The following is a 72089-nucleotide window of genomic DNA, read 5'->3' on the forward strand; positions in this document are numbered from 1 at the left end:
GACAATTTAGTAGTGGAACAATGTCTTTGTTCCTCAACTTGTAAATGATGCAATTTTGGTTGAGTATCGCCTTAATAACTTCGACTTTTGATATGAAAATAAAACAGTTCTAAAATGTTCAATTGCATAAAAAACATGAAAGCTTTTTTTTAAACACAAATACACATGGCATGTATAAATTATTCGTGACCTACAATTTTACCCTATGAAGTGTATTTCATTCAGACCTGTCCTGACGTTTTCAAATTCTAATCCCCAACTTCAGCCGTCCCAGAGAAATAGACCGCGACAGAATAAACAATGATACCTATGGACAGTCATTTTTTCCAAAGACAAGACAATCAGAGATTAGAATCAACTTCCAACCAAAACAACCTCAGCTGACACGATAGAGAAGAAGAATTATGCATATTGCATTTTAAAACGCTGCAATGAAACATACCATGAGTTAGAGTTATCTTTCTTATTTGTTGTCAAGGGGAGTTGCATTTTATTGAGTATAAAAAGATTTGGAGAGTTGGTGGAATGGATTGCAAACAAAGCTGTATCTTCATTTTCCATTTATTGGTGTGAATTATTGTAATGAGTACATGTCAGTCTGGCAGGTTTATTCTGCCTCTAACCTCATTTTCGTGGTTCAGTGGCCAAAGTTAAGCTTGTGTGTTGTCGTCTGTATATCAATACATAAGTAATATGCCAGCTAAATTCAGTGTATGGAATGATTGCCAGATGTACATGTATGTCTGGAAGGTATTTTCTGACCATGACCTATTTTTTATGGTTACATGGTCAGTTTTAAATTTTTGTTTTTTTTTTCTGTTTTTTAATCTCCTAAAAGCAATAGGTCAATAACAATTTTTTATGGAATTATTGTAAGGTACACATAACTGTCTGGCAGGAATAATCTAAACCTGACCCCATTTTTATGGTTCATTGGTCAATATAATATCTTTGCTCTTTTTTATACTAATACTAGCTATCAGCTATATGTGAACTCTATTTGGTGTACGGAATGATTGTATGATGTACACATATGTCTTGTAGGTATCATCCGATCTTGAACTCATTGTTATGGTTCAATGGTCAATGTTATGTTTTTGTGTTTTGGTCTGTTTATCTAATACAAAAACGTCAGCTTATGTGGTAATTGTATTCGTGTAAGGTGTATATTTCTGTTTTTGCAGGTATTATCAACCTTGACCTCATTTTATAATTCATTGTTCAATGTTAAGTTTTTGGGGTTCGGTCTCTGTTTTTTAATTAGCATACACATTAGGTCAACTACATGTATATAAGGTTTACATGTCTGTCTAAGACGATTTATCTGACCTTGACCTCATTGTCATATATAATTACACATGTTAACTTTCTGTAATTCTTTTATCGAAATATTTGGTAAAGCTGGCGAAACATGTCATGTTTTGCATTCTTGTGTCGTTTAATTGCTGTCATATTTGAGTGGAACAGCTGTAGTTCCGTTTGATTCACTTTTAAATTGCAATTGGTGTATAACAAATCGCAATGAAAGGTTAGTTGAGTAAAGATGAATTTGTATTTTTTTCCTAAAGAAGATGCACATAGGATGATTAATCGAAAAGAGATGTACTTAAATTGATAGTGCAACGTAAATAACAAAAACATTTTTTTTTCAATCTCTGACCTTTCCCTTTATTAAAAATTTATTGACAACCAGTGGAAAAACTAACAAATTTTCAATCAACCATGGATTATTTTGATTATAATAGAACAAAAACAGCAATTGTTTGTTTCGAAGCACTTTAGGTGAAGAATAATGTTTTCTGTTTCATTATTGGACACACAATTGATACATTTGTATCTAGGAATAAAACGAAGTTTATGTTTTCATGTTTTGACAACTTTCAGTTTCAACTTCGGGCATGTTCTCGTAGAATGCTTATATCCTTACGTCATCGTTCAGTGAGTCATTCACACCGTCTTACCTCGGGTAATTCATTCATAGACGTTGGATTAAGTAAAAAATCATTGGATTTATACTGATTTTACCACGGGCTGGCCCTTTATGCTAAATATTTTACCACGAACGACAGCGAAAATGTATTCTGTAAAAGCCTTTTGGTTTTGGTATAAATGCACACTATGTTTCCAGTTCATTTATAAATATATAATTTGCTCGCCGAGTTGGTTAGCTTGTATTCCATTGAATATATAAAAACATTTCTCATATAATGTATGACTTCACCAATTCTTGGTGTCTGTATAAATTTAACCTAATTATGGTGATTGGCGAAAGCTGTCGTGCTCTGGAAGCAGTGTCAGGCATAGACTGGACATGGCATGTGTTTCATAACTGTCAATAAAATATGCATTTCGAATAATTTCTAAAGGCAAGGGACAACTTCATGTATATCATGTATACACTAAGGAGTAGTGTTTACAGGGATATAATCCAATCTTCATATGTGGTGTCCTTGATATCAGAAGGTCTTCAGAAAGTTGACCCCAACGTTAGAATCAACAGTTTTATAAATCGTTTTATTTAATGACAGTTTGCTGAAATAATGGCTCTTTCTGGTTTATTAGTAATATGTGGTTTTTTTTTTATAAATAAATGGTTACAGTTTTTATTATTATATTATACACATACATATATATTTATAGGTTTGTGTTCAAGCTACAACAACCAATAGGCTATATACCTTCTTCAATGAATAAGCTTAATATAATGAGTATAATTATTGACAGGATACGATTAACTTATATTACGGTTTCTAGAAATGAATTATTTATGCTTTCAACAACACCCTTGTCATATGATAACACTGTTCTATTTCTAAATAGTATAAGTATACATTTGAAACATAATACATGTATGACATACAATTAAAATTGGTAAACATCATTATATAACATAAAAGATTGGCCTAGAATTGAATAAAATATGCATGCCAATATGGATAAATATATTTTAATAATCTACAGAAAGTAGAATAATTATAAATCAACAATTCTATAATATAGGTTTCATGACGAGTGAACAATGAATTTCGCTTGATATCAACTCTAGTTATTTTATTTCGATGTATTAATAACCAAGCTTTCGGCAAGTTTATAATTACTATTAAAATTAAATAACAAGAATTGATCTAAAGCAATAACCAATGATCACGGGTAATTAAACCTGTGTATTTCATGTTCCTATTGTGCACTCTAAGTAAGTTGCATTTTAACAAATTTAGCTTAAGATTGATATAGTCATATGTCATGTTTCTGCTTCAATCTTCAACATCAGACATTTTAAAACTAGTTGTGTTCTTCCGAATGTAATAGATTTTTTTTACAAAAAGTAGATGTATATACGAAAAGTGTGAGCGCTGTGTGTATGATATAAATAATCAGATATGTTGCTATAGAAGAAATATACATCGTCTCAACCTATGAAAATTACCAATGACTTAACAAATGACTAATGGAAATTTTGTGATATCGTCACGTGATGGCATATGTGGCAATCAAATGAATGCAGTAATGTTTCGTATTGAATTTTTGTATTACCGAAAATTCGTCATATGTCACAAAATAATAGAATGTAAATTTAAGTTTAATTATAGTGTGTTTGCTAGACTATCAGTAAATCTATATTTAAATACATGATATAGGCAAACAAAAGCTTAAATATGGAATAACTTCAACCTGTTTCAAGCAATCAACATGATAAATTAATACCAAGTCATTAGCAGATGTTACAATCATTTCTTATAACATGTTATAATCTAGGCTAAAATACGGCGTTGTTACTTTGAATTGGTTATAGACCCACGACAAAAACGAATTTTAACGCAGGCATCTTAAGCATTCTATTACATTTTATTAAAAGGATTGTTTCGCTTAATAACTGTATTCATAAAGGTTGCAATCAACTTCATTGCCCTATATTAGATACAAATAATGTTAAAAATGATGGTTGATTTTTACGCCATTCCGTCAAAAAAGTTGGACCTCTGTTTTAATGGTAAATGTTACAAAATCCTAAAATGTCATAGGCGAGGATATGTTTTGCTAATATGGTCAACATAATCAAATTCTTATGCAATTGAAGTGCATAAGTATATATATTTTTAGATATTGTAAAGACAAATCTCTGAAAGAAACCTGCATAGTTTCGGCTTTTGTATTAATACTTACACATACAAATTATCCCAAACAGAAATATTGTTGTGTGATCTAAATAAATCTGATCCCCCTCCTCAAAAATAAATTCGATCTAAGTCTTGATTTTTGTTCTCCAAGTGTTATTATTTTCATATGTACATGAAAGTATCCATTTAATATTATTAACAATATTTAGGTGATGTTCTTCTCAAAATGTAAGAAAGAGTGATACAACGAAAATCATGCTAATAATGATAAACTCAACATCTCAAAAGATGAACAACTAAGATATTAAAACAATACTATAGGCTTATTAAAAGTGTTACTAAACGATTTCCCGGTCCTTTTCTTTTTCTATGATTGCTCGGGCGAATTCTCGCTGCTGCTGTAGCATTTTGTGAGTATCAGTATCTAAAACAAAAGTATTTGCTTTACTTCATGATTTACTCCAACAAAAGTGAGATTATCAATAAAATATTTAATGGAATATATAGGAACGTGTAACTCTACATTAACAATTACGTCATAAAGTGGGAGTTTTCTCCTTTATTATTAACTTATCTTTGTTAAATTTAACACCTTGTTTGCTATGCCTGTTTTTTCTAGGGACGTTTTTGATTTCAATAATCGCAATAAATATAATACTGGTAAATTATGAAGTCAGGGATTTAGTTACACAAATTACTTGAAACCTTTACTAAATTCCTCTTTATATACAAAGATAAGCTCTTTGAGTTTGGCTGTTCCTGTAGAAAACCAATTTTAAAAGGGATATCCCATCCTTATTTTGACAGAGATGCTGTTTACCGAGACTTGAAGTTAAGATACGATCTGGGTAAACTAATTGATCCTTTAAAAATAAACTTATTCCAAAAGGATACCATTTCCTCACAGTAATAAATCCATGAGATATTGATATTATTGGTAGTTACTATTTACTATTTTGTTTTCTGTAAGTTAAACTATAACTTATAATACTGTTTTATACATATACAAATGGAAAATCACGGTACTTTAATCTGTCAATACTTGTATTTTGGAATTTTGAAAACTGTGAATGACTTCTTAAAACTAAATCTATTGAATGTTAAAAACTGAAGTCTTTAATACATGATTCTTTTTATTTAATGGCTTTGCACTGGATGTCAGTAACTGCTAGTACTGTCAGGTCAATTCTTCATGTTGCTGGAGGGATGTATCAATACCCTGCCGCGTCCGGTTTGTTACTTGTTTTTCTGCTTGGAATTATTATAGTATGTTCATATCGTGTATTATCCGCCACTGTCATCGGTTCACAAGTAATTGGCAACAGTGATAATATTTAATACCCAAATCGACAGTACTGTGTTATCATTAACGACAAATCTTAACTTGAAAATATAAAAGTATAGCCAAAAAATAAATAATGATTATTTTTTTTCATTCATTACTAAAAGTGAAATATTATATTCTTAATTTACTTTTAGCACCCATTTGGTCCAATTTTGTCAAAATAAACCTCACAACATTGATTTTGAAATACACACTCACAATTTAATCTTATTTAAACCGTATCCATGTGACCTTCAATTTGACGCAACAATTAGATGTGTTCATTTAAAAAAAAAAGAATTTTAATTATGATATAGAAACAATGATAAATAAAGGCAGTACAAGTATACCGCTGTCCAAAGAGTATATATCGATTCGGTTTACAAACTAAAACCGAAGAAAACGCGACGATTGACATATACTTTTAAACCTAAATATAACAAATTAAACAAACTTTGAAAAACCTATTTGTACGAGGTCGCTACATATTTTTACATATACTTATGCTAATCAAAGGTTTGTAAACGTCGGAGGTAACCTCGAATCTTTTAAGATGATGTCTACACATAAATGCACACGAATTTTGATACACATTATCGAGTACATGATGATGTATGGTTGATTTTTCAAATTTATACTATTTATTTATTTTATACTATCTAAAATTTACGTTTTAGTATGTTGTAAATCAAATACGAGAATTTAAGTAAAATCGGTGAACATGAATTCGACAGCTTATGCCCGTTCAAAAATAGAAAGAAAACATTTCTTGCGTTCATAAGTGATTCATTAATACAACTGAGTGTTATCCCTAGCTCGCCATTTACCTTTACAAACTTAAAATTAATTACAACGTTACCGTAGGTGGGCTGGTTGAAAGTTCTTATGCACAGGCATTGAAATAGAAAGGATATATACTTAATAATTCTTCTCTTTATATAAAAGACAATAACTTATTAGCGAAACATCTGAATTTTTTAGCATGCAATAATTATAAGACCACATATACCTATATATCTCATCTAGGTCATAATTTTGTTAGTTATTTAGAATACAAATATAATTAAGAATAGAATACTACCTCTATTGTGTTCCTCTGCACACGCATCGCACAAGTAAAAAGGAAGATAACACATAACATAACATAGAATAATGAGAACTCGAAACGGAATGTTCAGTGGTGAAGGTATCTTATGTTCGTACTCAATTACTACCGAATGTCTGTGGTAGCGCCATTTCTGACTGGATTTTTGCTTTATCGATTCAAACCTTGAACTAAACATATAAAATAAATTAAATCATTATAAGAACAACAGTGTGTTTGTTTATATTTATGAATAATTACACTATCTGATAACAGATATATATATATAATTAAGTATTCATCAATGTCACAAATGATTAAAAAAAAACTGCACGAGTTTCAAATTGGTAGTATAAAAAATCTTGACAATGCAGTGTTATCCGTTAATCTACAATGTAGGTATTGTCATGAAACTTTTATTGGAGTGGAGTTGAAAGACTTGATATCGTCATTATTGTGGTTTTAAGGAACATTTAAGTAATGTTACCAACTATGAAATAACAGTACAAAAATGTAAAAGGTACTTGTTTTTCAAGGAAGTGGAGTCGTTTATATTAAAATGGATTTACATTTTCCTTATCGTTTATTTCACATTTTAAACAATGTTAAAGTATTGTACAAATAATTGCTAGTTTTTTTATAACCAAGGTTGATGGCTTGTATATACATGTACCAAAATATCTGCATATACATGAATCATAATTTCATTTCAAAACCTGACTGAAATAACAAAATACCATGCAACATGGGTGTGTACTTTGTAGTTTTACAACATTCTATTAGTGTTATTTCTCTATATGTTTATATGAACTGGGTAAATAATGTATTTGATATTAAAACCAGTTTATTACATAACTTAAAATTATACGTTCATTTCAAATGTAGTGTAAGTGGGTCATCAACTTAGACAAATTGCAAATTGTACTCTACCACACCATTTGAAAAGCGTTGGACACAGTAACGTTTATACAAGAGTTGAACGTTTTTCTTTCCGTTGACAGTTACCTTCAATGAAACTATATTGACTCATTTTCTTTCGGCAAACTAAAGTAAAAGAAGTACAGCTTCATGGAAAGTAGAAAAATGCGATTGAAGGTTAAGTATTCTTACCTAAACATAGCAATAACAATATTTAGCAGCAACCAGTTCGTTAACATCATATAGGTGGCGGCAATAACTGGGGGAAGCCAGTCAGATGTCGGGCATCTGTTTACAGACGGATCGTTCTGCCACAATGTACTATTAGTTGTGCAACCAGTGTCATCTGCAGCTACAATTCCACAAGACTTAGTTGAATTATACAAAGTTGCTGAAGCGTTAAGGTATTTTTTAATCGAAAGTAAAACCTGTAATTATGAATAGTCATTCTTGGGATGATTTAAATTTGACAGCTAAAGAGAGGTAACCTTTAAAATTGATTTCCTATAATAATCCTGATCCTTACATCGTCTGTGACAGGGTCCTGTCAAATTGTTTTAGTATTGTCAAAATGTACAGTTATGGTTCTTGTGTCAATGAAATAAAAACATGGCGCATTCCGGTACTGTAAATTTGAAGAAAACAATAACAATATATAAATAAGCGTAGAAAAATAAGTCGGTAATCCGGTTATCAATGGGAACGAACAGGAGTGGAAAAAGGAAAATTTATAGATTAATATCATCTTAAAAACTATCAGTTGCAACATGTGCAAACGGGTGGACATTTTCCTTTCCTCTTCGATGCTAAACACTTGTGTTTGGAATGCTTATTTCGTTAAATAGAGGGGCATAATTTGTTCAACTTGGAATGTAGACAGTCTGTTGAAAAATATGTCCTCCGAACGTAACAAATATGTTGTCAATCAAGAAATCAAGCATCTTGATAATGTCAGTTTCAGAGATTTGTTTGTTTAAATCAGAGTGATCCTTTGCAAAGTAGGATTTATCCCTCCCTAGGACAAGATACTTGTATCTACGTTGGCTATTCTTTTTTATGCAGCAAAGCACTACAAACTCTTTCAATTTGTCTTTTAGTCTGGAATATGGAATACTTGTGTGAAGAGTAGAAAAGTCAAATGTTTTAATACTGTTACAAGATGAAAGAGAGTTAAATTGTATGTACTCTAAAAGATCTTTGGATTTTTAAGTATCCACATCTGATTTACGCCACCTCTAGAATAGGCAGTTTCACAATAACTTTGAAGCCCGTCTATGCTTGCTGATAAAATAGATGCTAATAATTTAGAAAGAGGTTTCACGGAGCACTTTGAAGACCCAGCAATATACCGTTGTTTGTAAGAACACTTATGCAGTTTAGGTATCCAATACAGTGATGGAAGATCAAGTTCTTCATCTTTGGTTGAAATTCCAAAGGAACATAGAACAGACCTATGAATATCCAGGATTTCCTCTTTGGTAAGTGTCGTGAGGGTATGTGTTGAGTTTCCAAGTGAATTGTCGATACCTATTCTTGAATCAAGCAGTTAATGTAATGAGTTTTACATACAAAAACGATGTTGTTTTGGGATTTATCTCCGGGGACAACAACATATTTGTCATGGAGGTATGATAATTGTTTTTTAACATTTGGGTCATAAAGATTGACGTAGCATGGGCATTGGTAGATCCATTCAGTTTCTTAATTTTAATTTGTATCCACGACCACACTGCCTTAAACAATTCTGAAAGAGTGTCTCCGTCTTCCTTCTCGCGCTTAGCCCATTGCCTGGCATAATCATCGACTGAATCCATCAAAATTTTAAAGTTGTATTTACAATTGATGGATTTAGGCTCACGATATTTCGGACCTTTTGATAACACATTTCGTAGGGATAACCTACTAGCCAAAAGTGTTTGTGAGCCAGAAAGTGAACGTTGCAGGCAGGTGACCTCTGAAAAGAAGTCGCCGTTGTTTTATTGAAAAGATAAGACTGTATTATACATTTTTGTACAATGTTAAATATTTAGCGTTTCTCACAACAATTTTGTAAGAAGAATGCCTAACAAATTAACAGAGACATTATAAGATAATCAAAGAACAAAGGCACTAATTAAAAATATGCATTCACATTATAATACTTTTAGGCTGTATTTATAAACTGTTAGAGAGCTCCGTAATAATACAGTTGTTTCAGTGGTAGGCAAATAAAACAACTGATCTTGCTATACTAAATAATGAAATTCTTTCTTTATTAAGCATTTGTATAATATGTGATTAATATACTAACACATTACAACCTATTTAAGCCCTCGGCAAGTTCTGTTACAGGAGTATATGGCTATTTTAAGGGTCGATTTGGAAAAGGATATGTTATAACCTATGGTGTTAACCCGAAAGAACAATTTGTATTCGAAATTTAGAAATGAATAGTTTTAAATATTATTGATTTCTTGTCACCGCTTTCAAATTATAGGATTTGATTTGTCTTCCAGATCGATTAAAACAAATTCTGTTAAAGCTTTCTTCTTAAAATTTTCAAAAAAAAAAACAACAACATACAGATCGGAACCTATTTTGTTGACATTATAATGAAATTTGATTGTACTTTTAGGATACACACGTATATCAGTACACACAACCTCCTTTTTACGAATAGGGAACATATATTTACATCCAATTTATACCAAATTGCAGCTAAAATTTCTTTAAATACTTTTTGCAATAATTCATAAAGCATATGTTGATATTAAGGCCTACATACATTATTTCTAAATGTTCAATGATTGCTCCGAGTTCATACTACGATTTTTACGGCAGCAATTCGGGGAAACCGTGAAGATAAAATAAACATGATGTATTTATATTGTCAATTTAGGATGTTTTCCAGATTAACAAAACTGTAAGTAGAAATAATTATTCATGTTGATAATATTTAATTAGTACATGCATTCACTGCAAGCAAACCAGTTTATATTATTTTACCTTCTAGAAAATCCAAATACAATTCTCCATAGACCTGCCAATACGGTATTTTAAGGATTGACCAAATTTGCCAATTTTGTATATCTCTTGGAAACGCTGTAACCGTATGATTTGGGTAGATATTTGCATTGTAAACTATACCAGCGGCAAACATTAGTATGATTAGAATCACTAAATATTCAAAGAGATCCACAAGCTACAATACAAAGATAAACAACACGATTGACACACTCTTTAAATGAAATATAATTTCTCCTTCAATATCTTTGGTTCAATTACAGGATCTACAAATGAAGCATGAACTTATCACAGTTTTCGAATGACTCCTTCAAAAACTGGTCGTGACTTTGAATATAATGGTTGTCTCTAAATGTTATGTGACCATCACTTAACCGATTATTAAGACAAAGCTAGCTGTTTATTATTAAATACCATAAATAGTGAAACGACGCATCACATCATTGACTTATATTTTAAGATTTATTTTTGGTAAATTGATAGATCATATTTATTTGGCATTAGTTGTATTCTATCTTGATAGTGTCCCTTATTAAACTGTTAAAATGTCACTGCCAATAACTAGTTATATATTCGTAAAATGTCATTGTCGCAACATAAATCTACAACAATATAAACTTGTCCTTACACAAGACACCCCTCAATCGTGCCTTGGTTTTAAATGTTTGAGCAAAAGAAACTGGAACTGCCATGAACACCCGCTATTTAGTCTTGATATAGAAATGAATTATTGTAATCTGTTAAGAGTGACTTTTTTGTGATAAATATGATTTCTGTAACATGTGTTTGTTGGTCGCGTATAGTTTGTTGTTTAGTTTGTGAGTTTGTAACCCAGATTTGTTTTCTCTCGATCGATGTATGTTTTTCATACAGCGATATACTACTTGTGACAATATACGATGTGATAACTGTGAACATAACAATGAAGGCAGATATTCTGATAAACGTTTAAAGTTTGTACCAGCTGTATACAATTTAATAGTTTTAACGTTTTTCTGCTGTTCGATTAAACATTGTGTTTCAAAATTCAATAAAAGAGGCTATCCGGTCATACATAAATGTATGTCTATGTATAAGGCAATTGAGGGAATTGTTTCGGTATCTATTTATAATTCAGAATAACGTTTTCGTTTTCACCACTAGACGCTCCTCAAATTCGTATATGATTAACGAGTTGTTTTGATTCGAGCGCCACTGATGAGTCATGTTAGGGATACTCAATTGAAGGCCTGAAATCGTTGGTAAATTTTAACAAGACGATAAAAAAGTATAATGTTTATACTGATTCCACGACATTATGTAACAGCATGAGTTACATGTAACTCTTATATTATAAATCAACTCACCATTTCTTTCATCATAATAATTATGATACCGAATCGTTTGGTCAGAAGTAACAAATTTAACAAGCGTAAAAACATTAGAAACAAAGCCACGCTGTAGATTCGTCTAGTATGCATCAGCAAATCAGGATTATAGTAGTGTAAGGTAAAGCCAACGATGTATAAAATGAAACATCCCAAATCTAAAATGTTCCATAGATCAAACAAATGCAGCAATATTCTTTGAAAAGACCAAGAACAATCTTCAGGTCGAATCTGTAACAATTTAAAAAGATAGAAAAATGTCAACACAACAACACGGTATCAACAATATATAAGCATAATTTCGTCATGATTAATGGGACAGAATTTCTTACCACTCAGAGCATATGAGGTACCCTTGTTAACCAGTTATTTCAATCATTTGTGCTAATGCGGCGTAAAGCAACCAAAAATCAATCAATCAATCCAATTTTATTTAAAAATCTAAGAATAGCTTAAAAGAAGAATATTGACAACAGATTCGTATTTTCTTCCTTTGGTATACAAAGTATTAAGTAAACGTAGCAACTTCTTGCGTTTTCGTGTCTATATATCGACGAACTGTTGCCTCGTTGGTAAAAAAAAATTCCCTGCAGGCTGTTAATCGGATTAAAGAGTAAATATCTTGAAATCTATTTATTACAGTAATTGCGAGGTGCATGTAACTCATTCATGATGTCTAAAATACAAATTCAGTCCAGCAAAGCATTATAAGTTGTAAATACAAAGTCAGACATACACACACGAATGTTTTGGTTACAAGAAAGTCGAACATGAATGATCTATTCTTTAAGTGTATAATGTATTTGTAGATTTATAAACAGTGCATGATGCAGATGGGGTGTTCTTTCTATGACAATTACATGTACCCGACAATACGCACTCCGTATAGATATGCATGTCGAATAGTTGATGGAATAGTATATACTTACCATACTCCATAATTCCTCCAATAAATCTCCAACAATGTAAAAGAACAACATCCCTTCTAATATCGAAATCTTCACTTGTAAGTCACGAGTGAGAACATAGCTCAACATGACTAAAGCCGTAACAAAAAATACCTGAATAAACATAAGTGTTGTTATAAGTTTAAATATCTTAACCATAGTAAAAGTATGACAACTTTACTCAATTTCAAAAAATATTCTTAAAGTATTGTGTTACGTTTTTTATGCACTGTGACGAATGCATTATAAACATCTAAAAATAACTAATTGCTTTTGACAAATACTGTATAGTTTATTTGAATTGTATTTAAAATTGAGAATGGAAATGAGGAATGTGTCAAAGAGACAACAACCCGACAATAGAACAGACAACATCAGAAGGTCACCCACAGGTCTTTAATGCAGCGAGAAGTTCCCGCACCAGGAGGCGTCCTTCAGCTGACATCTAAACAAATATATATACTAGTTAAGTGATAATGAACGCCATACTTAACTCCAAATTGTACACCAGAAACTAAAATTAAAAATAATACTAAGCTAACAAAGGCCAGAGGCTCCTGACTTGGGACAGGCGCAAAAATGCGGCGGGGTTAAACATGTTTATGAGATATCAACCCTTCCCCTATGCCTCTAGCCAATGTAGAAAAGTAAACGCATAACAATATGGTGACTTCAAGAAACCTGGTAGTGAAACGTTGCTGAGATTTTGTTTCTTGTAGCTGTACTATACAGGTTATTTATTGTGTGATTTAGGATAAAAAATGTATGGTCACAACGGACAAGCTGGTAATTGTGATTGGTTTGCATATGATAACATCTACTACAAAAACATAAGACAGTACTTGCAATCGTAGCCGTTAATGCCTGACAGGAACTTAAATTGGTGACGAATGTTCGACTTATCGATGATTGATAGGTGATTGATGATCAATACAATCCAACAAATAAAGCAGAAACATAAAAAAAACTATGCGATAGTAACCGTGAGTTTGAAAACACTCAGCGATCTATTAGTCAATAAATTATATATAATAAAACAAAAATCAAAATTATAAATATCATACAATATCAGATATTTGTTATCAACTAATTTGCAATCACATAGCAGAAACAATCATACTACTCTTCTTTTTTTTAAATAATGCATTTTATGCATTGGGTTATTTTTAGATATGAAATTATTTTTTTGTTTTGTTTAAAGAGAAATCATAAACATCAATTAAATTTGTAAAATATGATTATTATAAGACAAAAGATAAATAAAATGTTATTTCCATTGTTTAAAAAATACAAAAATAACGTCTTCTGTTAAAATGTAATGTACTGTTTTCACAGACTTAGTGGAGTTCAATCCGTCCGAAAGGTTAATCATTCGATTCGTTCGATCCATCTGATTGGTGAGAGATCGCGGACTGCTGAATGATTGTTTAAATAGTAACACCTAATGTTGCAAGTACTGTAAATAAGTCAAGTTTGTTTGTTATTGTTGGTTTTTATTGTATGTTGTTTTGCAGCAGTATGTTTTGTTTTTTTATTTGTTGATATGAACTGTTGACGGCATGAACGTTATACTGCACGGTATTTTTATTTTGTTATTCTTGTTTATACACTATTCATTGATTAATGATTTAAAACATAACATATATCAACTGATATTTTTTTTAATTGAGTAGAAATGTGTCAAAAGATGATAATGATAAGATACATTGTATTTCGTTGTCAATGTGTACTTACAACGTGGAGAAAAAGCTTAATAACGGGTGCTGTAAATAATGTGAATGCAGAATCCAGGCGAAGATGGTCCTAAAATATACGTATTATACACTACAATTAAATTGAATTAAGTTAATAATGTGCAAGTCTTATGTTTTGATTTCAAATAACTAAGAAAGAAAAAAATCCTCACTTATTTCATCTGTCATTTATCATCAACCATAACATAGTTGTGTAAATCAGAATTAACCAATTATCATAGCCTTCCCTTTATAATTACTTGTTAAGCATGTTTAGATAACTTATACATAATGTTTAATTCTCTTGCAAAATAACAAAGATAGAGCATATCATTTAAAAGCATTACAAAAAGGTAACATTTTTGTTCACTTCAATAGTATATCTTTGTATAAAAAAAACATAACTTAGGTTAAATTTTAATATTTATAATAAGAAATAAAGTATCAAAATTAAAACTGAAACATAAATAAAAGAACGACTGTTTATATATACAAATAAGAAGATGTGGTATGTGGTTGCCAATGAAACAACTCTCAACAAGAGACCTGGTGACACATACATTAACAATTACATGTATCCATGTAGGTCTTTGTACATCCTTCACCAATCAAAAAAAAAAAAACGTTACCACATAGTCATCTATAAAAGGCCCGGAAATGACAAATTTAAACAATCTAAAAGAGAAAACGAACAGCTTGATTTGCGTATATCATAATGAACAAAAAACAAATATGATATACAACAACAAATGACAACATAGCGCACTGAACTGCAGACTCCCCTTAATTGAGACTTTGGTGAACATCAGCACAAACAATATAAATAAGTTGAATAGGGTTCAACTCAGCAGATAGATATTAAGAAAAAAAACTTCTAACAAAAACACATAGTAGACATGGTAGGGTACTTCAATATCCTTTCAGCAATTAGACAAAAGTACACATCTGAGAGTACATGCAATTAATGCAAGCTAGTTCACAGCCATTAGAAAATTTAAAAATCACCCATCGAAGACTAAAATAAAACATTTATAAACAAAAATCATTGAAAATTTTAAGGTCTATTCATAAAAATATTTAATGTATGAGCAAACTAATTACCACAAAATACTGGGAAATTAAAGATGAACTCTACAACTTAAACATCCGATACCAGAACGTAGACATTTTAACTTTTCGGTATGTAGACGTTCTTTCATACATCCTATATTTGGTCTGAATTGACAATATACTAGTGTTTTCTTGTGATGTCATCTTTTTGATTTATTTAATTGTGATTGTGACTAGTGCTTTTATATTTGTGTGCTTTTTTTTGCTTTTTTTTCAATCATCTATACTCTTGAACAATTGTAATCGAATGAATATAACTATATTCTTAACTTAGTAATATTTCGTTAACATTTATTTATCTGTCAAATTAAAGTGCGTTTTGTTTTTAATTTCCTTATTCATTTTAAACATATATGAAATACAGAAAAATTCAAAATATTAATGTATTTCAAACAAAAGTAAACAAATTATTACCTGGAAATCACTTGGAAATAAATCAGTTTACCTGCACAGAATATAATGCCTTGATATAAGAAGATGACAAATGAGTGCTTATATGACAACTCTCCATTCAAGTCACAATTTATAAAAGTAAACCATTATAGATCAAAGTACGGCCTTCAAATCGGAGCCTTGGCTCATACCAAACAGCAAGTTATAATGGGAACCGAAAATTACTTATGTAAAACCATTTTAACGGGAACCCAACAGTCTAATATATATAAAACAAAACGAGAAACGAAAACGAAACCATTAACAAACGAAAACAACTAAACATCAGATTCCTGACTAAGGACAGTTGCAAACAATTCCAGCGTGTTTATACATTTTAACATTAATTACCAAACCTTCACTCTTATCTGAAACAATAGTGTTACATCATAACATAAAAAGACACAATATAAAGATGGTTTAACTTAATCAAAAGACGTAGTAATATAAATGGAATACACAACACGAATAAATTTGAAATATGATGCAATGTTAATACAAAATTATTGATAATAAGGGATTAATAAATAGTAAAAGTACTGTTTGTTTTGACTACACTAGATTTTAAGAAGACACTGTTCTTGAGTGTATCCATGCTTTGTCTTTATTTCATCAGAAGATGAAAAGGTGACGGAATGCAAGGAATTAACAAAAATTAATGTGTTTTTACAGTCCTTCTCAACTAAGAATGAATATATATATATATATTAAATATATTGTTATTGTGTTTACGTATTTTATTTCATATTAATGCGTCTGTCTTAGCTCTTAACTCTGTGTAATTAGTGCAGGTACAACCGTATTGCAATCTTTTATAAATACTGTATAAATCATGGTGTTATTCACATCCCCATGCATGATGACATCAGCTTCTAACATATTTGGTATAGGCTAGTGATGACAATTTCGTTTCAAAATATAAATCAAATGACATATACATGATATAGCTATAATTGAAAATATTTAAACCTTTATGTACGGCAAAAATTCACGACTTTTAGGTTTCTTTGGAAAGTTTTCTTCCTTTAGAAAGTTCATTGTTTCTGTGGTGTACTTCTCATTGACGTAAGGATACATTCTTTTGCTGGCGTCTTTCTGTGCAGATGCATGTGATATGAAATCTTCCATGCTAAATTGATGTCCAAAATGTAAAGGACTTTCTTTATGATCCCACACTTCAGAAACACAATCGAGAGCTTTAGTTGCCATTGTTTCGTTTTCACGAAACATGCTGTCTAGAAGTTTAACTGCACGCGATGAAAACTTTCTAAAAACGACAAATGGAACTTTTAAGTATTCCAACAATGTTAAATAATCTAACATGTTTAATATAAGAATTTAAATCGATATCAACAAAAATACTTTGTATGCAAAATAAGATAAAATTAAGTAACTTGATTGCTGTTATAGAAATTTATTTAATAATTGAATCATGGTCATAATGAATGTTGTGACACTTTAGTCTAATCTAGAGCATATAATAATATGTTTCCGGATCACAGTTATAATAAAAACGTTATAATCGTGCTATACATGATTGATAATGAGCTAAACTCAAAACATTAATCACATAACAAATCAAATTGCAAAATTCATGTTTGGCATTACTGGAAATATCTATTTCCTCGTCATGTGCCTGTCCTAAGTCGGGAGCCTGTAATTTAGTGGTTGTCGTTTAGTTCGTTTTAAAATTTATTAAATTGTTTTTCGTTTATGATTTTAGTATCAATTTAATGTTTTTTATTAATATTATTGCCGTGGCTTGTTAAAGCGGGGTATATGTGATGGATTTTTCATTGCTGAAAGTCGGATAATGGCCTATAATTGGTTATATCAACTTCTTATGATTTCTAGTTGACAATCGTAATATTCTCAATAATTGTTAATGTAGTTTAAAATGAAATTATAACTCTAAATAGTTAAACGTCTGCCCTGTACGAAGAAATATTTCGGTATTTTAACTAAATCAAAATTTTAATCTTACCTAGAATGAGATAAAATATCAGCCTGAAGTGTTTCCTCAAACAGCTGTTCTGCTTTATGTGCGATAGCAGTGAGGTATACGTTTGAAACCAGAGCAGTCACTAAAAAATTGCAAAACTAAATATCTTATTATAAAACGATTTTACTTTATCCCGTTGTAACGGAAGTTACTGTTAACACATGTTATACTGTCCATTCGACATTATGGACATTTTGGATATCTATAATTTCTGAGGACAACTTTTGTTTTATTATGACGAACGAATAGGTAAAAGAGTTTAGAATTTTTTACTTTTGTTAGTAACAGATTATCGAAACACTAACGTAAGTCATAACGGTGTATATAATAACAACAAAGGAAGACTCCTACTGTAAAATATGTTTATGAGAGATATCATCGGTATAACTTTCTAGCCTTGTTTGATTGATCTGTTGTCCCTGTTATTCCCTTATCATTAAACGTGGTCCTTGTTATTTTGTTTACTTCCATTTATGATTTCATTGTGACGAAGGATCACTTTTGTACAAATCAAGAAGTCTAAAAGGTTATTAGGTAAAATACCACCCTTTATTTTTCCCTATTAGTCTTTGTTAACTTTGCATTTTTCAAAAAATTGTGCGGAATATATATCTTTGTTTCAACTTTGCATATAACTTGGCAAGAGTAAAGTTTGATCCTGTCGAGTACTATAAAAAAAAAACCAACATAAAATGTCATTGCATATAAGAAAATATACATCATAGGAAATTAACAAATCAAATTCTTTTTTTTTACCTGTGTACCACACGTTACAGCTTAAGTAACCATATAACATCAAGTTTACAAAAAAAAGTAAAATCACAAAAATACTGAACTTAGAGGAAAATCTTATGGTAAAGTCCATAACCACATGGCAAAATCAAATAACAAAACACATAAAAAACGAATGGACAAGAACTGTCATATTCCTGACTTGGTACGGGCATTTTCAAATGTAGAAAATGGTGGATTAAACCTGGTTTTATAGCGCTAACCCTCCTACTTTGATGACAGTCTCGTCAAATTCCGTTATATTTACAATGATGCGTGAACTAAACAGACATAATAAATAAAATAGTCAAAATATGGGTGCAGCAGTCATCATCGTGTAACAATTTTAAAAGGAACAATTGAACAGAACACAAAAACATCTATCTACAAACACATACAGTGATTCGCGTGTCTGACGTCAGAAAATTTTTAAACGTCACATAAATTTGTCGTTCAATGTATATACGAACAATTTTAAAATTTCACAAAGGCAAAGTTAGCATACAAGGTTAAAAAATCAAAAGTTTGTAAGAATCAATTTCAGAAATAGACCAAGATTTGAAATAGTCCAAAAGTTATATAGAATCTATCATTTTCTATAAGAATCCACAAATAGTTAATTCAACTACGCGATTGAATAATTTTTACGTGTGTGGTTCAACGTATTTGTAATTCATAATAGAAATATATTATGATGACAAAATATAGAACAGTATCATGCTGACGGGATCTTTTTAAAGTACAGAATCACGTTATACATGTTATAAGAACCAAAGAAATACAAAAAGTCGCATATACAAAACACACCAGCAAAAAAATAAAGACAATACAAACACATCGACGGAATGTATACGTACAAAATATGCTATAGAAACCCCCATAATAAAAATAATGTTGCTTTCAAATACCCAATATATACATATATGACCCAAAAATGTTTTACTGTCGTGAAATGAGGGATCATTAACCTACAACTGTCAAATTCAAGGGATTTTTGTTTTCGACCAATACACCCGGATGATATGTTCAATGATGTCATGGTTTTATACCGTATTAACAACTCGTTGCATATGATATCCATTGATGGGTGCAAGTAGTTAGGGTTATTCGGCCTTCTTTGTATTCAAATAAAGTTTAACTGAATTAGTTAATGTATTATCAAAAATAACTGTTTATAAAATATGTAAGTTATATACTAAGAACGGGTTAAAATATGTATTGCTAGATTGTATAAATTTGAGATGCTTGACAATGCAATATGATATATGATATAAGAGTAAAATATCAAAAACACTGAACCCGAAACAAAATACAAAACGGAAAAGTCGTATCAATTGGCAAAATAAAAAGCCCGAACACTTTAACAAATTGAAAAACAACTGTCAAATTCCTGACCTGATCCACACATTACCTTTTGTAAAAAAAAATGTTAATTACAACTGGATTAAAAGCTAGCCGAACCTCTCACTTCTATGACAGTAGCATATAATGTCGTTATATTGTACAAATAAACAGATATACATGTAACAGGCAAATATGTTGAAACTTGGATATATGAGTAAATGATGACTAGCCATTATTTTCCGACCAGAGTATCATTGTTTTTGGTTACATGCAAACACTCAGTCAGAATGTTCAGACACATTGAGGTGCAAAAGACTTAAGATATGCACTACAGAAAATATACAATCACACTAAAGGCGAATCATTATGATCATCATTTATTTATTTCATACCAGAAACACATAATATCTTTGTTAAACTTAGATTCTAAAGGCTACAAAAATAAAGAAAGGTAAATGATATTCAAATGTTTACATAAGGACGGAGAACATATAAGTTAGCTGAATGTTTTTTGATAGATCCATTTTATTTGGTCTAGAGTCAGCAATGTAACAGTCAGTATGTTTATGTATGCTATCAATACATGTGTTCTGTATAAGAATTAAAGTAATTCAATTATTAAAAGATTTTCATTGGTATGTTGCAATACCGTAATTAGGTCTTTTTACTATTATCATTACTAGGTCTTTTAATTTTCCGTTAACCCTTTTCGGTTTGTTCTGACTACTATAGTTCTATATTCTTCTGATACTTTTATGTCTTGCAAGAAGATTTTGTTTTACAAGACGTTGATAAAATTTGTTGATGTGGAAAGCTCCTATCTAATATTTAAAATTATCTGTAATTGGTCATAACTTACAACCAAACATAAGATTTACTTAATATGGTCATTTTATTGAAAATTCAAGAATTATAGGTCAAATATTAATTTGACGGTCTATATTCTAAATATTTGCGATTAATGTATGTGTATACGTTTAAAAAACTATAGGTTCTTTTATATCTTTTGGTAGACATGTCAAATGGAAAAGATCTTTCATAAACAAGAAGTTGCCATTTCCTACACTGATTTCATTTATCAATACCTAGACCCATATTTTAATAATTAGTGTGAAGTCATCTGTCAGATTTTATCGATTGTGCATTTTTTAAACTGAACATAGCCATTAATATACCTTAGTTCAAACAAAATTATATACAATCTTATTTCTTTTTATGAACTGGTAATAACATTGATTTAACGGAAAACGACTAGTTTTCTCTCTTAACTGATTAAAAAGTAGCCATTTCCTACACTGATTTCATTTATCAATACCTAGACCCATATTTTAATAATTAGTGTGAAGTCATCTGTCAGATTTTATCGATTGTGCATTTTTTTAAACTGAACATAGCCATTAATAAACCTTAGTTCAAACAAAATTATATACAATCTTATTTCTTTTTATGAACTGGAAATTTGTCTCATTGGCAATCATACCACATCTTCTTTTCTATATATTATGCTATAGTAAATATATTCTGGAGTCATTTTGAATACATGTTCTTTTGTGTAGATATATATGTATTTCAAAGGTTACCAAACATGTAATTACACAAGAAAAAATAGTGTCTTACGCATTGGATTGTCACAGTGACTCCACAATTCACCTGCTAGTTCAACATTGTTACTCATAATTGCAACTCTCAAAAACTCAATAACAGAAATTTGCTTCGGTAACCGGAAAAATGCCTCCTCACCAGTCTTCTTGAAATTTTTACAACATGTAACCAACCCCAGTTTTGAAAAACAAAGACCTAGAAATAAAAAGAAAAAGAAAAAGAAATAGTCATATAAATTTACCGTTCAAACTTTTTAATACAATATTTCGAAAACATTTATCCACTGATTATTTCTTATTTGCATAAAAAGAATCAAGTTGAAGTCTTATTTTAGATTACACGTAACTTACATCACATTATCAGTACATGTACAGTAAAAAACAATTTCTTTTAACGTGAGACTCTGAAACATCGCATTTCAGATACGATTCGTTTGGGTTGATGATTGCAGGGAACCTTAACATGTTATAAATTTTCAGAAAAAAGGTTTCAAAATATCATTTATCGTCGAAATTAATTGGTAAATTGAATGACCAGGTAATGAAAGCTGTTCTTTAATCATATTGTTATAATTGGTCTACATGGAAGAATCTTTCACAAAGTAAGTTGATTCTAATTAAAATCAAGTCTGAATACGGTCGCAATTTGCATATCACATCTCGAATAAAGTTACAAATGGCTGTCGCAGTTTCTTCTTTCACATAAAATCCACGAATAATAGTTTATACCACAAAGAGGTTATGAACAGCGTAGTTTATTATGTGTTCATTTCAAGATCTTTTTGGGAAAATTTAGGGGTTAACGTTGGGGAAAAAACAGTTCGAATCGACCGTCCTTCATCCGTTTGTCTTAGAAATTAACGTGCCGTAGTCATTGCACATCAGCCCGGTAAATCTAATTTTATTTCGTAGCAGATACGAAAGAGCTTTTCCTTCCGGGGAACCGCATCAATTCTACACGAAAAGGGTGGTGGAATACTTCAGTTTTCGATTAAAAATGGGTACCGAGAAGCGGCTGAAATGTTACCCATTCCCATTCATTTAATTGATTTAATTAAATTTAATCGATAACAGTTAATTTTGTTATGTGCAAACAATAATGTTCTGCGGTGCGGAGCATGTTGCGAATTTGTTTTTTTTTTTTTTTTTTGTGTAAATAAGTGAGAAAAAAAACCAATCAAGATCTTGCATGTTTGATATATTTTAACTCAGTTTTAACCATTTGAAAGCACACAAGCATAGGATTCTTCACAACTGACAGCCTGTACATGCAGGGGCAACTTTGAAAAAAAAAGATACAGGTGTTGCACTGAAATATGAAGGAAAAAACATCCCCAATTCATATGCATTGCATTGCTTAAGACCATAAATCTGACCGTTTCATATATGAATGCATAACAATTGTGGCCTTGTTTTATATAGTTCAAGCGTTAACACATGAATGCATTTTGACTATTACTTTGACCTATAATTGTTAACTTTTTATACATTTTATCTTGTATGGAGAGTTGTGTCATTGGCAGTCGTACCACATCTTATTATTTATATTATCTAAAATTCCGGCAAAGCTTATTGATTTGTTTTGAAGTGTGGTATGAAGTCCATGTTCCCTAACCAAGGACACATTTTTGTTTAAAGGTCAGTTTAAGTCGCCTCTCGATGCAGAATTTCTAGCTATGTTGCAGAATAATTGTTGGCCTTCGTTTGTTTTGTACTTTTTTGTCGGGTTATTATCTCTTTGACACATTACTCATTTCCATTCTCAATTTAAACCCCGTTATGGTAGTTTCAAACCATAGTTTTTCAAAATACGACATACAATTTAAATAGTATCAGAATATAGGCACACGTTCAAAATTGCGCCATATATATGATAGAAAAATAAAATGTGTCAACTGTTGAAATTAAGGTTGGGTGTGTTCATTGGCGATTCTAGTAGTAACTGTGATGTGACAACGAAAATATAGACCTATTTTAAGTTTTATTTTACACTCACCTTGGAGAAGTTTGTTTGATATGCTCTCTATCGCCTGTTGTGCGTCTTTAAAACCTTTTCCCTTGCCATTTTTCAAATATAAAACTGCCTCTGGGTGCACAATCTGCAATTAAGAAACGGAAGTTTTCTTATTCCAATATGTGTATAATTGAAAGCTTGAGATTAATATTAATATAGGGCAGAAAAATCAAAACTTTTGACATATTCACAATCACTAATATAACAAGAAATAATTGTAACAGGATGCTGTTACGAAGTCTCCAAAATAAAGCTCCAATAACTCGCCATTCCTATGGTCCCATCCAAGTATTCAAACAGGAGTGTTTGGTGGTGGAAACAAGGGTCTTTACCTACATTTCATTTGATTTGTTTAATTATCCCCTACAAGAACATACATGGTTAAGGGGTGGAGATCTGGAATGTTTACAAGATAATAGCATATTCTCAAATTGAACGGGATGGGGTGACCCCAATGGACTCTCCCTATATTTCATTTGATGTGTTTTATTCTTCCATACAAGAATATATATTATTTAGGGGTGGGGATCGTAAACATTTTTTCAAACAAAAGGGGGTAGGGTGACCCCCTAGGGACTTCACTTTTATTTCATTTTATTTATTTTATTGTCTCTTACAAAAATATATGTGGTTTAGGGGTGGGGATCTGGACTGTTTACAAGTTAATATCACATTCTCAAATTGAAAGGGGTGGGGTGACCCCCAGGGACTTCCTTTTTATTTCATTTTATTTGTATTATTGTCCCCTACAAGAATATATATGGTTTAGGGGTGTGGATCTGGACCGTTTACAAGATAAAAGCACATTCTCAAATTGCATGGGGTGGGGATGACCCCCAGGGACTTCCCTTTTATTTCATTTGATTTGTTTTATTGTCCCATTAATGAATATATGTGGTTTAGAGGTGTGGATCTGGGCTCTTTACAAGATAATAGCATATTCTCAAATTGAAGGGGTGGGGATGACCCCCCAGGGACTCACCCTGCATTTCATGTGATTTGTTTTATTGTCCTTTGATCATTTCTGAAGACTGCGTATGTCTTTTCAAGTTATATTCATTTGAAAATTATAGAAAATAAAATCCCATAGGATTCTATAGTAAACCCCTTCCTTCTTTCTACCCCCTAAAATACCCCTTAATAGACCCCAATACACAAACAAAAGATTGATGGCTCACCTAGACATATTAGTCTAACATTCTATGAAACCCTAAGTAAATATGACAAGTGGTTTTGGAGAAACGCTGCGGACAAGTTAATTTTTCAAGTGGCGGAAGAGGAAGAAGAAGAGGAAAAAAAGAAGAATAATAAAAATAATAAGAACTGAGAAAAAACAATTAGTCTCCAAACTGTGTTTGGGAGACTTAATAAGCATGAAAGTCATTAAGTACTTTCCACGAATTTTTGAAAATCAAAATGTAGTTAATTCTACTATTTTGAAAAGTCATTAGTTTTGAACAATTTCTTACCAGGCTTTTGAATCCACCCACTGTTCTAGTAAGTAGAAAAGACAGTTGAGTAGTGTGAAATTGGCATGAAGGCTAAGTTAATCAATAATAAGAAGGTGTTTTATGCAGTTTCGGAAGCCAAAACATTGTTGGAACTTTCGTTTTGATAGATTCTACTTGTAAGGGAGTAAATATCAATTTATGTTTGTTAGATATCTTTTTTTGCAAATGGAGTAAGTTGAAATAACGGTGAATTCCTGATTTCCTTTTTGTGTCAAATCGAAACATTTCGTTCACGGATTCATTACACAAAACAAAATTAACTTAAACAAATTAAAATGATGAGTTTCATATTGTTTAAACTTTAATTTGAGATCAATGAAATTGAGAATGGAAATGGGGAATGTGCCAAAGAAACAACAACCCGACCATAGAAGAAAACAACAGCAGAAGGCCACCAACAGGTCTTTAATGTAGCGAGAAATTCCCGCAACCGGAGGCGTCCTTCAACTGGCCCCTAAACAAATATATACCAGTTCAGTGATAATGAACGCCATACTCATTTCCAAATTGTACACAAGAAACTAAAATTAAAATAATACAAGACTAACAAAGGCCAGACTAACAAAACATACATAGAAGTACATGTAGTAAATTGTACGTGGTCGTTATCTATATATATTTATAGTTATGTTCATATCGGTTGTTATGACCGTAAGAAGTTTTAAAGAGTCATGTCGAAGAATAATGACATATCATCTAGATTAAAATCACACAAATTATGATAACTATTATCCAGTTCATATGTTGTTATTCTATATATTTTTTTCTAATTTTGATATACATTTTAGTATCTAAGTAAGCAAACATGAAAGTTTTAGTCATATCGGTAAACTTTTGTTTTGCAGCTATTGCCCCTTTTCCATTTTTGTACAATGTTTGTAAAAGTTTTTGCTATGCACTGTTTCTCCGATTAAAACAAAATATTTTCGAAGACTTATGATAAATTAATAAAATAAAGTTTATAAGCCTTAAAAGACCTCTTTTCAGGAAAAATTTTACTGATCAAACAACATTATTACTGTCTATTGGACAAGACATACATGTATCGGTATGTGCTGTGCTAGAACAGTACATTATAACATGTGCAGAACACAACATGATACAATAAAGAATAATCTAAATCAGGCTATACTTAAACGTTGGAATTGGTAAAAAAGTCTAAAATATATACTATAATTGCAAATAAATGTACTTTAATACTTAAAACAGCAAATTTGACATTTATCAAAACGATATGAAGTTTAACAGTCAATAAAGGTAATTTACAGTTTCATAAAGAAGTTGATATCAATGTGTACGTTTAAACTTACAAAAAAGTGAACGTTTGTGATCCCTCCATTTTTTTACAATTAAATATCTTCAAAGAAAATAGCAAAAAATACAAGATGGACATTTAAATTAAATAGATCGAAAATTAGGTGACAACGCTATGGTTAAGAAGGACAAGGAAAAACAGACAAATAATAATACACAAGAAACAACATAGAAAGACTGAGCAACACGAATCCCACCAAAAATCTCAGTGATCTCAAATGCTACGGAAGTGTAAGCAGATCCTGCTCCGCATGTGTCATCCGTCGTGTTGCAAATGTTATTTAAACCCTGTAAATAGTCACAAAAATGACAATAATTATTTGTTTTTCTGTATTGTTGCTGTAAAAAGGTCTTTTCCCACTCATATTTTTAACTTTGAATAGTTATAAAGCCCATGAATCCCATGTTGCTTTTTTTCTATTTTTAACAGCAAATACTACATATACTATATATATGTACAAGGAATCTATCTTTCTTTCATAGATCTTCATCATCCCTTATTTATTTTGAAACAAAGTGGCAGAATCAATTTGACTGTTTCAATTATTCAATCATGTGTTGGACATGAAAGAAAAATGTTACAATGTAAGCTATTGACATTGTGATTAATTTTTCATTTTAAAAAAAGAACGTTGTGCATGCATTAGATACAGAACAAAGTTAACTAACACACTGGCCGGTAACACACATGTAGTCATGTCGATATCATGTTTACATGACTACAAGTCAGAATAACTATACCACTGGTAGTTACCATCAGGTTTTTTACCTCACGTGTTCGGCGTTTTTAATTGAATAGTTATATGCATTTTTGACGATTGCATAATCACAAAACTATGTGCATACTTTTGTATGTACCACGCAGTTTGTGAGATATTTAGTCTTAAATAGAATACAGATTTCGTGTTGACACTTATACTTATCAATTATCACATCTGTGTGCGAGTAATCATTATTGATTATCATTTTTATATATATATGTCGTGTACAAGTTGCGATTTTGTACAGGTTATAACATGTACAAAAGTACCTCATACATGTTATAACCTGTACAAAATATTGCTTAAAAACGGTTTTAACTTGTACAAAATTTAAAATTAATCTAAATGAAGTAAAATATACATTTAAATTCACCAATGCATAATGAACAACAATAAATAGGCCAGAACGTGTCTTTTTCTGTAGAGGACAATGATCACAAAGTTGCAGAAATATATGTTTCATGACTTATGTTGGCAACATGTGTTTTCATGTAATTGTATGTTTTATGCAGTCCATCATGGCTTAAATAAGTGTGAAACTATTTACTAAAAGCTTGCATTCCTCAATGACAATTACATAAGATACTAGTAACTAAATTCCTCCAAAAAATTTAAGAACGATTCCTAACAACTTTGGGAAATCCTCCCTCTCGTTTTTATAAAGTAAAGACTAAAACAATGTCTATATGCTTACTCTGTAAAAGCAAGAGAGAGCTGGAATAGTTTTCATTGGACCTCGCTTCATTATCAATATCTTTGGATCTACTCTTCAACATTTTTGGCCTTCTGCATGACTTGTATAAATTTATAACTCAATTTTTGTATTTTTGCATTATACAAGTTATAACATGTACAATATTTTTGTACATGTTATAACCTGTACAAAATCGCAACTTGTACACGACATATATATATATATCACTTAAGTAGGAGTAAATCAAAAAGTCCAGACAGGAGGGGACTTCGTGAAAAGTAAAAAAAAACCTTCATCTATATTTTCAATTGTGATAGTTTAATAGACTATAAATACATTACTGTTTTCTTCAGTAGCATTTTTATTTTTCGATAACAAAGCAATAGCTAAAAGTGTAATCTCCTTCGTCCAATTTCGGAAAAGAGTTTCTCCTTTTTCGTCGCATACCCCCTCGTGAAGAAATATACACACACACAAATGAGCACCAAAGTATGAATAACAGATTGAAGACATTTGCAAATTCATCGACTTTTTCAAATGAATTATGAATTATTAGACAAACTTAAGTATAACATGGGTGTTCTAGTAACACTTGTAATTGTATTGTTTTTTCTATCGCTATGCTTCGGGCAAAGTCGTACAATATATTATACACTATATAAAATGATTAATATTCAAGTTATCCAACATTCAGAACACTGGAAGTCATAAACCTATAATATTATACCTCAAGTAACCTAAATCCGTTCTTGTCATTGCCTGGTTTGCTGGTTCGTGACTTTACTACCTACAATATAAACGTCTGGATCAACATTAATATTGTTAACATGATAAACAAACAGACAAAATATGCTTCCAAACGTTGAAAATCTTGCACTCTGGTACTGAATTTTTGGACTAGAAACTTAAATAGAAGATTGTATGAGTGTTGTATCAGAATGACATCAAATTTAATTTGATGGCTTAAAAAAAGAAGAGGAGACAAATAATATAACACTATTCACAACATAAAAAATTAAAGATTAAGCAACACGAACCCCAACAAAAACTGTAATGATCTTAAGTGCTCTGAAAGGGTAAACAGATCCTGCTCCACATTTGGCACCCGTCGTTTTGCTTATGTTATTACAAACCCGGCAAATAGTCAAATTCAGTAGGTCACATTCGTCAAAAGGGAAGGAGATTGAAGTTACGACATAAAAAACATATCCAATATCATCTGTGAAACGCTTATTCAATAACGGTCAACCAACTCGTAATGGCGTCCATAAAATTTTCAAAGGCATAAATTCAACTTCACCATTCGGAACTCTTTGTTTAACAGCTTCCGTGTGAGCAGCAACCCTCTGTCAAGGACATAATGTTAGGAAATGCAGGCCCAGAATGTCGTATCAATTGGGCGATGCTGGAATGTACATTTCACAATTGGAAAGCTGAAATCGTAACTTTTTTCGCGATGTTTTATTACCAATCGATCCTCAAAGTCAATTTCAATATATAAATCCAGATATGATGCAGACTTAATTGTATTTGTTGTATTCTTCGTCTCTAAATCGATGAGATAGATGTGCATTTAATCAATAGAAGATGCTATGGTATGATTTCAATAATATACTTGGTTAAATGAATTGTGTTATGCATGATATGTATCAGTTCAAAAAGAGTTTCAAAAGTTTTCCTAAAATAATCATAATGTATTGTATTGTATGTCGACATGTATATGTTCTTCGGTTCTTCACAGAAACAAACACATACTAAGGTATTTAACAATTCATAGGTTAGTGGAAATTGACGATCATAGCAAGCATGGGTCAGATCATTACCCGAACCCCAACTAGTCTCAATACTCTACGAAGTGCAGCATTTCATGCTACATCAATACACTTTTTTTAGTTTAATTTTTTTCCATTAGTCTATAGGTCATAACATATGTCATTCTTTTCACGTGGGAATTTTATTAGATTAAAAGGTTCAAAATATTAACTGATCAGACATTTAGCACTTTCTATGACACACGTTTATACCCAGTTTTACTGTTCTTTGAATGTATCCATTAAAACAAAAACAAAAATAACATTGTTTAGAATTCTGGCTTAATAGTGTCTCTTTTGGGAGAATATTGACTTCTTTGATATCATTTATATACCATAATTATTGACTCATAAACAATATAACATAAAACATATTGTGTTTCTTGTGATATCATAAGTCAAAACATGGAAATTAGTATAGTAACAATTTACTTAAAATGAATTTAAACCACATAACAAAGATAATAACTCGTTTATTCGATAGGCATTTTCGAATGTACATCAAAACATAGTTACCTCCTGACATAATGTTGTGAATTGTTCTTTAGATAATGCAAACGGTTCTTTGCTGCTAAGTATTTGTTGAATTATATCTGTCCTTTTACTAAGAAAAGCATTTACAAAGGTATGCTGAAAAACCAAGCAAACTAATATACCTCATATATCTGTTTTTCATGACCTTTGGCATCAATAAAAATAAGTATGTTAGAAAATTTAAAACCATAAAATTGTTAAATCTAGACATTCTATAATATAAATAAATATTCTATACAATATATCAGTTTTCATTGACTCCGTAGATGTCAGTAATGTCAAACGTTCTTTTATAAAAACCTCTAACAAAATATTAAGATCATCTTTCCAATCCTGGTTATTGTGAATCAATTAACAAACAATATTTCTAAACTATTTTGATAAAATTAACAAAATAACAATTGGTCAACGTTTAAATCGATAAATAGAAAAAACAAAACTGTGTTTGTAAACTGTCAATTTTGAATCGTACCGGAAATCAACGAACATCGTACATGTATGTATGAATTTCAAACGGAGCGACACTGGGCAAGTACCATCATAATCAGTCTTAATATGACAACAGAGAAAGGATACGAACGGTAAATATAGAAATCATGGTATAGGAATATAAAAGATCGTATTTTAATATAGTTTGTCTTGTGAGAGATAACTTACACATTCATGATATCGGTCTATTATTTAACATGTTTAATGAGCGATTTCGTAATATATTAATTGTTTCGATTGCAGTTGCTGTTTCGGATATTTTTTCTCCAGAAACCTGTATATTGTTTATACAATCAGTATTTTGTGAACACATGCGTAATGTTTCACTTGGATATGTATATGCAAAACGATGGCACAAAAGTTATGTAACTGGTGAGACATATATTGGAAATGAAACTAATATGACTAATAGAATTATCGGATGCTACATGTAATTGATTGAATTGTACATTTCTACCTCATCTTTACCTGGAGATCAACTGGACTTTTGAATCGTGTTTGTATATCATAACCACCAAATAATTCTTTCTTCGATAAATTGTCTATTTCAGCAACATACTGAGAAATGAAATCTATTTGGCCGAGGTTCATGAGATCTGTGGTCAGATAAGATTCGTCTATAAAATAAAATAAAGGAAATGATAAATGATTTTTAACTTCAAACTCTTTTAATCTATATACATTTATCAGAAAAAAAGAATGTATATAAGAAAAAGACCTCAGTAATTTAGTATTTAACGACCAATTACTTCAACTTATATATTGATTACCTTAAGCTTTTTAATACATAAACATTTTCATTATTAGTGCATATGAATAACATTAACTTTAAGTTAGTTTCACTGTAAGCAACATTGGCAAAATTGACAACATTTGCAAGCACAAAGAATGTTTTCCTTTTAAAAGATATAAAAATGTACTGAACTGCAATTTAAATAATAAAGTTGTATCCTTTTCCTTTTTGTCCATTGCCTAAATGCTTTATAGATTTTTAGTTGTATAGGACTATCTATATAAAGAATATGCTTCTTTAGAAGTTAGTCCACGTCCTTTTTCATTTGATGACATGTGTGTTTCATTCCCAAGCGGACGACATACGTCCGTATCATTACATACAACAGTTGTTCATGAAGTATAACTTTCTGAGTGACTATCTCCTGATTGTTCTGAACAGAGACTATTTGGACCAGTTCTGACCGCAAAAAAGTCGCTCAAATAGTCCATGTTTATCCGATTCGTCTAACATTGTCTAACATTAAATGTTAACAATTTGCTGACGGAGGATACAGTGGGACCGTGATGACATTATTTGAAAGTTTAAGTAAGACCCTCAAGTATCTACAGTATTTTGAAATTGAATACGGTTTTATTTAATTGCACAACATTAGAGAAGGGGTACCTTTCTTCCCTTCAAATGACCATGCCCGCAAAATCCCATCTGTTAACTTCTCCCATAGTTCCTTTTTGTTATTTTTCTTTACATTGAATATTGAAACCTGCAACAAAAATAACTAAAAAATCAATATAATAGCACAACCATGATTTAAATTAATAAACATGAAAAATCAACTCGGTGAATGGCAAACATGTGTTTAAAATAAACAAACCCTTGTATTGTATAAATCATGCAAGTGCAGATATATCGCGTTTTCTGACGAATGCTTTTTTAAACGTTGTTTTTTTTAGCATTTTTACTTTTTTTTTTTGTGAATCATAGTCTTTGAATATATCGAGAACCTAATTATCTTTTGATAATGTGTTTATTGTTGTTAAAAAAAAAAAAAAAATAAAAACAATGTCTTCTACACAATATGTATCACAAAAATAATCATACAGTGTTTAAATGTATTTGATACAGTAATCTGTCAGCCATCAAATAGTAATATACTATCATGATTTGTGTAATTTTTTTTTCTCCCTTAGAAATAATGTATATAAATCAAAACAAGAATTGATGAATCAAATCCTATATTTTCGAATAAAGTACTGATATTCATAACTATTGATGAATTGTGCTTCTTTTGTGTCTATTTACTGCAATATCAATCGGTCAACGTATCATTTAATTTCATAATATGTAAGGAGAGTATCCAGATATTTGTCAAGATATTGCCGTTGAATCACTAGATATTTGTCTTTAATCAACAGTACTATGCTCGTTTACTAATGGCCATGTGTTTGTAAACTGTTGTTTGTTTATTTTTTTCTTGTACACTGGACTATTTTGTTCTTGTTTTATAATAATATTGACGCGTGAATCCATCTACAGTAATCAGATAAATCTCATATGTCACTGTAATATTCAGACGTGTTTCGTTTTTTTTTTTATTTTATTGGCATTCCTGATGAAAATAAATTCTTTCTGACAAAAGCCTGGGCGCATGAGAGTTATAACGGGTTTGAGTTTTTTACCACTGCTTTTATTTTTTTAATTGTGGACTTGTTATTTAAGGATACAGTTTAACTCGGTCAAATGCAATAATAAAAATGAGTTTTTCAATAACTATGGGTGGTTTTAATTTTTTAAGTTTTATTTTAGTGTGGGGATTATTACCGTACATATATTTAGCATTGGAGCGCGACTAACAGATTTCTTTACGACTCTGAAGTTTTAAATTTACTCTGATGTGCAGCCAGTGATTTTAATAAGATTGTGTAGACGACATGATACTTTTTATTATCACAGACATCAGTTCATATTCCTCCATCACTTAAAGTTTACATACAATGTATATAACTTTTATAATACCATCCAATTTCTTTTGACAATTCTATTGAGAATTTCTTCAATTTTTTCATACATGTCATCACTAAACCGTTTTGCAAACATAACTGGTAGTTTCCTCTTCACTTTTGTCATACTGAAAATATGCATGAAATTTTTTTGTCAAGTTAAATTTACGCACTTATAACATTCTAATTATTCAAATCATCTAGACATGTAAAACTTGATTAATGCTGTATAATGTAATATTATACGTATATGAGAACTCTAATTTGTTATGCATTTAGGTATCGCAGATCAAATTCATTCGCTCATAGTGTATTAATTTACATTTTTTTATGAGTTAAGTCTTCCAATTAATATTTTATCTTGTGTTTTTCTATGTTGTGATGTTATACTATTGTTTCAGAAAAAGGAAGAAGGTTTGGTACCATTAAAACGTTTAATCCCGCTGCAAATGTTTGCACGTGTCCTCAGTCAGGAATCTGATGTACAGTAGTTGTCGTTTGTTTATGTAATTATACGTTATTCTTATTCATCGTTTTTTTATATAGATTAGACCGTTGGTTTTCCCATTTAAACGGTTTTACACAAGTAATTTTGGGGCCCTTTATAGCTTGTTGTTTGGTGTAGGCCTAGGCTCCAGGTTAAAGACCGTACATTGACCTATAATGGTTTTTCTTTTAATTGTTATTTGGATGTAGAGTTTACTCATTGACACTCATAACACATCTTCCTAGATCTATATACAATTAAAAAAAAACATTACGAAAGGAATATATCAGTTTTGGTTAATACAATTTTTGATCCGTATTACAATGATTCTTTAACCATTACACAACTTACAAATATTCACTAGAAAATACATTTCCTTTTGATTCTTACACAATCGTACCGTTTACATGAAAATATCTTATTTCTTTAGACAAAAGTGTGCATGTTTTATTTTCTCTGTCTAAAACCAACGTTGTTTTGAAAATAACCTGATAATTAATCAAAATTTACATTAAAGGCATTATATTGTAAATTGTTTTGAATGTAATGAACTTGAACGCAACTGTCGAACAAGAGTGGTTTAGCTAGCCTTTCAACAAGGTTTATAAACAAACAGTTAACAAAAATTACCAGATTTTATTTTCCTAACATTTTAGGTGAAGATATACCAAGATTTTAGTAATAAAATATGAAAATATGTTAGATTAAAATTTGGGCTGGACGACTTTGTTTCGTCACTATATCAACCTCATTTACGTGTTGTTGTTTTTTTTTTTGGACATATAAACAATCTTTTGGTTGTTTCGAACTATGAACAATATTTTGGTTGTTATCTACAACTTCAATTAATATAATAATACCGAACCTTGGAGCATAATTATCCCGTTAATATTAACTCATAAGAATGAAAAAGTTTCCAGTATTAACAAAATTCTACCAGTAAATTCTTCTTAAAACATTCAAAAGAGAAATAACTTCAATTTATTGTTCAAATAAAGCCCCAAAAACTATCTGACATCGACCTTTCGAAAAAAAATAGGGTAATTTTTATGTTTTGTTTACATTTATTTTTAAGAAAATAATTGTTTTTCTATAGAACACTGAATCTGATGTCAAAGTACAAGTTTCCCGTAAGTTTCGCAAATATTGCAAATTGTACGTTTGAAACACATATTTGAACTTAATATATACCTTCTGTATTATTCACAGTACGAAAGGTTAAATGTATGCATCAGTATTTGTCAGATCTCATTTGAATGTCTCACTAAACTGAGAATCTAAGCTTCGAATTACCTTTTAGGTACATCGCCCGTGAAAAGTAATATTGTTCGAAATCTCCTTCTATTCAGCTTACAAAAAGGAAATTTTTTTGTTCCCTTTTCTCTCAAAGAAGGAAAAATGCATACATACAGACGTGCAAAGAAACATATATAAACAAAGAAATACATTTTGCCGCCTCCATCCCCCATTTTGAAAGTAAGGTGGGACAATTGATTCCTTCACCAGCTCCCACACCCCCTACCACCACCCAAACAAACCACAAACAAGTAAATGACAAAAATAGAAATTACAAGTTAAGTCATTAAAAATTATTTTTAAGGAGTATTTAGACAAACGTGTATTTATACATAGATATAAGAGGATGTGCTATGATTGCCAATTAGATAACTGTCCATCCAAGTCACAATTTGTAAAAGCAAACATCAAGCTATAAAGGGCCCACAATGAAGAATAAATATAATATATATTTACATACTAAAGTGCAAATATGGTCAGTTTTTATTGATACGGTCAAATAAGTTTGATAAAGCAGTCAGCCTTTGGTATCAAAACTACTGAAATGTTGTTACGTATCAATATTTTGAACAAAAGGAGGACGTGCTGGCACTTTTAATTTATGCGGACAACATTTTGTAGTCAATGTGTTTCAATATTGCTGTCATTTGTTTTATACAATACATCGTGACATAAATATTACTGAATTATCATGATTAGTATGTAGATATTTGGATTTACATGATAAAATGCAAATATGGTCAGTTAAGGTTAATGCGGTCAAATAATTTTGTTATTATTGTTTACCTAAAGACAATTTAAAACGTCATAATCATCGGCTATAGCAAAATACGTTGCATTATTTTTATTTTAGAATATTTTGTCAATTTAGCCGTATAAATAAAATTAATTCACTTTACACGATCGAACACATTTTAATTGAATAAGTTAAAGAAAAACTTGTCACCAGTAGATCGCAACTAATTTAACTATCTTTTGGTAGCTTAAGGTAGATCATAAGTAAATATTTTTTGAGACAGAATTTTCTTAAAATTTGCCAAAATGAAGATTTTACTATGCTTTTTTCAAAAATATAATAAAAAGTATGGGTCACCGTGCTATTTTTCAAGCTATGAGTCGTTGAAAATTGCCTAATTTTGGTTTGTTTGTTCATGAAAAAACACATAAGAGTGCCTAACAAATATTCTATGAGATAGAATTTCGAAATAAATTGTGAGAAGATAGGTATCATGATATGTTTTAAGAAAATAAAAAAAAAACATGGTGTCACCGAACTTTTTCTTGCCAGAAGTAAAAATAAAAAAATTCCCTATTTTCCTAGTATAATTTTTGTACTAGAAGAGTTATCTCCCCTTAAATGGCTCATTAGAAAAAAATGATTTTAAAACCAAAAAGATATATATTTGTTAAAATATTTTGAATAATACAATAAATCAACAAGTTTTCTTTATATTAATAAACAGTCTAACCATTAAATTGCAATTCTGTTTCCAAATTTGTTGATTTGGGAAAATAACCAGACCGATTTTGTACTGTGATTGTACAATCCCAGATGGCGGTATACCATGAATCTACCTTAATTGTGCAAATCACAAAAGTTCAAAATTTTCCCTCGGGTTTCGGCATTATTGTTATTTCTATTTTTACATATTTGATTTCAAAATGACAGGAACTGTATATCCATATAACATATATAAATTTTTTGTTGTGCCAGCGTCAAATATGGAAAGATATAATATTCAGAATTTTAAGATGTCAAATCAGATAATGTTTTGATATTGCAATTTGGTAAAATGCTATGTTACGAAGAAGTGCAGATGTCATTATTTAATATTCAAACTTAAAGAGCGTAAATAAAAACAGATTTATATTTACCAACTGTCAGAAACGATATCGGTATGTGTTCTTTTTTTCTTATTTGTTTTATTTCTATTATGAAATTATATCGTTTACATAAATACCGTTTAAGCTATTCTTTTACTTTAGATTAGTTTGAAAAGAAAACAGAAAATGTGTTATGTAGAGTTCGTATGTAAGCACATCTGGAAATCATAAATATCTCGTAAATATTTACATTCAAGCAATTATGCGAAATTTAATACTTATTTAATATTGAGAGGTGTATGAAAGAAAGAAAAAGAACACTCATGAACTTACTCTTTAAGGCATAATGCAATAAGATCAGCTGTTCCACCAGTTCCTTTAACAACGACAACCGATATATTTGTGTAGATAGCTCTAATTACATGTTCCAGTGTATCCAATCCGCCATTTAATACAAACAAAACAACTGGAACTCTAATTTCTGAAGAATCAAATTAGACTTTAAACGTAAAAAATAAGGCTCACCATGTATGTAGTTGTATCGTAAATCTAGGTTACAGGAGCGCCTTTCATAAGTTTTAACATTTTACTTACAACTTAGCTATTACCAAATAGAGTATACAGTACCATGTGCGAATCCTGAATGGATGATAATCGCAAGCTTATTCATTAATATTTTGAAATTCATCAAATAACCCCACATTTTAAACGACTTTTCAGTTATATATGCTCTTTTTGTTTGAGTTTTGCCTCCCAACTATTTAGATTTCAACTGTCTTATGACTGTCTCTATAAAACTTCTATAATGATAATATTGACAACCGATTATAATCGTTTCTAAGTAAAGTTTTAAAGTTTGTGAAAAATAAAGAATATATCTATAGATCAAAGGGTGAAAACGTTTGAAATAACCAATTATTTAGCTACTCCTGTTAAACTATCACATATTTTGGCCAGAATAATAGTCACCGTTCAACAACTAATTAATTTGCGAGTGTTGTGTGTTTTTGTCTTAAATATTATTTGTTGCTATTTTTGTCCTTTTTCGATGGGGTAATACAAATATGTGAATTCAAGTTTAAGAAAGCAGGCAGCATGGAAAGCGAAAGATACCAACTGAAGATGAAATGCAAACGCATAGGCAAAGATAACCAACAACGCCATGGAATATTAATAATAGCAACTATAGATTCTTTGAAATCATTGAACTTGTCTTCAAATGTCCCTTAATATTAAACATGTTAAACAAAATATAACTTTACCTTTGTCACTCATATACGTTTTCTCTCCAAGTGGAGTAATGACATTTCTTTTTCTCAGAGTTACATCTTCAAATGCTACTCTGCCCTCTGTATTGATATAATTCTCTATTTCTAAAAGCTGAAAGAGATTTTAAAACGTTTGTATTGCAATTGTTTCTCTTTTTCTTAATTATATTTTTTGTAGGTCTATCTTATAAAACAAATAATCTTCCCATATAAGTATAATATGAAACCTTTTTTAACATATAAGTTTTCTTCAAGCATTGGATATAAATGATGTTCTTTTTTCAGACATCAATGCACAAGGCATTTTGAATACGTTGCAAGCATATATTCAAACCACACATTTAAAAAAAATACACAGCTATTTTTACTATTTATTTTTTATACTGAAATTATTTATTTATGTATTTTTCTACCATGAGAGTTCTTGCATTTATTTGTACTGCATTCCTTATATTAAAACTTGTAATACATGTAATAGTGTTGTCAATGTTTGTATATAAATATGCAAGAGTATGTGGCATTTGTTGTACCCAAAATCCTTTCCTTATAATTTTTTTGTGATCGAGTCTCCATATCATTTTGATTATATCCATTGACCTCAACCAAAAAAAAAACAGATTACTGTTAGTGTATACTTTCACTAGAATATAACTAAAATCATGATTATATGTGTTTGTCAGTTATTATTACGATTAAATATTAACATGAAAATCTCTAGCGATGCAATAAGTTTTTTCTAAAGTATTATCAATTGAATCTGTCATTTTATAGTCATAAACACTATAATTGTATTAATTTTCTCATCTATATGAGTATTTTCTAAAGTGGCTCACCTTCATCATATTTACTTTGTAATCAGTTTCATTTGCCTACAACGAATATGAGAGCATAATGCCAGTTACAACATTGATAAAACATATATCCTTTAATAAACATCATTAATACACATTCAAATCTACGCGTACATATATTGATCTTACCTACTATACAGTTCTAGGAATATGATTGGTTAAAAGCGTCCGCGTGGATAACGTGTATATCCCATTTAGGTTAGTAGGGAGGAGGGGTTTATTTCAATACACGGTTAGTAGTAGCTTCGCTCTCAACCAATATGGAATTCACTGACCCCGTATATATCGTATTATGTCACTAACACACTATGTAACTAGTAATGTTCAAATAAAAACTGTTTTTAATTAATAACACGACAGAACCAATAAATGAAGATAAACAAACATATTAATAGAAATAGAAATGAAGTCCGAACTAAAATGATTCCATTAAAATTTTAGCTTCTTATTCGGTATGTTATATCAAAATATTAAAACAGAAACGTGAAACAAGTTCTTACTTGACCATGCACTCTTGTTGTGGATCAGTGAATTGTTCACAAGAGCGCAAATGATCCGTATGTTAACCATGATAACATACATTTTGCATTAATTCTATTAGAAGTGTTTGCAAGTCCAGTAGATTTATATTTAATGTACCCGCTCAGTCCTTTATCAGGGGCTGTTTTAAACTTTAAGTGATTGCATGAATTTCTTATTTTGTTTTCACTCCGCGTTGAAGGCCTCATTGTGACTCTGAGTTGAAGAACAGCAAGAAAAGCGGTGTTCCTTTGCTTTTAGTGTGTTTTGTTGTTGAGCATGTACTGATTTGTGTCCTGAACAGCTACCTCTTTTTGGAAGCTCAGAAGTGATTGTTGTTTTTGATTTTTTTTAACTTCTGGATATCAGCATACTCTTACAGTCAGGATCAGACATATTGTTAACATGAAATGACTGCCACTGTTTTTGTCGAGAAAGGGTAGCTTTTAATGCATGCATTTGCAGAATTTAACATAGAAAACAAAAAGTGGTCTTACATAAATGCATATCTTAAAAATACTTGTTATAATGATACAGATGTATTTCAAAGCACGAGAAGACACGTCAATATTTTCTATAAAAAACTGTTTTAGCTGACTATGTGGAATGGGAATTAGCGGATTATACGGTATGGGATTTGCATATTGTTGATGGCCGTATGGTGATCTTTAGATATTCATTTCTAAATTATTTGGTCTCTTGTGAAAAATATCTCATTGGCAATCATACCACATCTTCTTTATTATATTTGTTGTAATTTCTATTGAACATTACTCACTGTTACTTTTCCTTGGCCTGAACTAGAAATGTCAGTCTGAAATAAAATGTTTATAAGTTTAATTGAAACAGAATCTTATTGGCTATCTCACCACATCTACTTATCTTTTAGTGTTGTGCCAGATTCACGACATAAATGTACAAGGTCACATGGAACACTGATCGACCCGACCAGTGGTTGTTGCTACTTTTCGTTTATCCACCATTTTAACGCACTCTAAAACCCGCATCTAACTAGACCACATCATGCACATGTTGAGACGTTTTAAAATAATACTGATTTCTACTAACAACTCTATACAACATGATTTTAGTTAATGATTAAAGGTTGTGTGTTTTTGAATGTCGACTTTGTGCATAAAACCATAATAGCTGTTGTAATCACAAACATATGTCTCCTTCGGTGTAACTTTGCATACTGATTTGCCGACAAAATATTGCTCTTATATTTTGAAGATGTGAAAATGCAAATTCAACTACATTTCATAAATGTGTGTTGATTTAATGATAAATTTAGTAGTGTATTGCTAAGGTTAATATATACTATTTATGTGTTTTGGGATAAATGTTTGTTTTATCTTACTGCTATGGTCGAAGTGTATCCATACGTATGCTGTGGAAGACATTGGAAACTGCAAGTATTCCGAATAATATTTTTAGCAATGGCAATCTCATGCTCTTTGTAAAGAAATCCACATCCTACAACAATAAAAAATACATTTATATTCGTGTTCATGAGTAAGTATTATTGCTTAACATATACCAATCAGATATCTTATATAATCGTCATTGTCACTAAGATAACGCTTTAAAAAAAGTATACTGATTTATTGTAATAAATTGAAAAAAAGAAATTGATTGTAGATCTATGTTTAGTAATTGACCAAATAAAACTTCAGTCTCTATTCAATATACATATTGTTACATACACAATAGTTGATATGTTTATGGTAGTTGTGTAAAAAAAAATATAAACATGCAAGAACTGGTAGTATTTTCAACCTCGGTGTTTAATGCATTGAAAGAAAATGAGAGTCCTTAAACTTTTCAGTTTCAAAGCATTATATGTTTTTGCTGATGGCATCTTAAGGAAGTATTGTCTCCTGCATATTTTTACATATAAAACATTTTCTCCAGACCAGATTTCAATTGTTTTGTGTACAATTAAAACAAAATCTTATTTAGCGAATCATTTTCTTTTTATCAGTTTTGTTATATCAAATGTTTGAAAATCCCTGCTGCATATCTACTTCATTATGTTATACATCTTTGTAAAAAAGCCTTGAAGAGAATAAAAGTTGCAAATACGCCAAAGGTTAATAATAGGCATTTTTTGGAATATATAAAGCATTTACTTCCTGCATATCTTGCAACATGAGTAAGTGCTTTTTTTAACAACAGCTGGTGTTTCCATTTATACGTTGGAATAAACTCATTGTATGCCCCAATCAATGAGATAACAATTCTTGGTTCCCCTGTTTTCCTAATATTTTCCCATGTTTGAAATGCATCTGTCATGGACTTCTGTGGTGAAGGTTCATTTGGTGGCTGTGGTGATGAAGTAATAGATGGAACTGGTGGCGGTTCCTGTAGAATAGTTTTTACTTGTTAGTGAAGATGTTCAAATCAAAATAGTTAATTGTTGTGAATGAAAACATAAAATACAATATAAGTGGTTCCTTATATAATAATATCATAGTTGTTATCTATTCGTTTGGTTTGTTTGTAATTTTGATTTTGCCATTTGATAAGGGACTTTCCGTTTTTGAATCATCCTTCTTGAGTTCAGTATTTTTGTGATTTTACTTTTTCCATGTTACCTTCAAGGTTTACACCGCCTACCAGCAGTTTAATTGAGCAACTTCACGTTAACAAATCATAATACTAGAATTTCATATGGACGATACATGATTCTACCTAGAAACGTATGTTGTCAATTGATCATAAGAATATACGGTATTGTAGCATTCATGTATGTAGCAGCAAGCAAAACGTGATAATTTCAATGTAATGTTATCGTTTCTAAAATAATTTCTATAACATCTTTGAATCCAGAGCAAAATGTATACTTGTTACAAGAATTCATAAATGCTAAGACTAAGCCAGTTCTATGTTGGATATTAAGAAATGTATTAACTTCCTAGCTTTAGAGTAGAAATATACGATTTTAGTCTTGATGTCATTTTCATATTAGTTACCTCTTTAGTCTAGCTAAAATTCAAATGGAATAAATTTGATATAAAACATAGCTTTAAACATGTGAAACATTTGAGAAAAAAGGTTCTAACTAAATAAAAAACAGAAATTTGAAATCCTTACAATCATGAGCGAGTTTAACTTTCATTTAAGGTTCGAATAATTGTGACTGCATATATATATTAGCATGAGGAGTGCATTCAAATTAATACTTACAGTTTCTTCAACTTGCGGAGGAATATTTATCCCCTCTTGCTTCTGTAAGTAATTGCATGGCTAATATTAAACATTTTTCTCGCACAGGTCTAATAATTATGAACAGACCTTAATAACGCAAACCCATTATACATGCAAATATTTACATTTACAACATTTAGGTCATCCTGCAAAAGTTATTTTTCCAAATTTTCTCGTACTCGACGATATTCGAATTCATGCTGCCTAGATGCCCACATCAGCATAACCATGTAAAGAACGCTATAAATTCGACAAAGTAGACTTATTTGTAATGTAGCTTTTAACTGCCAAAATTCCATAGGAACAATGGATCTTCCTCCACGATTCTAATTTCTAATTTTGGCGAGCCCTGCACTATATTGGATACGGGTAACTGTGTGTCTGTCCCTAGGCAAAGGCAAAGGTCCCCGAAATGGTGTTATCGTTCGATAGCCGGTAGCGGTAAGCCAGATCTCGAACAGTTCTTGTTTAAAGGCTCCTGTATGGTCACCACTCTCTTTTTAGGATTGTTTTGTTTGTAATCGGTTTCCTTCTGATCAACCTTCATTATGCTTGATTTTCCCTAGCAGATATTAAAGGGGTCTTCTTAATCTTGGAAGGTCTTTAATATCGTTTATTGCCTAATGTTTATTCTCAAAACGACTTATAGTGAAATTGCGATGACCAACAATACGTGCAATTGTCACAGTGACATACCTGATTCTCTCATTCTGATTATCTACCATCTTGCTGCAGTTATGGGTTGTGGATAACCAATTACAAGGTGTCAATCACATAACTTTATAAACTTGGTTATTTTAAAGTGTTGAAAACATTGAGGATAAAAACATCTAATTTCTTTTTTACGAGTACAGTAGCTGCATGTGCAGATAAGAACTTATCGAGTGGATACTTATTGATTAAACTCAGGTGATATTTGAAAACTGTCTAACTAGTTCTATTTCAGCAAATCATATCACAAAAAAATAAAGAGTGTTTTTTTTTTAATTTGAATTTCAATTTGGTGTTGCAATACTTTTTTCTGATAATACAATACACGTCGGGCTTATCATTGAAGACTTTAAGGTTGCTGAAATAGACGACATTATTTTATGGCTTTGTTGGAAAGGTGCCTCTTATGATACGTCGTCTTCTTATCATATATGTATGTAAGTACCTGAACAGTTAATTTAGGTTGTCTGACGGTTTCCTGAAAAATAAAACCATTGTACTTTACATATGACGTATCATTACAAATAAAATCTAAAACATATTATAAAAATAACAGAAACATATAAAAATAAACGACTTGAAATGTGTCTCTTATGATAAAGTTTTTGACAAGCGTGCGAATTACCACCCAATGTATACATGTATCTAACGAAATCATTTGCCTCTGGTAAGAACTGTATATCATATATGTTTCTTTGTCGTAATTTTATTATAAATGACATGTTTCGTGTTGCTCATATATTTGTGTTTATTCTAATTCTGTGTTTAGTTTTGGCTCTTTATGATTTTCAATTTCGCCAAAAATATATTCATGTCTTTATTACTTTAGAAACTTCTGCAACACGACAACGAAAATATACCTTAACGCTCATAGTTTAAGTTAAAAATGTTCATAAACAGACTACATACTGGCATACAGAATATTCATACCTTTGGTAAATCAAGACGAACTTGGATCGATTTTGATCGCATCTTGGAACCTGATATTGATGGCTTCAAAATAAACAATATGTGCAATTGTTTTAGTATTATCATTCTTACTGGATGTATTCAAGTAAAACATGGTATGATCAAGTTATGTACTAATGAATAATTCACAACGGGATTTATTCAAGACTTACATGGTATGAGAGAACACGTTTTGATAGTGAGAAATTATTGTACATGAACATTCCCTGCAGGAATCATGTTTCACAATAAAGAAATATGGGTTTTCCTAAAGTTTCGTTGATTGCATTTAAGGAACAAAACCATTAATTCAAAGCCCTGTTCTTTTCGTGTTAAATTCTATAGTTCCAAATATTTATATCTATTTTGTGATAAAAAATACTTTAGGTTAAACTTCACCTGATCGTGAACATAATTTAATATAACAGCGCAGCCAGGATATGACAATATCTTTAGTAAGTTATGTTTGTAAATCTGCGTGAACTTTAAAATTTCTGAATTCATTTAATAAAATGTAATATGGTTTTGGTAATTTTAGAATAAATTTATTCAATTTACTTAATACTGATGATGGATACATGTATCTGTTATCCAAAATATTTATTGATGATTGTATCAGCAATGTTAACTGTTTCCTTTGTTTACATTAGTATTGTTGTGTACACTTTTTTTAGGCGTTCGTATAAAAACAATATTGTGTAGAATTATTTTTTGAAACGTTTCAGATCCTTCGTGAGAAATTCGTTGACTTATATCTAGACGTTCTATATTGAAATAAATATAATATATGTAACTTAGATGCAGTTGTTCTGTTTCTGATACAAATATGTAAAAATATATCTAAGTTGATTGAATTATAATACTTATCAATGTAAACTGTACTTACAAATACCTCTGCATTATACACTTTTCGGGGATCGAATTCTAAATGATTAGGAAAATATCTAGAAAACGATAAAGACTTGGAATTCTGTAACAAAAACACATTTTCAAGTATAAATGATTTTAAACTTGAAATTTTGTCAACAAATTGACATCTCTACTCATTCAAATAGAAACACACATTCCATTTGCATTAGTTAATAGTACGGAAATATTTAGCAAAAAAACAGTAAGGCGACGTCATTTAATTTCTTGTTCGAAGGACCCGCTTACAGATATTATTTTCAAAACTTTTATTTTGCATAATACCGCTTCCCGCATCTGAGACGATAGTTGTGTCTATTATCCGTGCCGCATTTTTGTAAACATTACAAAAATGAAATGCGATCACCAGAGCGTTTAAACAAAGATGAAATCGTGACCTTTTAAACTGTTTCGAACATTAACAGAGATTTCTTATTAAAACGATTCTTCAAAATCAATCTAAATTTTGTCATTAGAATTAATGACGCATAATGAGAAGTTATGCCTTTAACATGTTTAACCGCCCTATCGGATGTCAACAAACGTTTTGTCAAGCACTTCCAATAGTTGTCGGGTTTGTTTTTTTGTTTTTTTGGTGTGGTTCGTCTGTGTTTCTTTTTTTTTAATATAGATGAGACAGTTGGTTTTCCGGTTTGAATTGTTAAAAATTAGTCATGTTGGGCCCTTTTAAGCTTGATGTACGATTTCAACCAAGTCTCCTTGTTGAAGGACGTACGTTGACCTATTTTTTTATGTTTTGAAAAATGTGAAGGGTATACAAAACAAGCAGCTTATTAAGGTATCATCAAAAATGAAGGATACTACGAAACTTCACTGTGCATTGCTACCACGTATTTCATGATACATCGCTAAACCGTATGTTTGTTTTACAGTCATATTTGCAATCATATGGTATCTTAACAATTCAGGACGCTACACTATCAAACTCAAGATCGGTGATTTCGACGATAGTTCAAATTCATATATGTATTATATAGTTGTTTGTATCTATCTTTTATAACTAAACACTCAATCAATTATACAAACTGATATATAGAAGAACAAAAGTTATAATTAATTTGTACATAAGCATCAATCTCAAAAAAGGATGTTTCGTTTAGAAAATACCAACTTACCCCAAATGTAGACATCTTCATAAAGTTGTCATATTTTCAAATCAAATCTATACAAGTTAAAAGAATTCTTTATAATTTGTTAAATACCTAGTAACTCTGCAGGTATTGCATGTTATCGTTGTTATTAAAACTACATTTTAAAAAACGGACTAGGGGCTATAAGGGTCATTTTTTTGGCCCCACCCCAAAATTCCATTTAATTTATCATGTTGTAACTCTATACAAAAAGACCTTCATAAAATGGTTGCATTTCGGCTAGATTTCATGAATATATTCTGTTACCTAGCAACCAACAATATGAGGGAGATAAACTCATCTTATAAATGCTAAATTTACAGCTTAAATCCATCTTAATTTATAATTAAACCTGTTTTAATATGCAGTGAATTATACATGTAAACACTAATTAAACGTAACAAAAAGAAATGGAGATTTCTTGGCAAAATCATTGTATTTTCTCCCTATCAACAAATCGTTATCCTTAGCAGAGGCAATTTGTTTTCTATTGTAAAAGTATTTACTTTTATTATTTTGCAACACAAAATTAAATCAAGATTTTACATTGTGAAAAGGAACAAACTCCAAAGAAAATGGTTGAGAATTAATGTTAAAATATCAACTAACAAAACTATAGACAGACAACAGTAATTATTTGAGAGAACGTGGTACTAATTTGCCTCTAGAGACCATCTGTTTGTAAAATATTGAACAATTGTCCTTACGGTGAAATTGCTGGCCATTAAAACATTTTCATGAATTTATTTGCCTTACATATTTTTTTAATCATTTTAGATTTACAGATTTTGTTTCTACTGCTAGGTAGAGTCCTTTCAAGTGTTTAAAACCCCGCCGCGGGATCTCCGTAATTAGCGACGAAAGGTATAATTTATAGCGACAAGAAGAAAATCTATTAATAACCTTAAATGAAGAAAAATAGAAACATGCATTCTATGTTGTTTTCGTCTGGCGTATATACAAAATTTCAATCCTGGTATCTATGATGAGTTTGTTTCCTTTTAACTAGGTATACTTAGGTATGTTTTAAGACATTTGTTCACATCTTCTTTACTCAAAAACTTTGCACACAATAATGATTTAAAATTAAATGCATCACTTTCAACATGTTAATGACGCTAGGATAGTTACAATGACTTTTCTGTACTACAGTTTCAAAACTATGTTAATGATAGTAATCAATGCAATTGACATAATATTGAAACGCTTCAACCAGTTCACGTTTAACAAAATTAGGTGCCCAAAAATTTCTTAGCACACCTCCCTTTCGTGTTGTTAGTTTGTTCTTGATTTAGACTAGATAAGGTTTTCCTAAAAATCAATAACAATAACAATGAGAATGGAAATAGGGAATGTGTCAAAGAGACAACAACCCGACCATAGAGCAGATAACAGCCGAAAGCAACAAATTGGTCTTTAACGCAGCGAGAAAATATCGCACCCAAATGTGGTACTCAGCTGCCCTATTAATAAAATTAGGTACTAGTTCATTGAAAACAGACGTGAAACTAAACTCCAAAACATATAAATGAACTACAATTTAAAAAAAAACATACAAGACTAACAAAGTCCAGAGGGTCCTGACATGGGACAATAGTTAAACATGTATATGTACTACATATTGTTTGGTAAGCTATTCATTACTTTCAGTTTTGGGGAACGGTCATGTATATCTCAATCTTTATTAGACAAGAATGCTAATGTTCAAAATTCCGCGTCCCCTCCCCTCTTTCAAATCAATATAAATCTGTCTTCCCTTTATATTTAAGTGTAAATAACGCAATAACAACAAATACATCGTACGGTATTATAAGTTTATAAATGTCTCGCCATGACAAACTTTGGTTTGGTTTCAGGTATTAATTCTACAATGAAATGTTATTATTAAAGCGAAGCCTTATACATGTACTCGTTTTGGTCGTCTTGTATTTGTATCATATTTAATTGATATATAATCTCTTATAAACCTTACTAAAGTAGTTCTTGTTGTTATATTGTGATTTACAATACTGTATAATATTATTGAATATCAAACAAACGGCGAGACTTCAATAATCATTTCTATTTCTTGTTATGTCTTGTTTTTGCAGCAATTCAAACAAAAAATGAAATAAATTGCAATTGCCGAAAATTAGACTCAACGTCAAATGAACAACCAATCAGTTTTGATAAACATGATAAAGGGATAAAATAAAAGACAAAAAGTGTCACATGATCAATACTTGGGTTTTGTCGAATATTGAACCACTATAATTATCATCGAACTAAAAAAATATTTCCAAAATAAAATGACAGATTTTTTTTACATATTGTGCACCTATAAGAAAAAAGGGAAACATTTGTTTTTAACATTTGAAAATTTTGTTTATCATTCTATTGGTTCTGTTTTACTTTGATTTGATTATCTTTCTTATTTCATTTTCATACCATGTTGAAATTTTAAATGTCTTGCATCTATTATTCATATTTATGTTAAATCATTTGGGTTTTGTTTTGGTTTTTTTGTTTGTAAGGGTGGATAAGAGGGAGGAAATGAAAATCACACCACACTTCTAAAATAAGAGAGGGCGTAGGCAAGCATATGTCTTTGTTTGATTTGTTTTGTTTGATCATATGTTAACTTGTTTTCTGTTGAGTAGTATATAAAACTGAAGGAACGTATAATACGGGATAATGACCAATATTGTATTTCACACTTGCAAAATGAGGGACATAACAATAATCTCCCAATCTCACTCGCCAAATTCGGGCAATTTATTCGCCATTAAACTATAAAATGACTTGACAAATGGATTTTGAAGGACGTACGGTAACCTATAGTTGTTAATTGATGATTCATGTTGGTCTCTTGTAGAGATTGTCTCATTGGCAATCATACCACATCTTTTTTTTATATTAACATATACATGTTATATCTAGACTATCATTTACACTGTGGCATATATCACATTTATTCGTTCAGTGTTTATTCACTTCAGTTAATATTTCTTTTGATTGACTAGAGTCAATTCAATTGATATTTTGCAGTGTGTCTTTATATGATGTGATGTTACACTTTTGTTTAAGAAAGGTGTGTACTTATTAAAACAATTAAATCTGTTGCATTTATTTGTACCTCTCCTAACCCAGGATTCTGATGATCAGTAGTTGTTGTTACTCATTTTTATATAAATAAGACCATTGGTTTTCCCGTTTGAATGGTTGTACACTATTTATCTATGGCGACCATTATAGCTTGCTTTTTGGTATGAGCCAAGGCTCCGTGTTGAGGACTGTGTTGACCTATAACATTGTATAATGTTTTTTTCTTATACCTTTGAAGGTTGTTATTTTAAGAAATCGTTTCCCGTCCAAACATTTCAATATATTCCTACTTTCCTGATATGTATCAACGAAAAAGTTTGAAATCAGTAAACTCACACACAGCTAACAAAATTGAAAAGCGCTATCAAACTTTTAATTTGTGAAATCGTTATTTATGCACAATGTAAAACTTTTTAGGTTTTTCGGTTTCCGCCTCGGACATGACCTGACTACTCTTAAAATGTATATTATCAGCAACATAATGAAATGGTATTTTGAGGTTTAGAAACAGGGAACGTCAACTCATTTCCACATAATTATTTGGTTTTATCTGTTTTAGTTGATGAATTTCCATTATTCTAGTTTGTAACCTGGATTTGTTTTCTCTCAATCGATTTAAAACTTTTGGACAACGTTTATGGTAACTATTGTTGCCTTTATTTAACAATAATGTTCTGTATCGTCTTTCGTACAGTATAAATTAACGTTTGGTTTGAACTGAACTATTTAAAATAAGTTGAATTATAATTTCTTCTAATCATAAAATGAAAAGTTAGTATAGTCCATCCAATTATTTGATTATGCATTCTTTCAAAAATGCTGTAAAGATTCGATTTGGTTCTGAATTAAAATTTAAAAAAAAAGGAATTTAACCAGGCTGGAATATTAATTTTCAACATCTTGCTGTCCCTTTCTCCCCAAAAGAATATCAATAGGGCGCCTTTAACATACAAAATGCATATAAAAGTGATAACATTAAACACAGCGTACCGTAGTATTAGTTATATAATGTCTTGACATGGTATTTTATATTGCCAAAATCTGCAATAAAATCATAATAAAGCAAAATGCAAAGTCATGACAGTCGATTTGTATTTGTATTTGTATTATATTAGATTGCTTTATAATCTCTCCGAACTCTATAAAGAGTAACCCTTATTGATAACTTTTGATTTATTAAACGGTATATTTTATTTTCAACAAGTAATACGACTTTGATATATGTGTCATATCTTGCCTTACCTGTGCAACAATTGAAAAAAAAATGAGAGAGAAAATATCGGATCAAACATGACAAATATGATTATGCAGCAAATAATATTAAAGTAATTGATGAGCGTTAAGTAGACGTACCAAGCAAACTTTCGTTTCGGGTTTAGAAGCGTTATTGTCTCATATTGTAAAGAAATCATTTGGATACAAATGATATTATTAGTCCATCAAGTAGCAAAGATATTTTGAGCGAGTAGACTATTCACAAAAAGTAATTGTCAAAATTATTGTCAATAAGTTGTAAGCAACCTTTTTTATAATGCCTGAACCAAGTCAGTAATATAACAGTTCATGATTTTCTTCTGTGCCGTTTGTTGATTTACTCTGTAGTTTATCGTTTGATCGTATCCGTTTAAATGCGTTTTACCTTTGAAATCGGAATCTTTCAAAATTCTATTCTTTAACCGAATGCAAAATTTGAGAACAAAAGATAGAAATACAAACCTGATATACATGTAATGCAGTCAATTAAATGGTATTTTGAAGTTTAGATACAAAATAACGTCAATAAAGTCCACATACTTATATTGTTTTGTAGTTATTACCGAAGTTATTCTAACCAGGCCAGAATATTAATTTTCTCCTCCCCCAAAAACAATTAATTGGGCGCCACGAACATACAAAGTGCATATACAATTGATAACATTAAATACAGCGTACTGTAGTATAAGTTATAAAATGCATCGACATAGTATTTCATATTGCCAAAATCTACAATAAGATTGTAGTAAAGCAAAAGGCATACTCATGAAATTCGACTGGTATTTGCATTTGTGTTATTATCTATTGTTTTATGATCTTTCATTTCTCTTTACAGAGTGGCTCTTGTTGAAAAAAAACATTTATTGTGCTGAATATTATATGTTAAACAAGTGGTTAAATTTGGATGAAAAATGTGTCTTGGCTTGTTTTAAATGTGCAATAATTGAAACAAACAAAAAAATGCGAATCAAACATGACTCCAGAGTTTCATGAATGAATAAGATTAAGCAGCAAATAATAATCGACGTATTGATGGGCGTTAATTACACGGACCAAACATTCTATTTTCGGGGTTTCGTATTGTTATTATGTATATTATAAAGGTTTCATTTATATATAAATAAATATTTAATTCAACCAAGTTACAAAGATAACCGGAGCAAGAAGATTATTAACAAGACTAGTAAAAAATCAAATCGCAATAATACTGAACTCCGAGGAAAATTCAAACCGGAAAGTCCCTAGTAATCAAATGATAAAATCAAAAGCTCAAACGCATCAAACGAATTGATAACCACTGTCATATTCCTGACTTGTATTTGTTAATGAGTTGAAACTGAACTTTTCTTCAGATTATGCCTGCACCAAGTCAGAAATATAACAATAACTGATTTCCATCCGTTCCGTTTGTTGATATCGTCTAATTTTCTAAACAAATGCGTACACTAGTGAAAATAATATATAGATAAAAGAAATCCTTTTTATAAAAAACAATGTCAGTTTTCATTTTTGTTCGTATTTCAACAAAATTGTGTACAGTGTACAATGATCTATAGTTGTTAATTGCTGTGTCATTTTGGTCTCTTGTTGAGATTATATCATTGACAATCATACCATATCTTCTTTTGTATATTAACATATACATGTTATATCAAGACTATCAATCACATAGTGTCATAGATCAAATTTATTCGTTCAGTGTTTGTTCACTTGAGTTAATATGTCTTCTGATTGAGAAGAGCCATTTCAATTGATGTTTTGCAGTGTTTCTTTATATGATTTGATGTTACACTTTTGTTTAGGAAAGGCTGAAGGTGTGTAGCTAATAAAACGATTAAATCCGTTGTATTTGTTTGCATCTCTCCTAAGTCAGGAACCTGATGTTCAGTAGTTGTCGTTTTTCATCTTTTATATAAATAAGACCATTGGTTTTCCTGTTTGAATAGTTGTACACTAGTCATCTAAGCTTGCTTTTTGGTGTCAGCCAAGGTTCCGAGATGAAGACTGTACTTCGACGTCTAGTATTTTTTTCTGATACATTTGAAGGCATTTTTTTTTCTAAATCGTCTTCCGTTATAATATTTCAATATACTCATCTGATATTTATAAAAACAAAAAGTAAGAAATCAGTAAACTCACACATAGCTTATAAAATTGAAAAGCGCTATCATTCTTTGGAATTGTGAAATCGTCATTTATGCACAATGTATAACTTTCTAGATTGTCCGGTTTCTGCCTCGGACATGACCTGGCTACTCTTTAAATAAATTTACGGCAATTGTTGTTTACCGGCCAGTTTCTTGTTACCTTTTTTCTATATCTGATAGTTAATAACATGGTATTTTGAGGTTTAGGAAAAAAGGGAACGTCAATACATTTCACATAATCATTTGGTTTTATCGGTTTTTAGTAGACGAATTTCCGTAATTCTAGTTTTTAACCTGGATTTGTTTTCTCTTAATTTATTTAGGACTTTTTTTAACAACGTTAACGGTATACTATTGTTGTCTTTATTTACCAATAATGTTTTGGTTCGTCTTTCGTATAAATTAACGTAAGGTTTGGACTAAGCCATTTAAAATACGTTAAATTATAATTTGTCCTATTCATACAATGAAATGTTAGTATAGTCCATCCAATTATTTGAAAATTTTTACTACAAAAATGCTGTAAAAATTCAATTTGGTTTTGAATTAAAAAAAAGGAATTTAACCAGGCTGGAATATTAATTTTCAACATCTTGCTGTCCCTTTCTCCCCAAAAGATTATCAGTTAGGTGCCTCTAACATACAAAATGCATGTAAAAGTGATAACACAGCGTACCGTAGTATCAGTTATAAAATGTCTTGACATGGTATTTCATATTGTCAAAATCTGCAATAAAATTATGATAAAGCACAATGCAAACTCATGATAGTCGACTTGTATTTATATTTGTACTATATTAGATTGCTTTATGATCTCTCCGAACTCTATAAAGAGTGGCTTTTATTGATAATTTTTGATTTATTAAACTGTATATTGTATTTTCAACAAGTATTACGACTTAGATAAAATATGTGTCATATCTTGCCTTACCTTTGCAACAATTGAGAGAAAAAAAACGAGAGAAAAAAAATCGAATCAATCATGACAAATATGATTATGCAGCAAATAATATTAAGGTAAATGATGAGCGTTAAGTAGACGTACCAAGCAAAATTTTGTTGTGGGTTTAGAAGCGTTATTGTGTCATATTTTAAAAACATCATTGAAATACAAATGACATTATTAGTCCATCAAATAGCAAAGATATTTTGAGCGAGTAGACTATTCACAAAAAGTAATTGTCAAAGTTGTTGTCAATAAGTTGTAACCAACCTTTTTTATAATGCCTGAACCAAGTCAGTAATATAACAGTTCATGATTTTCTTCTGTGCCGTTTGTTGATTTACTCTGTAGTTTATCGTTTGATCGTATCCGTTTAAATGCGTTTTACCTTTGAAATCGGAATCTTTAAAAATTCTATTCTTTAACCGAATGCAAAATTTGAGAAAAAAAAGAAAAAATACAAACATGATATAAATGTAATGCAGTTAGTTAAGTAGTATTTTGAAGTTTAGATACCAGATAACGTCAGACTCAATAAAGTCCACATACTTATATTGTTTTGTAGTTATTACAGAAGTTATTCTAACCAGGACAGAATATTAATTTTCAGCATCTTGAACTCCCTTCTCCTCCCCTCCCCCCCAAAAAAAAATAATTGCGTGCCACGAACATACAAAGTGCATATAAAATTGATAACACTAAATACAGTGTACTGTAGTATTAGTTATAAAATGCATCGACATAGTATTTTATATTGCCAAAATCTGCAATAAGATTATAGTAAAGCAAAATGCATACTCATGAAATTCGACTTGTATTTGCCTTAGTATTATAGTAGATTGCTTTATGGTCTCTTATTTCTCTTTACAGAGTGGCTCTTGTTTAAAAAGTAATTTTGTGCCGTATATTTTAAACAAGTGGTTAAATTTTGATGAAAAAATGTGTCTTGGCTTGTTTTAACTGTGCAATAATTGAAACGAAAAAAAGAAATGCGAATCAAACATGATTCCAGAGTTTCATGAATGAATAAGATTAAGCAGCAAATAATAATCGACGTATTGATGGGCGTTAATTACACGAACCAAACATTCTATTTTCGGGGTTTCGTATTGTTATTATGTTTATTATAAAGATTTCATTTATATATAAATAAATATTTAATTCAACCAAGTTACAAAGATAACCGGAGCAAGAAGATTATTAACAAGACTGGTAAAAAATCAAATCGCAATAATACTGAACTCCGAGGAAAATTCAAAACGGAAAGTCCCTAGTAATCAAATGATAAAATCAAAAGCTCAAACGCATCAAACGAATTGATAACCACTGTCATATTCCTGACTTGTATTTGTTTATTAGTTGAAACTGAACTTTTCTTCAGATTATGCCTGCACCAAGTCCAAAATATAACAATAACTGATTTCCATCCGTTCCGTTTGTTGATATCGTCTAATTTTCTAAACAAATGCGTACACTAGTGAAAATACTACATAGATAAAACAAATCCTTTTTGATAAAAAACTATTCAGTTTTCGTTTTGTTCGTATTTCAACAAAATTCTGTTAATCATCTTTATTGTTAACAAATTATCGACGAAAACAATAAATGTGATAAGATAACCTTGTTAAATCTCAGAAAGATAAAACTGTAGTTAACGGCAGTGGTATTTTAGAATTTAAAACAAAATACAGATCGTCAATAAATTTCTAATAACTATTTGGCTAATCAGTTTCACACAATATTCAACTGGTTCGTCTTTCATACAAAATATTTACGAATGATTTGAAAATGAACCATCTTAAATAAGAAATAATATTTTCTACACATCGATAATAAAAAGTAAATATAATGCATTCAACTACTTGATTTTTCATCCTGTGGAAAGTGGAAAAAAACTACATCGTATGATGTTTCTAGGTTGTAATAATTTATCGTGCTATTTTTGTTACGTGGTTTTTCCATAAAAGAAATTTTGTCTAGGCGAAGATTCAATCACATTGTTTTGCCTACAGGATATTTGTCGCTGGAAAAATAGATTATCCTTGAAGGGATGAAACATGAAATAATATCAACACTATATGTTTTGCCTGCTATAGTATCAGATTATTACATGACATTTTTCATATCGCATGTATTATCAGCCCTAGGTTCAATATCAGCCCAAGAGCCACATATGCTTCAACAGTAGAGAAAAATAACAGATTCATATATTGATCCTTTTACGTGGTTCCCGAAAAGATGTTGAAAGAGTAAAAAGTTCACGGACGTCGGACCCAAAATTTGATACATTCAATATGAAATCTTTCTATCATATGCCTCAACAGAGAAAAAAAAACACATTTTAATATGGACGAATCGACAAAAAAAATAATTCAACAATATACATAATGAAAATTGTTTGGAAAAGTAAACTTTTTTAGAGTAACTTTCTAAATTATGTTTCAGAAAAACTTAAAAAATGCATTTTATTTAATTTAATTATTTTACACAATATACTTTCCAGTATTCAAAAAATTGTTTTGTACACTACTTTGTAATGTTTTTTTACTGAAAACGTAGCATTGAGGTGTATTTTCCGGAATTTGCCGAGTATCACCGGAATGCCATGTGATAACGTTACGGAAAGGCATGTGATAACAATCGAAGCAAGTGATAAACTTTTCATATCAGCCCGCTAAGCACCAATTCGAAAAATATGGAAAATATTTTAATTTAATGCTATTATCATACGGTAAAAATCATATGTTATTAAGTCTATGTATATGATAATAAATTATATTGAATATATATTAAATAATGACCTGAAATGACCCATTTTGAATAAGTAAAATTATATTTTTTCACCTCGTAAAATGAAACAGAAGTATTTTTGGTATGCAAAAGTGTTTTTTTAACAAGGCAAGAATAATAATTTTCGACATCTTGCATCTCCCATTCCTCCACAGAGTATCAACTGAGCACCCCTAACATATAAAATGTAACTAAAAGTGATAAAAAAAAACTACGGTGTACCGTTTTATCAGTTTTAAAATGCGACGACATATGCTCTACATAATTATTTGGTTGTATAACTTCTCAACAATAATTAACAGGTTCATCCATAATAAAACATACAAATGTGGCCTCAATGACAAGTTAAAACGAGGAAAGCTTATGACCCTTTGAGGTATGTATGACTGATTGGAAATGACTTTTTTATATTACATAATTTAGGATCTAAAAATGAGCAAAATGGTGAAGCGGCCGACATATTTTCCAAAAAAGCGATAAGACGTCTCTAGCTATTTATCAGCTTGTCGTGCAACGTATGTGCCAACAATAAATACGTTTGCTACGTCGTTATTCTCGAAAAGTAAAGTTTTCTCACATGCATGTTTACAAAGAGTTACTTTGATTACGCATATTTTCCCAAACAGTTATTTGACCTAAGCGATTTTTGCTTCAGAAAAAAGGGACTAATCTCCTTGAAGTAATGAAAAACATACAGTAGTATTTATAAAGAAAACAGTTAGCTATGATAGTTCATAATAAAGTACATGAACAATTATTTGAATTGAACCACATGAATTAAATTAAATGATCTTTTTCACATCGTAAAATGAAAAATGAAAAGCAAATAAATGGTATTGAGGTATTTAATTATTTTTCCTACAAATTATGCTGTACAGGTTCAATTTTAAGAATACATTGGTATTTTTATTTTTACAAAATCCTCACAAAACATATTTTGTGCGAATTATAGAGGCGACTCGTTGACTGAAAAATATACTCGTTGGGTATTGCAATAGTACTTCATAGATTACAACACATGCTGTATCCATGTCAGATATTTAAATTCTTACCTTCAAAGTCTGAACTCTGTTTAAGGAGTGACCAACTGTTTTAATCAATGCTATAGTTATAACGTTTATGTTATCTTTAAAAAGAATTCACGGTTTTACGAAAATAGATATCTATAGGAAATATTGTGTTTCTATAATCGAAAATGATAAAAATAGAATTTAAATATCCCCTTATTCTAAATGTTTAATACAAATGTTGAATGCTTATTCGAAATTATGCTCACGAACTTAAACATGACTGGACAAGTTGGAACAATTTAAAAACTATTGTATAAGAAATACATACAACATATAAAAAGTGTTTATACTTATATGTCATATATTCAGTTTTTTTTTTTCATTTATCTGTCCTTTTTAAGAGGAGGAGAGTGGTTACATATCATTATTTATGTTGCAATATTAGAGTATTTTTAAGGATTGCAGGAAGAAAGCTGCAGAATGAAAACATTATTTTATGTGTTTTAGGAAGTATATAATAACAATAATAACAATTTAAGAAATGTGTGTGTCTGTGACTGTAATAAAATTTTACTGAACTGTTGTTTGTGAATAACTGTCAACTAAAGTTCTTACCAATATTATAATTTTTCTACGAAGACATTATCAATTTATTTTACAGTTACTTACATATGTAGTATTTTGTTAAAGTGATTTTTTTAATCAAAAAATAAAATGCAAATAGAATTAATAAGAACATTGAACTCGTTGATTGAATCAACATATATGTTAATTTATACTCGATCAAATTATTAGTCCTTTCCTTCTATTTTTCCTTATTAAAACAAGGCTGACTTCATACAAGAACTTTTTAGGAAGAAAGGTTCGAAGTTAGCAATACCATTTAACTTTACTTTTCGCTATAAAGATCATGTTCTCTCATTAAATAATTATAAATTTGATGACTATGTTGAACGCATCTATCCCATCGAACAGATACAGTTAAGTCGGCCTCATATCTTGACTTACATCTAGAAATTGACAACGAGGGTAGGTTGAAAACAAAAATTTACGACAAAAAAGATGATTTTATCTCACCAATTTTGAACTTTCCATTTCTAAGTACATGTAGCAACATTCCAGCAGCACCTGCATACGAAGTATATATCTCCCAATTGATACGATATTCCCGTGCTTGTATTTCTCATCATGATTTTCTTGATTTTCTTGATGGAGAGTTGCTGCCTACAAGGAACCTTTGGATCAACCATCTGTGATAGAGAGTTCCATCGTCATAAAGATTGTATTGCTTGACAACTAGTTTGTTGGTTTTTAAATGAACTTTGATTAAATGTTGCCATATCAATTTAATATTCAAACAATTATTGTTTATTATTTGTTATTAGAAAATTGAGTCATCAATGGTGTCTGTTCGTCAATTTTGATATTTTGGTAATATACACAAGTGTTTATTTTGATCAATTTATATATTCAAAACTATCTAATTATGTTAAAGACACGTTTGTTATGCTTTCAAAGCAAGGCATGGATTGATCCCTATACAATTTGGCTGTACTTGAATGGGACATATAATTTAGCAAAAACTGTCACATGTCATCGAATTTACAATGAATTAACTCATGCAGTGGCGTAGATTCAGTTTAGCATGTACAACTTCATCGTTGAGGATTTTAATCTTTAAATAACCTTACTAAACCCCTAACGGGAAGGATTGTGCCTGATGTACATATGATGAAATCATAATCTTTCAGTCAGTTTAATTGAAGTCTGGAGCTGGCATGTCAGTTAACTGCTAGTAGTCTGTTGTTATTTATGTATTATTGTCATTTTGTTTATTTTCTTTGGTTACATCTTCTGACATCAGACTCGGACTTCTCTTGAACTGAATTTTAATGTGCGTATTGTTATGCGTTTACTTTTCTACATTGGTTAGAGGTATAGGGGGAGGGTTGAGATCTCACAAACATGTTTAACCCCGCCGCATTTTTGCGCCTGTCCCAAGTCAGGAGCCTCTGGCCTTTGTTAGTCTTGTATTATTTTAATTTTAGTTTCTTGTGTACAATTTGGAAATTAGTATGGCGTTCATTATCACTGAACTAGTATATATTTGTTTAGGGGCCAGCTGAAGGACGCCTCCGGGTGCGGGAATTTCTCGCTACATTGAAGACCTGTTGGTGACCTTCTGCTGTTGTTTTTTATTTGGTCGGGTTGTTGTCTCTTTGACACATTCCCCATTTCCATTCTCAATTTTATTAGTTGTACGACATTTAATATTTTTGTTCTCAGGTAATATTCTCTTGAAAAAAGAAGTTTTTGAAGATGAATGTCAGACTTCCGGTTAAGATTTACGAAAGTGAAGAGTTCATTTTGTTTCCTCATAATTTCTCAAGAATGAAAAATAGTTCACATCGAGCTTGATTATTTATTTATTACGCATTTTTTCATAAACATTAACTCAAAGTACATTTTAATTTTGTAGTGATTCTATGCAGATTTTTTTCTTCTTTTTTTTTAACCAATGAAATCATTTTTATTGCACTAAATGCTGTGTCGTACCGTTTTGTGATTATATTATGCGTGCTTACTTTCTCACGGGTAACCTGTGTATTGGAGTTAGCCTACTTGTTCTTTGATATTATGATATGAATGATTTATTTTTTTAAGCTTACATGCGTGGTCATGTTTATCGAAATAAACATATAGGTAAGTGAACAATTATGTTAAATTCAAATCAATAGGTTATTTGCGATCCTATTTTTCTTTTGGCACCTCGTGGTATATCATTTAGACTAGGCCAAGGTAATAAGAATATGTTGATTCGTCAACCAGTTATACCTTTACTTACAGGTAACGATATCGTCTTTCTTTATTAATATTTTTCCGGTTTCAATAGAAATAAATTCACAGTAACCCTGGTTTATCCATTTCCTGTTCATACACAGGTAACGTGTTAAGAAATCTTACTGGCAGCTGGAAGCCCTTAAATAATGAGATTCGAAATGTATATCCCATATGCTGGTGAATTTTTTATATTGCTGCCAAGTTAAGGAAAATGTTTTATTTTAAAACTTAAAAAACGTCTTGTTGGTTGTAGATTCCGGTACTGAGATGACCTCATATGTCAAATTTTAAGAATAGTCTTATGAAGAAAAAGCGGAAGTCGTTTCAGTTGTTTCATTAATTTCTTGTTCTGAATGATAATAAATGGAACCCAAACAGAATATTTTTTTTATTGTTAATGAAAAGAACATCATCAATATCTGAATGTGAAATGACCTTCTTGACCTTCTTGATTTTTTAACGTACAAAAACTTTCCATAGTTATCAAAGGTACCAGGATTATTATTTAGTACGCCAGACGCGCGTTTCGTCTATATAAGACTCATCAGTGACGCTCATATCGAAATATTTATAAAGCCAAACAAGTAAAAAGTTGAAGAGCATTGGGGATCCAAAATTCCAAAAAGTTGTGCCAAATACGGCTAAGGTAAGCTATGCCTGGAATAAGAAAATCCTTAGTCCATCGTAGACATCATGAGGTAGATCTTATCATTTTTAGGTCACCTTACGGCCTTTTCAATGGGCTTAACAAAAAACACGTAGCAACTATTTAAAGGAAATTATTCATTTGAGAAAAGGAAATGTCTGGTTTGAGTACAAAACAAGAAATAATAACAAAATCATATCACTTACAGTATCAAGTGAAACCATTTAGAAACAGACTGATAATTTAAGATACATGTATGTCTAACCCTGCCACAATTTTGCGCCTGTCCCAAGTCAGGAAAAGCTGGCCTTTGTTAGTCTTGTGATTTTTAATTTTAGTTTCTTGTGTATAATTCGGAGTTAAGTGTGACGTCCATTATCACTGAACTAGTATACATAATTTTTAAGGGGCTATCTAAAGGACGCCTCCGGGTGAGGGAATTTCTCGCTACATTAAAGACTCATTGGTGGTCTTCGGCTGTTGTCAGCTCTATGATCGGGTTGTTGTCGCTTTGACACATTCCCCATTTCCTTTCTCAATTTTTCCTACAAAATGTGATAATGTTAAACATCTGAGAATGCATCTAACTTTTCATTACTTTTGAGGAGATCTGTTTAGTTTACTGGATTTATTATAATATTTGATCTTCTGATTTAACAGGTATACTTTATCTAAATTTCAGGATACAATAAAAGAGGGACGAAAGATACCAAAGGGACAGTCAAACTCATAAATACTAAACAAACTGACAACGCCAAAGCTAAAAATGAAAAAGACAAACAAAAAACAGCACACATGACATAACATAGAAAACTAAAGAATAAACAACACGAACCCCCCAAAAACTAGGGGTGATCTCAGGTGCTCCAGGAGGGTAAGCAGATCCTGCTCCACATGTGGCTATAAGGTGTCATTCAGCAATGTGTTTTGTAAAATATTGTTGATTTATGTTTGGTGTGCTTACAACCACTGGGTCGATGCCACTGCTGGTGGAGATTTATTTCCCCGAGGGTATCACAAGCCCAGTATGAATTATCATTGATATTGTTATATTTATAAATTAACTGTTTACAAAATTATGATTTTTTTTTTAAATATAAGGCTTTTCTACCTCAGGCATAGATTACCTTAGCTGTATTTGGCAACACTCTTAGGAATTTTGGATCTCTATGCTCTTCAACTTTGTATTTCATTTGGCTTTTTTAACTGTTTGGATTCGAACGTCACTGATGAGTCATTTGTAGACGAAACGCATGTCTGGGGTAAATACAAAATTTAGTCCTAGTATCTATGATGGGTTTATTTACAACCACTGGGTCGATACCACTGCTGGTGGAGATTTATTTCCCCGAGGGTATCACAAGCCCAGTAGTCAGCACTGTTTGTGCTGACATGAATTATCATTGATATTGTTATATTTATAAATTAACTGTTTACAAAATTTTGAATTTTTTGAAATAATAAGGCTTTTCTACCTCAGGCATAGATTACCTTAGCTGTATTTGGCAACACTTTTGGGAATTTTGGATCTCAATTCTCTTCAACTTTGTACTTTATTTGGCTTCTTTAACTTTTTTGGATTTGAACGTCACTGATGAGTGTTTTGTAGACGAAACGCGCGTCTGGCGTATACACAAAATTTAGTCCTGATATCTATGGTGAGTTTATTCGAATGATATAAACTATTACAGATTTATTTGACAACGGGAACTGTTATATTGTATATATTGAATTCATTGCAAAGAGATTCACCTTCTATCCCTATAAAAGTATAAACCTTTTACATGGTTAAGACGTTGTATAAAGATCTGACTTACAATTGAAAAAATATGTGTTCATTAAAGCCAATGTAAAATACATTTACAGTTTGTGTATTTTCTGTATTTAACAGTATCAAATTTATATCAGCTTCAATATTCGATTGTTTTTCATTTAATTTTGCAAGTTAGGTCCTTCAATAATTTGCTATGCGGCATGGAATAAACTTATTAAGATACCAGTATTAAGATTTTATATTTAAGAAAGACACGTGTTTCGTCTACAAAAGACTCAAAAGGTTTTGCCAATTACAGCTTAAACTAGCTTTGTACTTGCATAGTATTATTCAGATGATTAACTTCTGCTGCATTTGGTCCGTGTTAGAAGTAATCCCAGTGTCATTGACAACCTGCGTCCACATCTCTTTGTTTATACATTTAGATAATCATTAACATGTTGAGAAGATATTGAAAATGTTCACTGACTGCATATGTCATTGTATTTGCAGTGTAAGTTGCAATTAATATATAGTTACAGTGAGCTAGGGTAACGATGAATATGAACATTTTGTTTTGCGTTCATGCGATTAGGCTTGAAGATCCCTGCGAAATCACGGTATAATTGGACAAGTGTTAAAACACAAAAACGGGAGAGGATTCAGAACGTTTACACTAAAAAGGGAGACTACAACACCTTCAACGCCCATTTGATTTTTCGACAATGAATTTGATGTATTCTTTTAGTAGAATAGATGTTTTACAATATATTCACAATAATACACAAATAGTTTATTTATTAAAAAGAATTTGTATGAAACACACAGGATCTAAAATACAATAAAGCAAGATTAGAAAAAAAAAACACATAGGCGATAACAAACATTCTAAGGTGAACAGCTAAAGTAAAATATCGCTTAAACATCCGTTAATTCACGTCTTCTTGTTAATATTTGATACGTTATTTCATATGATCACCATCTCTTTCCCTTCCAATTATATCTTTTGCAAATTCCCGTTGTGTATTAAGCATTATTTGGTGATTGGTTCCTGTAAAAGACATTTGTAGCTATCGGATTTCAAATTAAAAAAAAATAATCTTAAATTGTAAAAATGTATTTCTTAAACATGTTAAAATAGTATTACAAGTTTGTGGTCCTATTCAAATTTCTTATATAATATTGCTCTCAGCAGGCTGTTACTTAAATTGAATAGATTTCTTCAAACAATTTTAAAGACCAATTACATTGTTTGGGCAAAAATCAAATCAGCCTTAACACATAACATATCAAATCAGCCTTAACACATAACATTTTTTTTTTTGTAATTTGTTGACACAATAAACTGTTCTCCTTATCTCTCAAGTATAACTTTCACCGATAAAAGTTATAACCAAATTAAGATATTAAAAATTTCAAAAGGACAAGTAAAGCTAAAAGAGAAGGACATCCTGGTACAAAATAGACCCATGTTGACATTATCCACGTACTGGTATTCGGTTTGTTTTTCTAAGAAGGTTTTCTTTCTTTGTTGGCTATCGACAAGTAAATGACATGTATACACATACGCCTCCGGGTGCGGGATTTTCTCGCTGTATTGAAGACCCATCGGTTCCCTTTGTCTGTGTTCTGCTCCATGGTCGGGTTGTTGTCTCTTTGACACGTTCCCTATTTCTGTTCTCAATTTAAATAAATGTTTGCATTAATATAGGAAACAAATACCTGTAATATCGTTGTCTTTACAACTTGAGCAAACAAAACAAGGTACCAGGCAAATAAGATAGTGAGAGCTCTAAATGGAATGTTCAGTGGTGAAGATATCTTATGTTCGTATTCAATCACAACTGAGTGTCGATGGAAACGCCATTTCTGACTGGACTTTTCTTTTATTAAGTCAAATCGTGCGCTAAAATGTCAATTAAACTATTATCAATTCACTGTGTCTATAATCTAAGTACTTTAACTGCTAAATATTAATCAGAAAAAAGAATTCAACACTTCCATTGAAACCAATGTAAAATGACATGTTTGTAGAATGTGTATAATATGTGTTCGCCAAATACTTTTAATCCGTTGATGGTTGAGAATTTGATTTATGTTATTAAATTGCATTACAGGCAAACTTAACACTAGAAAGACGCACCATTAGAGCTCTACGGAAAATGTTATTCAAGCTTTGTAATTTTAACAGCAAACTAAACAACTGATACAGAAAATGTGTGTTAAACTAGCTATTTCAAACAGTTCTGAATGAGTTTAATGCATAAAAAATCTGTATTGAATGCAGAACCCATGTTTTGGAAAAAATGAGTCTTTTGCATTTTTTTGTGAAAAGTGCGAAAAACTATTTCCGTACAACTGTTACAGATTGGTGCAGTCCTAACCTGTACAGCAAGTTAACTTGATAACCAGTCGTTTGAACAGGTCAAATTTAAACTGTGACCGGATTTAGAACTGCTATGACCAGTTCTAGGACCAAAATATAGTTAACTGGAAAAGCGGACTTAGTCTTATGACTGTTTTTCTGTCTGCCAAAAAGTTAACTTGGAAACAGGTCCACTATTGATATAAGTTAACTTCGAAACCAGTTCTGCCATAAGTTAACATAGTTAACTTTTGCTTTGACAAATCCGATCGAAACCAGACCTGTTTCCAAGTTAACCTTTGACTAGTCTGTTCAACACTAAATTAACTTGTAACCAGGACCGCTCTACATCGATTTTGAAAAAAAACATATTTTTTAATATCTTTCTTTGAACTTTCGTATTATAAACATCGAAAATAAAATAAATTTAATACTTACGTTATATAAACTATATTAAATACAAATATTTGAAAATAATGTACGCATAAAACGTTGCTTGTAATTTATCTGTGATCTGCCAATCTATAAATTAAAATACGATCTTGGCTACAATGGTAACGGGCACTGAATATATATATTTATATTAAAGGACGTATATTAGATGTTAGTTATACGTCCATGATCAATGTAGCCCCAATCAGCAATATTTTAATTTCAGGATAGAATTTATTATCCAAAATAAAAGCCTTATTTAAACACATATTTTTTCATTCGCATAAATTTAGGGTGCCAGCTTGTTCTCCTTTTATTCAAGATATTGATACGTTACAAAATTTCTGTAGTTTTGATACCTCATTCCGACTTGTACAACAAAATGTTTTGACCGCATCGACCAAAACTGACCATATGTGCACTTAAATTTGTAAATCTATATACCTGCATAGTAAATCAGCCATATTTATTTATGTCAGGATTCAATGTATAATACAATGGACATTTATATTGCAATACAATAACATCAAAATTTTGTTCGCATCAATTTAAAGTGCCAGCATGTCCTCTGTTTATTCAAAATATTGATAGGTAACAAAATGTCAGTAGTTTTGATATCTCAGGCCGACTTGTACAACAAAATTATCTGATCACATCGACCAACACTGACCATATGTGCAGTTTAATTTGTAAATCTTTATACCCGCATAATCAATCAGCCTTTTTTATGTCAGGATTCAATGTATGATACAATGAATATTAATATTGAAACACAATAACAACAAATGTTTTTTCGAATTAATTTAGATTGCTCTTATGTCATGTATGTGCTCCTTTTATTCAAACTATAAAAATTGATACGTAACAAAATGTCAGTAGGTTTGATACTTCATGCTGACTTGTACAAAATTATTTGACCGCATCGATAAGAACTAACCATATGTGCACTTTAATTTGTAACTCTATATACCCGCATAGTAAATCATCCATATTTTTTATGTTATGATTCAATGTATAATACAATGGATAGCAATATTGCAATACAATAAAAACAAATTTTTGTTCGCACAAATTTAGGGTGCCAGCATGTCCCCCTTTTATTCAAACTATTGATACGTAACAAAATGTCAGTAGTTTTGATACCTTATGCTGACTTGTACAACACAATTATCTGACCACATCGACCAACACTGACCATATGTGCAATTTGATTTGTAAATCTTTATACCCGCATAGTCAATCAGCCTTTTTTATGTCAGGATTCAATGTATAATACAGTAGACAACAATATTGCAATACAATAACAACAAATTTTTATTCGCATAAATTTAGAGTGCCAGCATGTATCCTTTTATTCACGATATTGATACGTAACAAAACGTCAGTAGTTTTGATACCTCATGCTGACTTGTACAACACAGTTATTAGACTGCATAGACCAAAACTGACCATATTTTATACCCATGTAGCAATAATATTGGATGAAAATTAAGTTAAAACCATGAATTCAATTTTAAAACCATAAATGGATTAAAAGTATTTGGCAAAATCCAAATTATCCACATTCTACAATCATGTCATTTTAACATTGGTTTCAATGGAAGTGTTGCAATACTTGTTTCCTGGTGTATAGTTAATTCGTATCAATAATTTAATTTAATCGAAAAAAAATGCATGAAATACATGAGGCACTTTTTAAACCAGCTGAGTTGTGAGGAATCAGTGTTTCCGTTTAAATTGATAAAACAAAGCTTTAATCTTTCCCAAAAAAAAGACATTAGTAGAAATTATCTACGATGTAAACATATGATGACTATTACAAAATAAAAAGTCAAGACTGCTATTTATTCAAATTGGAAGCATGTTTTATTTTGGAAATAAATTTTGTCGAGACTATATAAGGTTTCAATAATTTTCAAATTGAGTTTTTAAATCTTTGCCAATATTGGATTGTCGATTATTATGACAGATGTAGAACCAGGAGAAACGTTATTGAAATGGCAGAACACGGCAACAGAAATATGCAGTTTTCGAATTATTATAATAATTTTGTGATCAAACAATATGAGAGAGTCATGAAATAAATTCAGAGATCAAACACAAGCTACGGCGATTATCATGAAACAGTAATCAAAGGTACCAGGATTATAATATAATACTTTCGACGTGTGTTTCTTCTACATTACATAAGACTCATTACTGACGCTCAGATCAAAACAGTTATAAAGCAAAATAAGTACACAGTTGAAGAGCATTGATAACCCAAAATTCCAAAAACAACAGTATAAATCATATTTGAACCAACATGTATTATTGCATAGACGTTACCTGACTAAAACGTAGTGTGTTGATGTTAATAAATATACCTGAACATTGCATTAACAATGTTTAGTAGTAGCCAGTTTGTTAACATCATATATGTAGCAGCAATCACTGGAGGTATTAAATCAGACGTGGGACATCTCTTAATTGAAGGATCGTTCTTCCATAATGTGGCATTATTAGTGCATCCAGTGTCATCTGAACCTAAAACGTGATAAATAGTATGTAATCATGGCCATATGTATCTACCTTAACAAAATAAAGGTAACAACAAACCTATCCAATAAGTTATTTACCTTTTTGTATAATAAAAACTGAATTTGTCCAGTTAAAACCTGATAATATATCAAAAGTTTTCGTGGACCATTTGATTTTTAATGGGACTTCTTTTTCGATTGTTTATTCATTTTACGCCAGATGACAATACGGTTTTCATTGGCGTATACATTAGTTTTTTTTCTGTACCCGACCATTTCTTGAAAGGTTTCCGCATTTTCAAGTACTAACTGTCCATGGTCATCCTGTCTTGAACAAGGTCATTTCAAACAGTTATAACACGTCCGGAATATTCATTGCGTTCATTGTCTGATACCACATATATGTATTTCTAAATAAAAGACAAACTGTTTGAAAATAAAAGTTTGAATATTTAAATCTGCTCTTATTATTTTTCTAATTCATACTGTGAATTTCAAACAAACCTTCAATTATATCTAGATACAACTCTCCGTAAACCTGCCAGTATGGTATATTTAGGATTGACCAAATTTGCCAGTCCCATATATTTCTTGAAAAAGCTGTAACTGTATGATTAGGGTAGATATTTGCCTGGTAAACTATACCAGCAGCTAACATGAATAATATTAAAATCACCAAATATTCGACCAGATCAACCAGCTGTAAAAAAACTACTTTTTTATTTCATTTACACATTTAACATTCCCATTTTTTACTGTAGGCAAATTATGACTGATAGCAAAACCTACCATCGCCATTTCATATATAAAATTGATGTGCTAAATATAAGGATTACAAGCAATCGAAAGCGGATACACATAAAACTGTTTATGTTTTTTCCCGTTATAACAGAAACAAATATCTTTTGAGTCGTCACTGTTATGTATTTATTATTAATCATCATAGTTTTAGAGTAATACACAAAAAAGCAAGACAGTTTTGTTCTTTTGCTCTATAATATTTTGAAGTGTAAAAAGGAAAAGAAGTTTTTTTTTTAATTTCTATCGGGTGAATAACAGACTGATAAATCATGTTGTATATATATATTTGATACATATATGTCTTGTTATAATATATCAGCTCCTTATTATCATGTTCACAGAGGAAATTGTTTTGAATCCGAACAAAAGCATTACTTTATAAAATTAATAAGTCCGAAGCTCCTTTACAACCATCAGTAATGCTCAAGGCCAAATATCTGTAGCCGAAGACCGATACAGTTGTCAAGCATTTACATGATTGATTGTTGGTTGCTTAACGTCCAGTGGCAAATATTTCATGCATATTCAGGACGAGAACAAGTTCACAATAAATACAATAGGTAGGTTGATACAATAGAGGCCATCTGGGATGATGGTCGGGTAAATGTGCATATGTGCACTGCCACTGGAAAATGAGGGTACATTGGATAGGGACAGAAATTTTGAATTAATGAATCTAAGAGAGGGGGCCTTCTTCGATTCATCGGATTCTGGCTTTTTCCCACAAATTCAAGATTCGACCTTCGTTTTCGCATAAATTGAGAAATTGCACCTTTCGGTATTTACACCTATCGGACCACAGGAATTGTTGACTTATTTTTCGGGAACCAGTACCTTATCATGTTTATTATTTCGGGAAATCGAGATGACACTTATCTAACGCAAACTGTGCAGGGCATAGGTGAAACCTGGGTTTTTACTAACTTAAGATTTGACTTTAGTAAAGGAGCAATTTTACATTTGTTTGTTTTGAAACATGCCAGTATCGATTGAGTAAACCAATGATACCCTCCGGTACTGCCATCTCAAAATAATTATATTGAACCATATTTAAATTGTATGAGTAATATAGTTTGAACAAGCATTTGTTGACTCACTCACAATCAAACGATAACTATAATGTACAAACATTACATGATTGTTGTTTCAATCAGACTTAGAGGTTATTTTTTATAATATTTAAACTTACCATTTCTTTTATCATTATGATAATGATACCAATTCGTTTTATCAACAGTAAGACATTCAAAAGGCGCAGAAACATGATAAACAAAGATATACTGTACAATCGTCTAGTATGAGTAAGCATCGCTGGATCAAAGTAGTATAAAGCAAAGCCCACAATGTATAAAATGATACAGAACAAGTCCAACATGTTCCATAGATTAAACAAATGAAGCAATATTCTCTGTGGAGACCAGTTACCATCCTGAGGTCGAACCTAGAAAGAGATATTATCAATAAGTATATTTATTAAACAAGGTCATTTAGCTGTGGCTACAATTCTCCTGTTCTTCATATCATACTCGCAACTTATTCCTCATTAATATTAGACGTTTGCAGTTAATTTTCAGCTACTACATAATATCTCTTTTCATTTCTAGGTCGAATCGGGGTAAATAACGATTGTTATAAATTATCGTCAAACTTGGTGTATTTGGTCTTCTTCGTTTGTTTTTTGATGGTAATGTTTTATCCTCTAACTATTTAGATAACGCATGGAGTGATATAGGTAAACAAAGTGGTATATGAACACTTGAAGCAAACTTTGGTTATTTGGTAATCATATTGTGAGTTCACGAAAATGTAACAAATCAATCATGTACCTTGGGTATTTATTATTACAATGACGCGAATGCCGTCTTTCAAAAACTAAAAACAGGTTTTATATTTTATAGGACTTTTATATTTCATAGGCAACAGTGAACTATACTTACCATGCTCCATAGCTCCTCTAATAGATCTCCAACCATGTGAAAGAATAACATGACTTCTAACACGGAAATCTTTGTGTTAAGATCACGGGTGAGAAAATAGCTGAACAAAACTAAAGCTAGTATAAAAAACACCTGAAAATTTTAAGCGTAAATCTATCAATTCATTAACGATAAAAAACAAACAATTTATTAGATTGATATTTTAATGCAGTGTAAGCGTTAAGTACGTATACTTTCACTTTGAACATTTCGTAAAAAGTTTGATTTATTCAGGTTAAGAATACAACTATTTGGATAATAACATTGATTTATGATCGTATTAGAATCAAAGGAGCAGCAGTAGTTTCCTTTGCAGATATAAATAGAAATAAAACAAAATAAACTTTATAAATGCTATAAGTTCCAATCGCGTTCCTTTAAGTGACAAGGATCTTTTTATGTGTCAATTCGGTAGTCTTATCACATACTGGAATATTCTAAAAGAATGAAAGTTACATTAGCAAAAATATCAATTATTTCTTTAAATGTTGATAATTGCACTAAAATTAATTAGCAAAGATCAAATATTTCCTGAACCACTCCAATACAATTTCGCTTAATTTGGTATAGAAAGACGTGTCATTGGAATGTTGTATACGTGCGTCATCTTTTCTTTGACGCACATATAGCTAACTCTCATAAAGAAGATAAAAACACACAAGAATGGAATTTAATTGTGCAAACATAACTGTATTATTCTTGCATATGAACTTACAACATTAACCACTAGCTTGATGATCGG

At 30.7% G+C, this 72089-nt stretch overlaps 1 protein-coding gene across 1 annotated transcript; it reads right to left on the bottom strand.

Annotated features, from left to right (window-relative positions):
• Positions 1–12481: 12481 nt before the first annotated feature.
• Positions 12482–46786, bottom strand: LOC139483158 (transient receptor potential cation channel subfamily M member-like 2). The gene is made up of 21 exons (XM_071267193.1): positions 46772–46786; positions 45616–45699; positions 44712–44774; positions 44227–44259; positions 41993–42224; positions 41221–41336; positions 40639–40674; positions 38485–38602; positions 37556–37703; positions 33632–33743; positions 32282–32378; positions 31351–31499; positions 30376–30489; positions 28776–28835; positions 23751–23853; positions 21771–21950; positions 18021–18120; positions 17029–17303; positions 16388–16404; positions 12744–12875; positions 12482–12490 (listed from the first exon to the last, which is right to left on the bottom strand). Exons 1-21 carry the CDS (start codon positions 46784–46786, stop codon positions 12482–12484), a joined length of 2193 nt encoding a protein of 730 aa, XP_071123294.1.
• Between the last annotated feature and the right edge of the window lie 25303 nt (positions 46787–72089).

Source organism: Mytilus edulis, chromosome 7 (genome assembly GCF_963676685.1).
Source record: "Mytilus edulis chromosome 7, xbMytEdul2.2, whole genome shotgun sequence".
NCBI lineage: Eukaryota > Metazoa > Mollusca > Bivalvia > Mytilida > Mytilidae > Mytilus > Mytilus edulis.

Bases quoted from the DNA above. Each gene is read 5' to 3' on its own strand.
- LOC139483158 (XM_071267193.1), bottom strand. The intron at 44,775-45,615 runs GTAAGTACAGTT...TTTATTTTGAAG, and splicing joins TGTATAATGCAGAGGTATTT to CCATCAATATCAGGTTCCAA. The intron at 18,121-21,770 runs GTAAGACACTAT...GCAATTTTTTAG, and splicing joins TCACTGTGACAATCCAATGC to TGACTGCTCTGGTTTCAAAC.